The 60,948-nt window shown below is 36.8% G+C and overlaps 1 protein-coding gene across 1 annotated transcript; it reads left to right on the top strand.

Annotated features, from left to right (window-relative positions):
• Positions 1-30,955: 30,955 nt before the first annotated feature.
• Positions 30,956-60,528, top strand: FBXO33 (F-box protein 33). Its single transcript, XM_010967063.3, has 4 exons — positions 30,956-31,739; positions 55,622-55,732; positions 56,214-56,899; positions 58,485-60,528. The coding sequence occupies exons 1-4, from the start codon at positions 31,120-31,122 to the stop codon at positions 58,754-58,756; spliced, it is 1,689 nt and encodes a 562-aa protein (XP_010965365.2). The 5' UTR covers positions 30,956-31,119; the 3' UTR covers positions 58,757-60,528.
• Positions 60,529-60,948: the final 420 nt, after the last annotated feature.

Here is a 60,948-nt window from a genome sequence, read left to right on the forward strand (position 1 = left end):
TCCCCACCCTGGGCTGTCGGTTCATGTTAAGTAGACAAGTACTTAGCACACTCCCTGCCGATAGACGTTTGGAATCCAAAAGCCTCTTTTCATTTTGTACTCTCTGTGCCTTTCAGTCCAAGCTGATATAATCCTTTGTGGATCAAGAGAATAAGAAGATAAACTACAGACTGGGAGAAAATATTAGTAAAAAAAAAAACATATCTGATAAAAGACTGTTACCTAAAATATACAAGGAATTCTTTTTTCTTTTTAAAATTTTATTGGAAAAGCATTCCTTCTGAAAAAGATTTTTTACAAATAGCAGTATTATTTTTCTTCTCAATAGTATTGTAACTAAGTTATTTACTCTCCCTGCTCCTAACCTTTGGAGGCAAACCTTGGAGAAGAGGCTTTGACAGCAGCAGGTGGGCTTCCAATTGTGTTAGGAGGAGTTCAATTAAAATATATCAAAAAATCTGAAAACGCAACAGTAAGAAAATGAACAAGCTAATTTAAAAATAGGCAAAAGAGCTAAACAGATGCCTACCAAAGCAGATACACAGACAGCAAATAAGCATATGAAAAGACGCTCAACATCATACATTATTAGGGAAATTCAAGTTAAAACGATATACACGACATATCTATTAGAACGGCCAAAATCCAGAAAACTGACACCACCAAATGCTGCTGTGGATGTGGAGTAACAGGAACTCTCATTCACGGATGGTGGGAATGCAAAATGGTACAGCCACTTTGGAAGACAACTGACAGCTTCTTACAAAATTATATATACACTTATAATATGATCCAGCCATCATCCTCCCTGGTATTAACCCAAAGGAGTTAAAAACTTATGCTCACACAAAAACTTGCACACAGGTGGTTTCAGTAGCTTTATTCATAATTGCCAAACCTTAGAAACAACGGAGATGTCCTTCAGTAGGTGAATGGATAAATAAACCATCCAGACAATGGACTATTATTCTGCACTGAAAAGATAAGAGCTATCAAGCCATGAAAAGACATGGAGGAAGCTTAAATGCGTATTACTAAGTGAAAGAAGCCAACCTGAAAAGGTTACATACTGTATGACTCCAACTATATGACACTCTGGGAAAGGCAAAATTATGGAGGCAATAAAAAGATTAATGGTTGTCAGACGCTGGGGGAGGCATGGAATAGGCACAGCATAGAGGATTTTAAAGGCCTGTAATAGCAGATATATGTCATTACACATTTGTCCAAACCTACAGGGTTCACATCAAGAGTGAATCCTAGTGTGAACTATAAACCAGGAGATAATGATGTGCCAATGTAGGTTCATCAACTTTCACCAAAGGTACTACTATGGTACATGAGAGGGACAAGGAGGTATGTGGGAACTCTCAGTGCTTTCTGATGAATTTTGTTGTGAACCTCAAACTGCTCTAAAAAATAAAGCCTTTCTCTTAACTGTATAGATTTCTTGTGAATCAACTTAAACTTAAAATCCATTCCATTAGACTAAAATCACACCTATAAATTTCAGTATAAATCCTTGAGCTTCCTCTAAGGGTCCTGGGGGACAAATCTCTTAAAATTCTTAGAGGACCTTTTCGTTTAATAAAGGAGGTCTGTGAGGCATGACGTGTCCTCAAGACCCTTAGAGGGACAGTTTGCCTTTGTGAGGCATGACATTAAGTTTCCTGATCCCTTTATTAAGAGTTTTACAATCACTCCCTTGGTTTCATGGTTAAACCATGTTGTCTCACAATATTCTAGATTTGATCTCTTTCCATAACACTTTTCTTAATTTGAAAATTGTCTGAAACTTGGAAAAACTGAAAAACAATTTTATTTCCAAACTCAGGGAGTTCTGGTTCCTTTATATTAACAATTCTTTTATTAGCTTCTCTCTCTTAGTCTGATCAGACTACTATTAGCAAAATGCCAGACACTTGATGGCTTATAAACCACAAAATTTATTCTTCATAGTCCTGGAGGCTGGAAGTCCAAGATCAGTATGCCAGCTGGTTAGGTTAGGTTCTGGTAACCTCTTCTGGGTTGCAGACTGCCAACTTCTCACTGTGTTCTTTCATGGTAGAAAGGGCTAGGAGCTCTGTTGGGGGTCCCTTTTATAAGAACACTAGTCCCATTCACGAGGGCTCCACCCTTATGACCTAAGCACCTCCCAATGGCTCCATCTCCTAATATCATCACACTGGGCATTAAGATTTAACACATGAATTTTGGAAGACACAAGCCTTGACACTACTGCACTTTCTCCTATCAATTTTACTATAAGTAGTAAGAAATAGCCAGACAACACCTTCATATATCCCTGGAAATATCTTTATCATACAATTCATTATAACTATTTTCTATTTGCCACATCACTGTAAATGACAACGTTGCTAAGCTTTCTGCTATTACATAACAAACATCTTTCCTCCAGTTCCCAATGATATTTTTTTCACTTCCCTTTAAACTTTCCCTGATATCTCCTTGAGGGGCATCAAGCTTCCAAAAACAAATTCTTCAAGGTCATCCCACCTTCTGCTCACTGTCTAGTCCTGTCTAGTTTAGCCTCAGTCACAGCTACATTTTTAGGTTTCTGTTACATGGCACCCCACTTCCATATACCAAGATCTAATTCAGTTTCTATGATTGCATAACAAATTACCCCAAAATTTGGTGGCTTAAAAGAACAGCTATTTATTTTGCTTAAGAACCTATAATTTGTACAGGGCTTTGTGGATATGACTCATTTCTGCTCCACTTAAGGGAGACATAAACAACAGCAAAGAATTACAGATGCTATAATAGAAGTTTAGAGTATAGATGAGGGCACAAAGGAGGCAGTGGTTAATTCCACCTGGTAAATCACAGAAAACCAATCCTGCAGTCAAAGTTGGGGGCTGACATGAAGAGGAGCAGGTATCAAACAGTGAGTTCTATTTGGAAAATCACAAGTACATTGGTATGAATGAGTCCAGAGATGGGAGAGCAGAAAGGAAGTAACTGGTGAGAGATGAGGTTAAAAGCAAGGCCGGGAACAGACAATATTTCTATGGAAGGAAGCAAGAGGCCTGGGGTCATCAGCTGTAACACTACCAGAAGCTAGCCATGGGGAGTAACCGCAACTGGGAATCATAAGGGACTGTGAAGAACTACAACTGTTAAAGGTGCCTATGATGAGAATCTGACATAAGAAGGAATAGCAAGAGGTGCTGACACAGAGGCTGTCAAAAGGTGCCACTTTGGTGGTACCTGACAGAAAAGCTACCAGGAAAAAAAGCAAGAAAAGCTCTCAACTGGAGCAGCCAGGTCGGGCTGGGGTTCCCTGCACATTCTGTATTTCTGAATGGCACATCCCAACTTTTACCTTAGAGAGAGAGAAGGTTTTCCCCAGTATCTACTTAAGAATTTGTCCATTTCTTCTAGGTTGTCCATTTTATTGGTGTATAATTGCTCATGGTAGTCTCTTACGATCCTTTGTATTTCTGTGGTGTCAGTTTAATTTCTCCTTTTTTATTTCTGATTTTATTGATTTGGGGCCTCTTTTTTTCTTGACGAGTCTGGCTAAAGGTTTATCAATTTTGTTTATTTTTTCAAAGAACTATCTTTTAGTTTCACTGATTTTTTCTATTGTTTTTTAGCCTGTATTTCATTTATTTCTGTTCTGATCTTTATGGTTTCTTTCCTTCTATTAACTTTGGGTTTTATTTGCTCTTCTTTATTTAGTCACTTTAGGTGTAAAGCTAGGTTGTTTATTTAAGATTTTTCTTGTTTCCTGAGGGAAGCTTGCATCACTATTAACTTTCCTCTTAGAACTGCTTTTGCTGTGTCCCATAGGTTTTAGATCACCATGTTTTCATTTTTATTTGTCTCTATGTATTTTTGTATTTCCTCTTTGATTTCTTCAGAAATCCTTTGGTTGTTCACTAGTATACTGTTTAGCTTCCACATGTTTGTGTTTTTTACAGTTTTTTCCCTGTAGTTGGTTTCTAGCCTCATAGCATTGTGGGCAGAAAAGATGCTTCACTTGATTTCAATTTTCCTAAATTTACATTGTGGCCAAGCATGTGATCTATTCTGGAGAACGTTCCATGTGCACTTGAAAAGAATGTGTGTTCTGCAGCCATGTCTAGGGGCATGTTTAGAGGTAGCTGTGGGCTCAGAAAGTCTTTAGTCAGCTTGTCTGGTGATGAGTGGAGCTGTGTCCCTGCCTAAAGAGATGTTTGGCCTGAGGCATCCTAACTCCAGTATCTACTTAACAGGTAGAAGTGGTGGTGATCATGAGAACTCAAATAAATTTCTTTCCAGGAAATATACAGAAATTTAGTGAGACCTGCAGTTATTTATATAGGCTAGATTATCCACTCAGATTCATGGTGGAGAAATCATAAACTGGAAAAGAGGGCTGTACTCTCTCATATTCTCAACATCTCTCTCCTCTCTTCCTGTCTCTCATTCTCATTCTCTCTCTACTTCAACCTACTACATTTCTATATAACCACACTTTAATCTCCTATTTCACCCAGGAAGCCAATAACATGAATTCAATATGAAATCCTGACTGTCTATTACATGTTTTCTCCTTAGAAATAAAGATTTTTATTTGGCAATGACAATTTTTGGAAAAGAACTGAGAACAACATTTAGAGAAAAGATTATTACTCTATAAAATAAACATTATCTTACCAAGTCTTTTTTTCCTGACAGATACAAAATCTAACTGTACTCCCTGTGCCTAAGGAGTCATGATGGCAACTGAGATGCTGTCAGTTCTTAAAGCTCAAGTGGACAAGAATTATAGTGGAAATTTCAAATAGAATTACTAGTGCAATAACTGCAGCCACTCAGATAAGAAGATATGTATGAAGAATGGAAGTGGAAAAAATGTCTCTCATAAACTGACAAACCATGAGCACTATTTCCAGTAGGATAAATCTCACTTATACTTGAAAACAAGCTTATATGAAACTTAAATAGAACCTGATCAGATGAAAAACAAATTTAAGATTTGGATTCAGGCAGCTCTAGCAGGTGGATCTCTTATTTTATTGTTTCAACACTGATGTAACTCAGTTATTAACTTATGTTTTTTGATTCTTGCTCCTGGAATCAACTGCCTATATCACTGTAACTTCTGTTTAAAAATAACAATAACAACAACTTAAAGAAAGAAAGAATCTCACTGACCAGCAAATGGCCATTTCCCCTATGTGGGGGGTGCCTTCATGGCAGTATCCTGTATGCCCCTGGCCTGGCTACAGCTGGTGGGATGGAGTACTGAGTTCAGCAATCACCAATCAGCTGTAGATGAGTTGGCAGAGTCATGTGGCAGTGCAAAGAGCCATCATGTGCAAGAAACTGCCTAGAAGCTCTTCCTAGGAAGGGACTGTGGCCATAACAAGTTCTACACAGATTGGGTAGTACCCATGTATTTAGAATCTCCAGGCTTTGTTCTCAACTGTGAGACAGCCCAAAATCAGAAGGGAGAGGAAAAGTCCCATTTATCAACATGGTACATTAATCTACTTTGAAATTTACATTATCTTTTAATTATTTATTTTAGAGGCTCTATTTAACAGCCTTTTTAAAATGGAAATATTTAGGTAAAATCTTATAGGCAGTTAGGTAGCAGAATCCTTATGTGCTTATAACGTATGTACTAGTTTCTTTATCTCAAAATTGCCCACAGAGAAATCCCAATACAACCAAAAAGACTCCACAAAAAATAAATTAAAAGTTCTCCATTCTATCCAAAAGAAAACAAGTCAAGATCATTTTCCTTTGTTCAGAAACGTCTGAAGGTCTTCTATTTACAACATTTACCACTTGGACAGGTAGATTAGTATCTTGTGTAATCTATTCTCAGGAGCAAGTAAATATATTTTGGATACTGACAAAAAGGACAGACATGCAGAAAAAATAAAGGCAATTGTGCTTGGATAGTGATCTGGGTAGGAGGAGGTTGGGGGAAAGGAAGAGAATATTGCAAACTATGACACTGGCCACCTGCTACAAAGCCTATTCTACATCATACAGTTTAAAGATTCTCCAAAACTAATCTATTTTCTACAAAACCTCCCTAAAACACCTCACAGAACTGCAACACTCATTTTGGAGGCAAGTGGTTTAATGACAAAAAAAGAATGTTAAACTAAAACCTGAAACTGTACAATTTTTAGAATAAAACATAGAGGAAAAGCCCCTTGACATTGATCTTGGTAATGATTCTATGGATATGACATCAAAAAGCAACAAAAGCAAAAATAAATAAATGAGATTACATTAATCTTCTGCACTGCAAAAGAAAAATCAACAAAAAGAAAAGGCAATCTACGGAATGTGAGACAATATTTGCAAACCACATATCCCATAAATGGTTAATATCCAAAATATACAAGGACACATACAATTCAACAGCAAAAAACCAAACCATCCAATTTAAAAATGGGTAGGGAAACTGAATAGATATTTTTCAAAAAAAAGATATATAAAAAAATGGCTAACAGGTACATGAAAAGATGCTCAACATCACTAATCATCAGGGAAATGCAAATTACAACAAAAATGAGCTATCACCTCACATCTGAATGGGCTATTATCAAAAAGAAAAGTGTTGGCAGGCATATGGAGAAAAGGGAACCCTTGTGCACTATTGGTGGGAATGTAGACTGGTATAGAGCCACTTTGGAAAACAGTAGGTAAGTTCCTAAAAAAATTAACCATAGAACTATGATACAGGCCAGCAATCACACTCCTGAGTATACATCCAAGAGACATGAAATCAGGAACCCAAAGAGAAATCTGTACCCACCACGTTCATCGCAGCACTATGCACAATAGCCAAGATATGGAAACAACCTAGGCATCTATCAATGGATGAATAAAGAAAATGTTATACACACACACACACGGATACTACTCAGCCATGAGATAGAAGGAAATCCTGCCATTTTCAATAAAATGGACAGTTCTTGATGGCATTATGTTAAGTGACATAAGTCAGAGAAAGACAGATAATGTATGACCTCACTTATATGTGGAATCTTAAAAAAAAAAAAAAAAAGAGCAACAAATAGAAACAGAGTAGAACAGTTGTTGCCAGGAGCTTCGAGGTGGGGGAAATGGGAAGATGTTGATAAAAAAAAAGTACAAACTTACAGTTATAAGACGAATAAGTTCTGGGGATCTAACATATAGCATGATGACTACAGCTAACAATGCTGTATTATATATTTGAACGTTACTAAAAGAGTAGATCTTATTAAGTTCTCACCAAACACAAAAAAATAAAAATCATGTAAGGTGATAAAGGTGTTTAGTAGCCCTACTGTGGTAGTCATTTTGCAATACATATGTGTATCAAACTTCACACTGTATACTTTAAACTTATGCAATGTTATATGTCAAGTATATCTCAATAAAGCTGGGGGATAAAAAGGATGAACATAGGAAAACAGGTATTTGCAATACACAAATAATGAGCAATTTAAAATGTCTACTAATTTTACAAATCTATCAATCTGTGTTAAACCTGTTTGTCTCACTGACTAATCATCAATCCATGAGAACATCATCTCAACTATAGGTCCTTAAGTGTATAAGTTCAAAAATATGCCATATTAGAAACTGCCTGGCTATTCCACACATTTATACATTTCTCAAGTCTCAACATTAACAGCATTTCCTTGTAGGCCATGGTAAGAATTGTGGTCTCCATCTTAAGAGCCAGAAAAAGTTACAGATACTTTTCACATAGAAGAGGATATGACCAGATTTGCATATAAAATGAAGTTGTAGCATGAAGAATGAACTTCTGATGTGTTGGGGATGGGAGGAGTTGAAAGGATGGAGGTATGAAGTTATTGTAAAATACTATTGCAGTGGTACTTATGAATAGAATCTTGGATAGTAATCTATGCCAGATTATGGACTAGCGTGGTAGCAGCAGAAAGAAAAAAGGATGAATTGCAGAGATATTTAGAAAGTAAAACTGACAGAACTTGGCTCTGCCTAGCATATGGGGAGTGAGGGTGAGGGAGCTCTCAAAGACAGGCAGTTGGTTTCTGATTAAAGAAACAGAATGGATGGTGATTCCACTTATTAAGAAAGGGGACACTAGAACAGAACCAGGTTTTAAGAGAACAGCTAAGTCTGATTAGAGGCATACCGAGTTTCAGAGGGAGCTGAAAGAAGTGTTTGGCACATACTAAAGGAGCAGATATTATTGTTATTATGACTATCCTCAACCTCCCTTTGTCACATGTAGGGTCATATCCATGTACTCTTCCACTTGAGATAGATATGGCTGATGGGCATTGTATCCTCATAAATTATGGGTCACATACGAAGATCCCTGAATTTCTTGCCCTGGGGTGAGCTGAAGGAGTATGGGTAGATCTCAGAGCACATCTACACATGTTGGATGTAACAGCATCCAACACCCCTAGATGAGGGCTTGGACATTTTATAACAGTGCTCCCCAAACCCCAGCTCAGACTTCAGAGAAAAGCCTGCTTTTCACCGGACTGTCCTTCCCAAGGTTGTTGCATCAAAAGTAGAGGATTATTTCTTATTTGCCAGCTTCCTCCCAAAATGCAGCCAGATAAGTAGAGTCTACTTACTATTCAAATGTTCTATCTTACTAAGAGAGAATAAATGATGGCCAAAAAAAGAAAAAAAGTTGAGAAATCAAAATGTTCTTCTAAGTAGGCCTCACTGACCATTTTTCATGTATCTGAAATAAAAACACACTGTCTAAATTCTATATATAGAATTTTTTCCAAAGGGAGAAAATCATAATAGTCTGTAGGAAATTTTCCAACATACAAGCTGTATACAATTTTTCATTTCCTCAAGTTAAAATCTTCACAAACAGAATCTTAAGAAATATTTTAAATATTGAGAAATTCACAGAGTTTTTGATATATATATATAGAAAGACACTCTCCTTGACCAAACAGCTTAATCAAGCTCCTCTGAACCCTCTTCTCCACTAAGCTTCAACCTCTGGCCTTCCATGTTCATCTTTGTACCACACAGTTTTAACAAAAATCCTAAGTCAGCTTTGCATCAATCACCTATACTCAGTATCTAATCACCCAGCCTGCTTTCAGCAAGAATTCTGTCAAGTTGGTTTTTCACCAGAATCCCTCCTACCCCTGATGTTTCTTCTTAGTAATTTTCCATCCACTCTCCCCCAGCATGCTCCTTGGCCATAAATCCCCACTTATTCCTGCTTTATTCAGAATTGAGCACATTTCTATACTGAGGTATCTTCTCTGCTACAGAAATGCTCCTGAATAAAATCTGCTTTTACCACGTTAACACATCCAGTTCTGGTTTCTTTGACAATATGAAACTATATACACAGTTTCTACAGATATACACATAGACACACATATAAAGGAGATTATAAAACTTTTTTTCTAAAAGTGAAATAATACTTAAGAGGACAGTGTATCATATCAATTCCCTAGACAGGATAGCGAAACATAATTCCCTACCCCTCTTTGAATTAATATCCTTTGCAATATGACTTTGTAGCTCTTCCCATCAAAAGGTGTAGTCAATTCCCCTATTCTTTGAATCTGGGCTGGCTTTAAGACTTGTTTTGGCCAAAAGCGTCCAACAGAAGTGACACTGTTAAGTTCTAAACCAGTTCTAAGTCTGTACCTCAAAAGTCCTTCCAGTTCTGCTTACCTTGCTTATATCCCCACAACTGTCTTATGAACAAGTCTAGGTTAGCCTGGGGCAGGATAAGAGAGACACAAGGCCCTTTTGCCCCCATTGCCTCAGCCAAGAGCTCATCAACTTCATAAACAAGCTGAAAACATTTCAATAGGAGGACTGGAAAATAAAGACAGGGCATTTCTTAGAATATACAGCCAAAAGAAAAGAAAACATAGGAGAACAAAAGATATAAGAAATGGAAAACAAATCTAAAAGATTCAACATCAAACTAACAGAAGTTCCAGACAGGGAAAATTAAGCAGATATAGGGGAGGAAATAATCAAATAATAGAAGAAAATTTCAGAAAGCTGAAGAAAAATACAAGTCTTTATATTGAAAAGCCCTATATCAGGCACTAATCAGATGAACAAAAATCAGATCCATACCTGGATACATTCTCAAGATTTTTTGAGCATGAAGTTTATGTGAAAAATATTTTAAAAGCTTCCAGGAAGGTAAGAAATAAGCAGGTATCAGGCTTCTCAGCAGAAACACAAAATGCTAGAAGTCAATGTCCCTTGCCTTCAAAGTTCTGAGGGAAAAATGTTTAGAATTTTGAACTTAAAATTCTATATCCATAGGTCCATCAACTGTAAAGGTCAAACAAACATTTTCAGACACATAAGAAACCGAAAATTTGTTACTAAGCAATGTTCTGAAGACATCAAGGATGCTGTTCAGTGAAATGAAGTGAGGGACAAATAAAACATAGGATCTAGGAAATGGAAGATCTAACCCAGTAACACAGGGAAGGAAACATCCAGAATAACAATCACGCAGCAGATCTAGAGAGCAACAAACCCACACTAAAACAAAAGGTTCTAAAAGGACTGTCTCCAAGAAGAGAGTGCATTCTTAAAACTGAGTGCAACAGAGAAACCACATCATTTTGAGAACCCAATGAAGGTATCTTATTGTCAATCAAAAGAAAAAAGAAACAGTACTTCTAAACTCTAGAGGGGAAAAAAAAGCCACATATGAAAGTCAAGATTCAATTATAAAGAAAATTAAAGTATTAGATAATTTTGAGAAATTTATGTAGTAGAAGAAAAATTAAATCTATTTGGCCTTGATCCTAAAAACATTCTCTTTAGGATCATGACTTTGGACACAGAGACAAAGAAATATAATCACAGTATAAACTATTTGGTTCTGTATTACACAATCATAATAAGTTTGATAGTTAAATGTGGTTTACTGGTTTTTTTTTTTTACTTAAACTTTTTTAGAATAGTTTGATTTATAGAAAAATCACCACAGAGAGTTCCTGTGTACCAGTTTTCCCTACTATTAACATCTTACATTATATGGCTCAGTTGTCACAACTAGAGAATGAACACTGGTACTTTAATACTAAATAAACTACACACTTAGCTTGGATTTCACCAGTTTATCCCTAATATCCTTTTTCTGTTGCAGACCCCATTCGGGATACCATACCATACTTAGTGATCATGTTTTCTTATCTTTTTCTGGTGACAGTTTCTCAGACCTTATTTTTGATGACCTTAACAGTTTTGAGGAGTATTGGTCAGTTATTTTGTTCATTCTAGCCTCCTCTCTCCCAACCCCCGCCCCGTGCTTCTGTCCAATCTCCCTTTCCAACAGTGAGAAGCCTGGCTCCTATCAGCCACCATACGTTCAGGTCTTGGTTCATTCCCAGTATACATGTGTAGCAGTTTCAGAATTGTTAACCCATACCCCTACAAGAAACAACTTTACCAACCAGAGTACAGTGTTTATGTGTACTTTTATATTCAGTTTTACCACATCCAGTCAAAGCATTCTTCTCCAAAGTTATTCAAATCAAGCATCTGTTTCCCCATTTCTTCAGTGAGGTTATGTCATACACATTTCTAATACATTTGTTGGATTATTTTATCAATCTGCATTATATTCTGGGATCCCTCAAATTCCTGACTGATGTTTTAAAATTTGCACACATTAACCTTTTTATGCTGTAAAGTTCTATGGATTTAAAAAAATGCATAGCATCATACATTCACTACAACAGTTTAGTTCATCACCCTAACAACTCCCATGTGCTTGCCCAAGTCAAACACTCCCCCTTCCTCAACTCCCTGACAACCACTAATCTGCTTTCCATTCCTATCGTTTCACCCTTTCCAGAAGGCCATATGAATGGAATCATTTAGTATGTAGCCTTTTCAATCTGGCTTCTTTAACTTAGCAAAATCCACTTAAGACACATCCATGTTGCAGCACTAGTTAATAGTTCATTCCTGCTTTCCATTAATTAATACCCAACAGTATGGCTGTATCATCGTTTTTGTTTATCCATTCATCTATAGAAGAACTTGGTTGCTTCCATTTTGTGATGATTATGAATATAGGTAGCAATTGTGGATAAGGCATATCTAGACTTTTATGTGAACACACATTTTCAAATCAATTTGGTAAACAACTAGGAGTGCAATTGCTGGGTCATGTGGTAAGTCTATGTTTATTTAACTTTATAAGAAATTGCTAAACTGTTTCCCAAAGTGGCTACACCATTTTGCATTCCCACCAGCAAGCATGAGATCACCAGCATTTGGTATTACCAGTTTTTTTTTTAATCTTAACCATTCTAACAAATATACAAATATTGTTGAGTATCTTTTGTTATGGTTATTTGCCATCCATGAATCCTGTTCGAAGTGTCTATTCAGATATTTTGTCCTTTTTTTAAATAGTTGGCTGTTTTCTTATTGTTGAAATTTAAAATTTTGTTATACAGTCAGGATATACATTCTTTATAAAATACATGATTTGCAAACATTTTCTCCCAGGTATAACCTGCCTTTTCATTGTCTAAAAGTATCTTCTGTACAGCAAAAATATTTAATTTTGAGACATTCCAATTTATCCTTTTTATCTTTCCATAGATCATGAAAGGACTATGTCCAAGAAAGAAGTGAGTTCTTATAACCAAGCATAACAGAAAAGCCAAATAATTTTGCGAATATCTTTTTTTTCCTCAATAAGAAGGAAAAAAGTAATTACAAACTCTAGTGGGGTGGGGGAGGGCTCTATAAGAAAGTAATTATCCAATTATAAATAAAATTAAAGTATTATATAATGTGTAAAATATACAGAACAAGAGAAAAGATAACCCATTTGACTTTGATCCTAAAAACCTTGTTGCTTGTGACTTTGGACCCTAAGACAAAGAAATGTAATTACAGTATACTACTTGGTTCTGCATTGTAATCGTAATAAGTTAAATAGTTAAATGTTGTTTATTGATTTTAACTTAAAATAAACTGAAAGCATGGAAGAGTTAATTATGATTACAGAATAATTATGATAACACTCATAGCAAATATTCACATAGTATTCAATATGTAGCAGGCCCTGTTTTAAATCCTTTACATATATTAAGTCACTTAATCATCATAATAATCCTGTGAAATAAGTAACATTATTATCCCCATTTTACAGTTGAGGAAAGTGAGGCACAGAGAGACTAAATACCTTGCCAACTTCATACAGTTAGTATGTGGTAGAGCTTGGATTGAAACCCAGGCGGCCTGGCTCCAATGACTACATTCTTAACCACAATGTTATATTACCTTCTTTAAATCAAATACAAATATCATGAACTTTGATAATTTTAAAGCCAATAGATATTTGACAGAAGTTCAAAAGGCAGAAAAAAAAGGTGAAAGAGTTGAAGTAAAGGAAATGAGTGATAATACCCTTATTTTATTAAAAAGGAAACAAGAGGTACTGCTAAAAGTTAATGGAAAATGTAAGAGAGGCTTAGGTATACTGGAGTAGCAGACAGAGGAAATAGCATCAATAACACATTACCATACAAAATTTGAAGGAGAGTAGAGTAGCACAAGAGTAGCATAAATGAACTAAATCCTCAGTTTTCATGGCAGGTCATCAATAGTTATTGCCTTAGTTGATGAATCAAGAAATAGTGCTGTATTATTTTAAATTATAGAGGCACCTATTAGACAAAAAGAAATAGTTAAAATTTGCTTGCAGTATTTCAGATAGGCTAGTATAGTACAGCAGTTAAAAATAAAAGCTCTGGATCAAAACCTCCTGGGATCAAACCCCCATCCTCCACTTAGTATTAATTGTGCTATTAAAGAAACTTACGTGGTCTTCTTTTCCTCAATTTCCTTATCTAAAAATGGCTATATGCTGAAATGGCTAATTCACATGATGTCATGAGGATTAAGAGAGTTAACACATGTAGAGCATTAGAACTGTGACTGGCCCACAGAGGGTAAGCCCTAAATAAACGTTAGCCATCAGCTATGAGTTAGAGGGAAGAAAACATACACACACACAAGTTTACATTTAGTTCCTGACTTACTTGGCCAAGGATCCAAAATCTTATCAGCAGTGAGGCTGCCACCAAGAGCAAGGACAGATGTAGCATATCTCATCATAGCTTCCATTGGCCTCTAGAGTCATGCACTACCAGTGAGAAGACAAGGTGGGGCCCTGTGATATTTGGCAAGCTCAACTGCTATGGTTCCACTTCTCTTTTACGCTTAGGGCTTACATCACCATTTTGGGAAGAACAGGCTCTCACTAGCTATGCCCTTTAATGGGAAGAAATTACAAACAGCTGGGTTCCTGCTGGTTCTTGAGCCAAACCGACTGCCAAAAAGGCCACAACTTTATCTAATGGGAGAAAGGAGAATCAATGCCCAGATGTTCCTGAACAGCCTTGCTTCCTTCAAGTTTCCAGTGTTTGGAAAGACTGTTTTTCCAAAGATATCCCCTGAGGAGCAGAACTGGGGTTCTGATCACTATAGAAAACATTAAAAATCATGGTCCCATAGAAAATAAAATTATGGTTACTACAGGGGAAGAGGGGGTTAAATTGGGAGTTTGGGACTGGCAGATGCAAACTACTATGTACAGAACATACAAACAAGGTCCTGTTGTGTGTAGCACAGGGAACTACATTCAATGATTTGCACTAATTTATAATGAAAAAGAACATGTATATGTATATATGCATGTATAACTGAATCACTATACTGTACACCAGAAACTAATACAACATTGTAAATCAACTACTTCAGCTCTTTAAAATGGGGAGAAAAAATCATGGTCCCTGCCATAAATCTCATTAGCTCATTGGGGAAAAAAAAAGGACACATAAAAATATGATGAACTGCACAATACAGACAAGATAAGGGGGATGGGTAGAATAAAGATGCAGACTTTCACAAAAGGATATAGAATAATCAGTATTTGAAAAAGAAATAGATCATTCTGTGGTAATAAGGTAAAGCTGCTTGGAAAAAGATGGATTTAAGTTGGGGAAAAAGAAGAAAACATTCTAAGGAAAATGATGAGCAAAAATAGGAAGGCAGCAATACAAAAGGAGATCTTATGCAACATATGTACTCCAGTGTGACTGACATGAGATTTTTATGAGACTGTGAAACTTGCAGCCTTTGAGAGTATGTACTAAGCAGAAATGTGGGGCAAAGTATTTTAACAAGTTTTATCTCTTCTTTCTATATTCATTCACCAGATGACTCAGTCTCATAGTTTTAAATATTACCTCAATACTGATGACTCTCGGACCTCCTTCCTGAACTTCAGTCTAATACACCCACGTGAACCTAGACAGTCTTGCTCTGCTTGGATGTCAAGCAAGGAATCACAAATTCAGCACATCCAAAGCTTAACTCCTGAAAACCCACTACCACACCTGCTCCTCTCAGAGGTACCTGTATCTCAGTTAATGGCAACTCTATTCTTTAGCTGCTCAGGCCAAAGACCTTCAAATAATCCCTGGCTTTTCTTTCTCCCTCATGCTGCACATCCAATCCACCAGAAAATTCTGTTGGCTCTACTTCAACTATATCACAAAACTCTCACGACTCCCACTGCTGTCACTGAGGTCTGAGCCACTATTATCTCTGACCAAGATTTGTGTCAAAGCTGCTAATTAATCTCCCCACTTCCTCTCTTGCCTCATTTAGAGTTGCCACAGTGATTCTGTTAGCATGTAAGCCAGATCATGCCACTTGTAAGTTCAAAATCCTCCCAAGGCTAGACATTTCATTCAGAGAAAAAAACCACGCTCCTAATTGTGTCCTACAAGGCCCTGCTCAATCTGTATTTTTCCACTCCATACCTCTCCTACTACCCACCTTCCAGCTCACTCTATTCCTCCCCAATATTCAAACATGCCAGGCACATTTGCACTTGGGGTCCTTTGCATTGGCTGTTCCCTTTTGCTGGACCCTCTTTTCCCAGCTATTCACTGCCTTCTCCACTCACTTCCTTCAAGTCTTTACTCAAATGCCACCTTTACAGGAGGGCCTTCCTGGCCACATTATACAAAATGTCAACCTTTCACCCTCAATACTCCCTATCTCCCCTCTTCATTTATTTTTTTCTCCTTTGCAGTTATCACCATCTAACACATTATGTATTTTGCTACTCTGCCATTGCTCTACCTCACTAGAACAGAAGCTACCAGAAGCATTGTTTTTACATGATTGTTGATTACTAGACCCTTAGCAGCTTAGAGTCCTTATCACATAAAAAAATACTAAATAAGTATTTGTTAAATGAAAGAACTTGATAATACTGTCGAAATACATTAGAAGGAGAAGAAATTATAGTTAGAATACCATATTTTCAAAAGCATTTGTTGAGTACCAACTACGATGCAAGGCTTCTGGGGATACAAAGATGAAAAAGACAAAAGTGAGACATAATTAACTAATCCGAAATAGATATTCACAACTTTCATGTGAGAGTTACAAAAAACAGTGGTATAAGGACTTAAGAGAAAATTCTGTTATTAGGGGACCACTGCAGTAACCTAGGCACCAGCTATCAGGCCCCTGGAGAGGGTGTAATAAAAATGGAAATGATCACATGTGATTATGATCATTATAACAGATAGAAATAGTTGGTAGGAGTTGGTGACTAGTTAAATTGGGACATGAAGAGCAGACTACCGCTAAGTGTCACACTTAGATAGTGACAAGAATAGTAGTGCCACTTTAAACAAAGAGAAAAGAGGACGGGTTTAAAGTGGACGGAAAAATGTAAAGTCCAACATTAGACAGTTTGTGTGAGGTAATACCAGACCATATAAGAGACATTTTCAGAAAAGTCCTAGATTAAGAACTGTGACTGAAGTTAAGAATATAGTTGACCCTTGAACAACACGGGGGTTGGGATGCAAACCCGCCACCTAGTCACAGACTTGTGTATAACTTCATAGTTTGCCCTCCTCTATCTGTGGTTCTGCACCTGCAGATTTAAACAACCACAGATTGTGTAGTACTGTAGTATTTCCTATTGAAAAAAATCCACGTATATGTGGATCCACGCAGTTCAAACATATGTTGTTCAAGGGTAAACTGGATAGACTCAGGGGTTATTTTCTTACAGAGAGATAACTGAACTGAAAAAGGTGAGATTTCTAAGCACAAGTCTAAAAGCAAAAGCTATGAGAATTAGGTAACCTTATAGGGCAGGGGAAAGAAAAGGTGCAAGTGAACATAACAAAGAAAAGGAAAAAGAGAGAAAGAAAGAAAATCAGGACATCTCAAATATAGATATAGATATAGATATTTTATATATATATAAAATTTCTCCCAGCTTTAAAAAAATATCCAAGCTACCATCCACTTTCACGTTTAATAATTTTGCAAATATGTTCATTTAGGTACTAAAAATCTCAGGTGAAATCGAAGCAGTATTTCAGCTCAATCTTAACTTAGAATTATCACACTTGTATAAATATTAGGAATTTTCCTGGAATCTCTGAAACTAAAAAACAGCTTGTGTACTTTTGCACATTTAATGGATTGGAGCGTGGATGTAAAATAAAGAATATGATGCAACAAGGCCCTGTCACCCAGGAAACCACCTAATGGCAAACTGCTCAGTCTTCTTTATACACGTAATTCAACCCTGCTCAGCAAATGGCCCAGTTCCAACTCATTTATAACAACAGCAAACAAGACAAGTAAGCAAACACAACAATAGGTAAATTTAAAATAATTAGTTCAGGGTAGAGAAGGGACAAGAGGAATGACTGTTTAATGGGTATAGAGTTTTAGTTTAGAAAAATGAAGACGTTCTAGAGATGGATGGTGGTAATAGTAGGGGCACAACAATGTGGATGTACTTAATGCCACTGAACTGTATGCTTAAAATGGTAACTTTTATGTTATACATATTTTACCACAATAAAAAAATAACTAGTTCAGCTCATATTTTGTGCTATAAACTAAATGTTAATTCTCCAGGAGCAATGTTTACATCAATATTCTTTTTAATCCTAGGTCTCTGAATTTACATAACTATAATTCAGTAACGAGGAGGCAAAGCTTTGGTCCAAGATGAAACTGACAAAGAAAATAGAGAACAACGTGAAAACAAGTTTGGTTTCTTTTAAGTTTAAAATAATTTTTATCAGATTGGATCTAAATCAAGATGGCTGACAGAGTAGGAAGACCCTGAGCTCACCTCCTCCCATGGACACACCCAAACTACAACCACATGTAGAACAACTGTCTCTGAAAACAACTTGAAGACCAGCAGAACAGATTTTCTACAATTAAGGATACAAAGAAAAGGCCACAACAATATGGGCCGGAGGGGCAGAGAACCCACACCGCAACCCACAACTAGGAGGGATATCACAACCGCAGAGGTCCCCACTGAGTGAGGGATCTGAGCCCCACATCAGGTTCCGCAGCCAGGAGGATCAGCACTGGGAAGACAAGCCCCCATGAAACGGATGGACGTAGAGTATTATGCTAAGTGAAATAAGTCAGAGAAACACAAATACCATATGATTTCACTTATACATATCAGGACATAATGTTCACCACAGGGAATACAGTTGATAATACTGTAATAAATTCATATGGTATATCTAGTTAATAAACTTATAGTGTTGATCAATTCGTAATGTATATAAATGTCAAATCAGTATGTTGTACACCTGAAACAACAATAATATTGTACATCAATTACACTTCAATTTAAAAAATAATAAATAAATAATTTAAAAGAACCAACCCAAATTACAAAAGTAGTAAAATATAAAATGAAAAAAGTCCTTGCTGAAATTAGGGAAGAAATTCAAACACATAACTGCAAACTTGGAGGAAATCCTGAAATTCCTGACAAAGGAACTGTGTGGTAAAGGACAGAAGAATCCCTCCAGATACCACAAGAGCTGAAGGCAAAGTGAAGGCAGAACAGAAAAAAAAAAGATGATTTTAACTAAGACTGTTTTTAACAGTATGGCAAAACAAAGCTACAGACAACTATGTGTGGATGGTATCTGCTAGGCCAGAACACATGGGGAAACAGACACATAGTACGGAGAGTAGAATTTTTTCATTGATATTTTTAATTGACATTTTCATCATTGTGTTTACTGTGTTCATTCAAAATCAGAGCTGGTAAGCAACTTCCATGGCTGGAAGATCACCAACTGAATGGGATATCGCACTCCTCCAGTGGGGTAGAATTTTCAATATATCTTCATGGTAGTCCTGAAATATAATTAGACCAGAGTCAAGTAAGATGCTAAAGCTTCTCTTCAGATGCAGCAATTTCTACCAAGAGAACAAGTACAAATTCCCCTACTGAAGCTGTGAGTTGCAAACCCACCATCTTAGGATTCTGAGTGATTAAAACTATAAAATAAACTAGCCTCAAACACCCCAGGTTCATGTGCGGAATTATTCCCACAAATTTTATATATTGAAATCCTAACTCTCAGTACCTCAGAATGTGACTATATATAGTTAAATATAGGGTACATTAAATACGTGATTATGGTTAAATGAGGTCATTAAGGTGGCCCAAATCCAATATCACTGATGTCCCTATAAGGAGATTAGGACGCAGACACACAGAAGAAAGACCATATGTAAAAAGAAAGAGAAGAAGGACATCAATTCAAGGAGAGGTGCCTCAAAGAAAATCACTTTGAAGATACCTTAATCTCAGACTTCTGGCTTCCAGAACTGTGAGAAAATTAATTTATGTTGTTTAGGCTTAAAAAAATTAAAAAACTAAATAATTTTTATCAATTATCAATTATTATTCTTTGATTCATTATATTTTACTTATTTAGCTTCATATTAAAGCTAGAATAAAGTAAGCAACAACATATCAATAGGTCAACAATCTAACCTTTTAAAGGCTGACTTAAAAAGAAATGTTTCAAACAGGCAAAATTTAAAATCTACTCAGTTATAAAAAAGATGGTAACTCCGAAAGTAGAGAGGCAGTACAAAGGCACAGAGGAGAGAAATGACATGGCATGTTGATGACACAATAAACTGAATAGCTCTCACTTGAGGGGCAAGTACTGATAGGCAGGGAACTGAAAGCCAGGCAGGGTTTACAGAGAGAAAGAGGAGCAAGGAAAAAGCATCAAAAATTTCTAAAGAAATACCATAATAGAATCAGTGTTCTAAAAAGGTAGGCCTGTAATGGAATCAAAGTTGGAACAGAGTGGGTGGGGATTCTACACTTGCAGGGATTACATATTATACCTTTTTGCATGTCCTTCAGAGCCTGGAGAAGTGCTCAGCACATGGTGGACAGTAAATGCATCTTTATTTAATAAGCAGGGATTAAAAAAAATAATTGAAATTCTATTAGAGGTACTAATTGAAGATATTCTATATTTACTACACTTGACTCCTAAAACTTAAAAAAAAAACAATGTACAGATACCTAGGCCTGTATAACAGTGAAAAAAAAATTCAGCCTGGAAAGAGCTGATCACTGGCCAGCAAGAGATTCAACAAATTTCTGAAAGACAAAATGGAACGGAGTATCCTGACAACTTAAACAGAGGAGAACACACTAGGAGGGGGCTGCAATTGAGATGGAAGCTGACCTGCCCACTGGAACCCTAGAGACTTCATGTCTCTGTCCACCAGAATCTTAGAGGGATTCTAGGCTCAGGGATACCTGAGGTACTGTCTCAAAAGGACATTAGGAAAGAGGTGAAAAGAGTGGCTAAGAACAGAGATTAAAGATTTGAATACAGAAAAACCATACCAAATAAATAATCCACCTCGGCCTTCCTCTTCCACCTCTGCCCACAAAGCATACAAGGAGCCTAATATTTACCTCTAGCCAAAAATAAAAAGGATAACTCTGCTTTGTGGCAAAAATGGGCAACTGCTGCCAAATTCGTACACCTCCTTCCATAATATAGAGTTATCCCTAAGTAACTGCTTAGCCAAAAACATCATTTTTCAGAACTTCCTTGTATCTAGGCGTGACCATTTTGACTAGTTTCAGCCAATGGAATGTAAGCAGTAATGTGTCATTTCCCTGACAAGGCAGTTAAGAAGTGCTTTCTCCATTCTCTCTTCCCCTTCTGCTAGGAGAAGACAGAGAATCACAAGGAATTTAAGACAGAAGGAATTCAGGGTACTATATCACATGAAGGAAAGCTTCCTGCTGAGAAGAAAAACCTCACTCGACTACTACAGAAATGAAAAATTTAAATGCTATTTTGTTAAGCCACTGAAACTTTCAGGTTTATTGGTTTTGGCAACTAGCATCCTTATTAATTAGAGCCCTTTTCCTAAAAGGAGAGAAAGGGAGGGAGGGAAAAACATCACCAGAAAAAATGAACTTTAAGCTATGGTTTTAGTGACAGAGCCAGGCCTTCCCCTTTGTGGAATCTGGAAGACCAGCAGCCTGACAGCTTTCTATCCCCCACACTACAGGAAAGCCTGACAGCTGGCGTGTTCCATCACACATATATACTAACATGAAGAACCAGGTAGTTGGAATGGGAGGGACATAAATGAGTGTCACCAAGAGGTCAGATGTGATAGATTGAATTATTTTTGCAGTACCTTATCCTGCACAGCTAGCAGCAATCAGCTCATGCTTTCAACATTCTGCCTTGAAACCTCCCTGCCCACTGAGCAGTATTACTGCAGCTTCAGTAGTTAAACTGTCTTCCCTAACACAACAGACAACAATTTTTTTCAAATATTTTGCTACTTTATAACACAGTTCACCATTTTTCCAGCCCCCAAAATAGTTTTCCTGCTAACTACCACCTAGTCCCAAAGCCAATGACATGTATGTATGTTAAGTTACAGCAGCACCCCACTTTTAGATACTCATTTTTTAATTAATCAACTTTTTCCTGCAAAAGCAAACACAAAATCTCAGTAACATACAAAAAAATAAGCATATACTTCTCACTTAGAAGTAAATTCTTTAGATCAATTGGGGCAGCTCTGCTTCAGGCTGTAGGTCAAGTTGACATCTTCTCCATGGTGGCCAAGAGATGCCTGGGGCTTGTTTTATCATGCAAAGACTAGAAGTTCCCCAAGTGGCAAGTAGAAATATTCAATGCCTCTTATGACATAGGCTCAAAACTGGTACACTGTCACTTTTGCCCAAGTTCTTTTGCCCAAAGTAAGGTGCAAGATCAAGAAGTATCAGTTGAACAGTTACCTAATCTGCCATAATCCACACTCTTGTACACAAAAGATTGTGAGTGCTATGCAACAAAAGCTGATAATATTAAGAACTAAGAAATTTTAAAAGATTAAATTTTGCCACCTCCATAACACAGATGGACCTTGAGAGTATTATGCCAAGTGAATAGGTCAGAGAGAGAAAGATAAACACTGTATGATTTCACTCATACGTGAAATATTTTTAAAAAATAAAGAAACAAAATAAAATAAAAACACACATGTAGATACAGAGAACAGACTGATGACTACCAGAAGGGAAGGGGAATGAGGGCAAGACATAATGGATAAAGAGAGTCAACTGTATGGTGACAGATGGAAACTAGACTTTTGGTGATGAGCATGCTATAGGCATAAAGTCGTCAAATTATGTTGTACACATGACATTTATATAATGTTTTAAATCAGTGTTACCTCAAGTATATATATATATATATTTATATAAATATATAAAGTATATACATATATATATAAAAGAACCAAGAGAAAAACTAAAAAAATATAATTAACTATCAAATATTGGTAGAAAGATGGAGAAGGGAAAGGGGAGTAGCTGAACTAAGTCTTCATCTTTTATAAAAGGGAATAAACAAAGATGTTTAATCAGCCAACGAGATGGGGTAAAAGCATTTAATTAAAAGTTACCTAAAGAGCAAACACCAAAAAAGTTCAAATGTTTGTTTCTAGGGGTAGGCAAGGAATGAAAAATTGTTGCTTTTCATCAGAAGTACTCTTGTACTACATTTTTTGTTACCATGTTCATGTATAACTCTAATTAAGAAAAAAAGTAATGAATTTCTATTAGAAACTTATTGCCTAAAGGCTAGATTTTAGAGTTGAGAGAATCTTCCTGTATATAAACTGAATACCATGGAAGAAACCCTGTATCCTTCAAGTGGATGGAAAATTGGTTATATCTTCCTCATGGTGCAAAAGTATGACTTTCCCATTAATATTCAATTTAAGTGAAGAAGTTCACATTCCTAGAGAATGTAGTTAAGAGGTGATGAATTTTTACATTTAGAAATTTACTTAATATTATTGTGATTTTTAAAAATTCTTAACATGAAAAAACTTACTTATAAAATTTATTACTTAACTGATCTGCTGTTAATCACAACATAAGGAATTACCAAGACTACTACCCACTGAAGAGTGTATAGGTACAAAAAAAGGAAAGTAGAAAATGAACACATATATTATATCATTTAAAAAGTAATTAACCCAAACTACAGAGAGAAAAATCCAGGTCACTCAGGTCAACAATTCATTCCAACCATGGCAGACACCACAAATCAAACATGACACTCTTCCCAGTAGGACAAGAGAACAATCTCAAAATCCAAAATCCGTCTGAACACAATACTCCACCTCCAAAACTGATTAGAGTTGGCATATTAAGTGAAATTTTTTTGCCCTAGAGAAAAGTGTTAGCAGATGAAAGACTCCCCCTTAAAATAGGGATTCCCACAAAAGATGGGTTCTTGCCTTCTGGCTGGAAAGAATTTGCAGCTAAGGCAGAAAGACAGAGTGAAAGGCTGCTTATTGCTCAAGGGAAAGGAAAAAACGGTGCTCGAGCAGGGATGCCCTAAGCCCAGGTGGTTTGACCTACGAACTCCCACCCTTGGGGTCTCAGCTGAGTTCTTTTCTCTGTTCTTTGTGGCTGCTTGTCTTCTTCTCATTGGCTGTCCTTTTTGCACTCATTCCTCTGCTCATACTTCCCGCTGTTCTGCTCCGTGGTGGAGGGAGCACTTTGCAGAAACAAAATTCAGCAGGCAGGACCCTCAAACAATGTGGCCCAACAAGATTAAGCAGGTGAGACCCTCAAGCAATACGGTCAAACAAATTTAGATCAGGTCTGGGACTTCTGTTCCCTTGGGATAACTTCCCATTACTCAAGCAAAAGTATCTCCTCAGGCCTAGGTAAAATTTAAACTTTTAAAGAATTCGCTAGATAGTAAGTCCGAATTTTGGTTCCCTAGTTCCCCACCTCTGTCAAAAGCAACACTCCAATTGATGTTTATTGTGTGAAAATAATCACTTCACTTTACCTTTTCAGCACTTACAGGTATAAGAGATTTTCCTAAAGGATTAAATATTAAATTTGGCAATGAAAATATTGCAGTAATTGAAATTTTAAAATATATCTCTTCATGACAGAGTCTCATGGCTATTCAGCTAGTATGAACTGGAAGTCTGGTGGGTATTCCAAGAGGAAGGGAAGCCAAAGAAACTGAACACTACTCAACAACTATTTAAAAGATCATTTGTCAGCTTAGGCCATTTTTGTTCAACACAGAGTTGTAGGCCTCTCTGGATAAAAAGTCACTGAGCCATGGTATCTACTCTACTACATAGATTTCAGAGTGATTCCTGTTCTAAACAAAGTTCCTTCCTCTCTTCACCCAAATCCCCACATCCATCTGTCCAAAGCATTCAGCACATTACTCCATCCTCCTAAATTTAGCTAATTGGACTAGGGCAGTACACTTTACCTTAAAGCAGCCAATCTAATAGGAATGCCATCAACTTTTTTGTGTCTTATCTTCCAAAAATAACCCAGTCAGATTGTCACAAGAATTTCAACTAGAGACAAAACAAATTTGCAAATGAAAGTGGATGCTTGAATTAGAAGATCATGTAGACTGCTAAGCGCCAGTAGTTGGTCCCTATGCAAAATGAAAACTCAAAGGAAGTCTAGTGAGAAGGAGAGAGATAGATGGAACTCTTAGTTCCTGTTTTGAGTTCCCCATCTAGTACCTGTGAGGTTTAGGTGTGCTCTAATGCATGTCTATGGATGTCCTCCAAACTCCCTAAAGTATCTATTAAAAAAAAATAGAAAGAAAAAAAAAATCCCCTCATTACCTAAGCTAGTTAAGCAACTAAAGAAACCCAATTAAAACGATTGCTTAGAGACAGTGCCCTTGGAGTAACAGTCCTGTGAGCCCCACTGTGGGAGACTGCTTATATGTAATATAAGCGGTACAACTCCAACCAAGATAATAAAAGTCAGCCAGTTACTGATTTTGACTACAAATCAAGGAAACTTATTGGTTGAATCAATGGCATTAAGATAGCAATATTCAGTTTTTAATTTTTACTTTAAGACAGTACCTCTAAAAACATCCATCCTCTTAAATAAAAGGTAAGAAAACAGTAATGCTATAAAACATTTAAGTTAAATCTCTTTTTCTTTTTTTCTTTAAACTCTGAAAGGGAGGAATGAAAAATGTACCTCTCTGAGTGGACTTAAAACACAGGAATTAGCTAGCAGGCTTAGCTCTTGGAACACAAAGTGGCCCCAGACTACATGTATAAGAGCTCCTTGGTTAAGAAGTTGTGACCTGATGACCTGCACACTAAATCTGGTTTTGTTTGGCTCACAGAATATTTTTAATGTGAAAGCTGACAATCAGGACATTTCATGCTTAAAAAAAATTAGTATTTCAGGTTCTCTTGAGAACTTAGGAAATCTGGAAACACAGAGCCCAGTTTCCCATTAGAAGTATCCTCTGGTAAGCCACAGTCCTCCCCACTACCTGCCATATTATCAGGACTCAATTCTTCTCTTGTTGCTCCCTTAGGATATAAGCTATAACATCTTTATTGCTATAGATTTTCCAGTTCACAAACCTGCACAATCAACTTGTGAGTGGCTTGGTTAAGATCATTTCTTACATTAGCAACATGGTGCAACTAGGAAAGAAAAAACAATGACCTGATCCTTTGTCCTATACCCAGCTCACCAGTGCAGACTTTCCCTAAAGACAAGTTCCCTTCATTTCTTTTTCCTGCAACATGACCTCTAGGAACCATTCCAATTCGGCAGACAAGGATGGAGAGAAAGAATCAAGTTCCCAGTTCTATTCTCCCAAAAGGCTCCTGTGCCTCTAAGTAAATTTCTGAATGCAGCTAATAGATAATTGGAAGGAAGTTATGTCATCTCTACCTGCCAACAGTGTCTGAAACTCAGATCCTGCTCAGAAAAAAAAATTCTTTCAAAAAATGTTTGAATATAGGCAATTTGAATGTTTATTGAACTGCATCACAGGTTTATTTCTGTTATAAAATTTCAAGTGATTTAGCATAATAAAAGTTATGTTTTTTATACTGTTTGCCAACTTGCCAAACAATAATGGAGAGAAAGCTACAGTAAAAATGTATTTAATATGCTAATAACCAAACTGGAAAAAGCACTAAGCTTAGCATGTTAGAAAAGGAAGAACATAAGAATACTGAATGTTTCTTTCCAGAAAAATATATTAACAAGAATTAAGATATCTCTATAATCAATCATAATAAACATAACAAGAAAAATGGAACAAATCCTTGACCATCAGCAGGCACACACATCAACCCACCAGGGTACATATTCATCTTGATGTTATACTCTTATCCATCATTCGTTGCCTGGGTTTCAAATCCAAATAAGTATGGGTAGTTGCTATAGTGACAATATGCCACTTTTGGAACCAGGAGCTTAGTACTACTGAGTACTTATGTGCTTCATAGCGTCAGTACTTCCTCCCACACTTTGACTCATAGCTCAGACATTATAATATCACAAAATGTGATTTCATTCTGTCCTCTAAAGAAGGCAGTTTTGTAACCTTATCAAAAATAATTTACCAAAATTTATAGTTTATCTAGTATAATAAATGCCAAGAGAAATAATCTAACTCCTTTAACATGCTTAGAATATATATATTCAATATTTAATGGATTAATATTAACGATGTTGGCTTAATAAAATAAGCAAACTGTCTGCCACCATTGAAATTTAGTTTTTAATTGTAACTGACCAAGACCATATCTTATTAACTCACGTCTTAGCTCATTATCATTAACAATAGTATTTCTACAATCCTTCATTTAATGTGAAAATTAGATGAAATTTTAAAAATCCCAAAACAACATGAAGAAGCTGAATTTTATTTTACAGCTGATTGACATAGAGGTCTTTCTTGACTTATAATAAGGTTACATCCCAATAAATCCTTCATAAGTTGAAAATATCATAAGTCAAAAATGCATTTAATATATCTAACCTACCAAACTTCATCACTTAGCCTAGCCTATCTTAAACATGCTCATGCTAAACTTACATTAGCCTACAGCTGGCTAATCACCTAACACAAAACCTATATTATAATAAAATGTTGAATTATCGCTTGTAACTTATTGCTTACTGCACTGAAAGTGAAAAACAGAATGGATTTAAGTGTATTGGTTGTTTACTCTCAAGATCGTGGGGCCAACTGGGAGCTGTGGCTCACAGCCACTGTCCAGCATCACGAGAGAGTATCAGACTACATATCACTAGCCTGGGAAAAGATCAAATTTCAAAATTCTCAGTATGGTTTCTACTGAATGTATATCACTTTCACACCACTGTAAAGTTGAAAAATCACAAGTGAAACCACTTATGAGTTGGAGACCATTTGTATTTTTATTTCCTTTAGGAACTATTCCTAGTAATTAAAGATTAATTATTAATGATACCCAAGGAGAAGGCAGTTTGTTGCTAGTAAAACACTAAGATAAAGGAAAATATCAATCTAAAATCAATCATAGCATATCTCCAGATCATTAAAGAGAAGACTGGGAACCTTTGTACATTGCTGGTGGGACTGTAAAATGACACAGTCACTTTGGAAAAGTTTGGAAGTCTCTACAAAAGTTATACATAGAACTATCATACAACCCATCAATTTTACTTCTAGGCACTTACCCAAGAGAAGTGAAAATATATGTCCACAAAAGACTTGCACATGAATATCTATAGAAGTGGTATTCATAATAGCCAAAAACTAGAAACCTAAATGTTAATCAACTAGTAAATGGGTAGATCAAAAATAAAGAAATAAAGAAAATGGAATATTATTCAGCAATATAAAGGAATAGATTAATGACATGCTGCATTATGGATGAACCTCAAAAACATTACGCTAAGTGAAAGAAGCCAGACACAAGAGATCACATATTGTATGATTCCATTTATATCAAATATTCAGAAAAGGCAAATTTATAAAGACAGAGAGTGCCTTAGCGGTTGCCTGGAAGTAGGAGTGGGGATTCACTGTAAATGGGCACGTTGAATCTTATTAAAGGGATGAAAATGTTCTAAAACTGATTTACAGTGATGGTTGTACCACTTAATAAAATTATTAGATTGAGGATGTGTATACTTGAAATGAATGAATTATATATGAAAAATATACCTAATAAAATCTTTTTTTTTAAGAGAACACCAGAGCTGCAGAGAACCTTGCCAAAAGTCTCTACTTGTATAGATGAAGAAAGGGAAGCCCCAAAGAGTTAAGCAACTTGTTTAAATGTCATCAGGTAGATCATGACGAAAGCAAAAAAGAATGAAGATCAAAATTCAGCCTCACCTTCCCACCCAGTTCAGCATCACCTCTACTAAAAATGCTCAAGAAATTGTTTTAATTATAATAATAATTACACAGAATGCTTTGAGAGGTGTTTTACAAGTATCAAAATTTGAGAATCAAAAAGACTGATTTACTAAAACATAACAAAAATCCATGAGAACATGATGATCAGAAAAGAGCTAGAAAAACTCATTCACTACTCTTTGAGGCCATATAATTTACTTTCAACATTAGTAATAAAAAGAACTAAGCATTTTTTTCTGCTTTTCAAATAGAAGCTGTATTTCAGGGTAACAGTTTGTGAAAGAAAGCCTCTCTTATCCAGAGAATGCAAATTAATAAATGTAGATGGAATGAAAGACTTAGTAATTATCATTTTGCAACCCATAATAAAATTATAATTCAGGTAAGAATTATCAATTACTGTTAAGGCCATTAAGCGAATGGTTGATGGGGGAGTAGGACATTTGTAGAAAACAACATCTCACAGATTACTTTGTTTTAAAAGAAAAACAAAACACAGAACTTTATACGGAGAGAAATTATGAACCTAATTAAGCCTTTATCATTAATTCCAGGTCTATTAGAAATTCAGGGACTAGAGGAGTAAGCTAAACACCAAGAAAATGTAGTCAAACAATTACAGAAAGGGAGCTATCCTAAGGGACAATAAGCCCCCTCTCTTTAGCTTATCAGAGAGACAAAAAAAAAAAAGTGTGTGTTGGGGTGACTATTCTGGATTAAAAGACTTGAAATACAACAAAAACAAGTGTGGTCCTTAATTGGATCCTGGCTTGGACAAAACGGCTATAAAGAACATTCGGGACATAACTAGATAAATTTGAAGATGGGTGATTGGATAACAATAAGTTATTTATCTTAAGTGTGATAATATTTTTATTTTACAGAGATGCGTACAGAAGTGGGAGATCTAGATGTCCATGGTTCAGTTCAAAATATTTCAATGAGTTTAAAAAATTAAAAACTTAAATCCAAATCTCAACTTCCTAATTCACTGCTGCTTCCAATAGTGCTCATTAACTCATTCATAAGATATAATAATAACTCCATAGAAAAAGCTCTTGCAGACAAGAGGTTCAGAAAAGTGACCTACCAAGAATGAGGTTTTTTTTTTTAACAGGTACTAAAATGAAGATAACTCAGAAGTAACAACACAAATTATTGGCAACGTGGTATGAGCAAGGCACCAAGAGGTATCTAAACATCATGAATGCAGAGTTTTATCTTCAAAGAACTAAAAATATACAGTAGAACAGCTTCTTGGAGTTAACCACAGAAAACAAGGCTGTTCCAAGATCATAGTTCAGGCTTTGAGGCGGCACCCTCACTAAAGCGATCCTCAATTATTACATAAAATCACTTTTTTCCTTTCTGACTTCACTGCCCCTCACAATCAGTTAACTACTTCCCAAGTTGTGACGAAGTTAAGGGACACTGGAAAATCCCTCTCTGAAGTCAGGGGCGCCAAGCTAAAGAAAACCTTTACCATAACCGCCAGCTTCTGTACAACTAGGGCCTTTAATAAATCTTAGAACCGGGAACTGAGAGGCTCCCTCAAACCCTGGAGAAGAGGCTGATAACCAACCAGCAGATCTAACTCATTCGCCTTTTTTTCTTCTCTCGCTCTAAACCCAAAGGGTGGCGCTGTCCTCACTCCTTCCCCACACACCAGGTGTGCGCGGAGGTCGACCTGTGCGGTCCCCCCGAGGGGGAAGGTCCGCTTGCGGCCCCAGTGCGGCCTCTCCGCCGTCCGGCGGCGCGCTCCCGCTCTCCCGACCCAGCACTGCGGCTCCGCCCGCGAGTGCGCCCGCTCCCCTTCCTGGGCGACTCTCTCTCAGCTCTCAACAGTACTCTGGGCAGGTGGGAGGCTCAGAAGACCCAAGCGAGCACTTCGGCTCTGAGTCCTCAGCCCAGCAACAGAGAAACGTAGAATGAGAAGCGTCAAGACCCCTCGCAATGACTCGAGTTCCGCCACTTCTACCGCCTGAGAGCCCGGGTTAACCCACTTACAGACTTGACGGAACTCAGCGGTCTGCGCGAAACGGGAGGGGGCGCCCATTGCGGGAATCACCAGCGCCTCCCGCCCCGCCCCGCCGGCCTGCGTGAGTCAGGGGTCACGTGCCGCGCCTACCTTCCCTACCGGCAACCAGGCGCTTCCTTCTTCCGGAAGTCGCGCCGGGTCGCGCTGGGCTCCTCCCACCACCGGTGACGTCAAACTCAGGTCCTACCACCGCTCTGCCTCCGCCTCCAGGTGCGGGGAGGGCTGCCGTTTCCTTACAATAAGTCCTGCCGCTTCCGGGCCCTGAACCAGTACCAGCAAGGGTTTTGGAGTTATTGAATGTGTAGGCCTCGGACGCCCGTGAGTCGAGTCTGAGAGGCCAGAGACTGACTATCTGGAGGCCACCTTCGCAGAGGCCTTTCCCCCTCTCCTCAACTTGTGCTGCACTTGGTTCCGTCGAGACCCACGACGGTTCCGCCCCCTTCTTCCTTGTCATTGATGTTGTTGTTCTTGTCAGTGCCGCAGCCCCGACCGCCCGGAGCCCGAACCCGAGCCGGGGCCGCCCGGGTGGCGCGGTGGCGGCGGCAGCGGCTGCGGCTGCAGCAGCTGCGACGGCTGCGGGGGCTGCTCCGGGGACTGCGGGGGCGACCGGGGGCCGGCAGCCGTCGGCGGGGCCGGATGGCTCTGTGCGGGCAGGCGGCAGGCGCCGCGTCGCTGCCTAGCGAGCTGATCGTGCACATCTTCTCCTTCCTGTCCGCGCCCGACCGGCTGCGGGCCTCGGCCTCCTGCTCGCACTGGCGCGAGTGCCTCTTCTATCCGGCTCTCTGGCCCCAGCTCCGCATCTGCCTCCGCGTCTCGCCCGCGGAGCAACCACGGCTCGAATTCCTCATGCGCAAGTGCGGCTGGTTCGTGCGAGAGCTGCGCGTTGAGTTCGCCGCCGAGAATTACCTGAGCGGCGGCGGCGGCGGCGGCAGCGGCCCGGGCGATGGAGGCAGCGCGGACAACGGGAGGGGCGGGGAAGAAGTCGATGCCCTGCAGCTCTCTACCCGTTGGCTGGAAGTGCTGCGCACCTACTTAGAGCTGGTGCTCTGCGTGCTGGTCAGCATCAGAAACAACAGGTAGGCTCTTCTTGGACTCTCCATCCAACCTCCTCTTCCCCCTCCTCCTTTCCTGGGGCGCAAGGTCGCCTCCTTCCTCTCACCTCGAAATAGATTCAGTGCGGATACGCCCGGCGTTGCTTTTTTCGGTGAGTGGGGATGTCAGTTCTAAATCTGGAGATTTCCTTGAGGCGGGAGGGCATAACGGAACTCATGACGATACTTTTTAAACAAGGATGGACTTGGTGTTTATCAGATAGCACTCCTGGAGCCTTCCAGGCACTGTCTCATTCTTCCTTTAGGTGGCGGTGGGATGGAGTTGACAGCGCCGTCATTCTTCATTTACAGATGTGGAAAAGCTGAAGCTTGAAGTGTGAGGCCTGTGAATGAGTCTTAGGAGAAACAAAACAACACGTATTTTGTTTTTTGGGTTTTTTTGTTTGTTTGTTTTGACTCTGAATCTGTTCATTCAGAGTAGTTCGTGGTAGGAGAAGGAGTAAGTATGCTACTGGTTTCTCATAGTTACGAGACTCTCCCCCCACCAAAAAAAAAAATCTTTAAACAGCCATTTTCTTACCGCGAATAGTTTTGATTAACTAGGCCAGGCACGAAGAGTAGGAGGAGTGGTTGTTAAAGGGATTGGGGAACAGCTGATCCTCAGGATTGGAAGCCCCTCCCCTTTTGCACCTCAAGACTCAGCTTGTCCCCAGTGATTCACCTAAAAGTATCACAGTACAACATGAGTGTTGGGGGAGCTGGCCAGTGTCTGCAAAGAGTGAGCCCCAACTGTCCTGGTTTTGCATTAGGACTTTACTGTAATTCGGGGACTAACTCGCTCTGTTTTGGGCCATTGTCCTAATCAGTATTTTCCATTACTTGTCTGTTGTCCTCTCCAAAATCCTATTAATTTAGATTTTCTGAATCTGGTTATTCTAACTAACCTTACAGTTAAACTACGAATTAGAAGAAAATTCAAAAGTTCAAAAAAAGGAGCAACTTACATAGGAATAATAGTTTAGCAGTTTAGGAGCACTTTCACGTTCACTATCTTATTTGATCCTTTCAGTGACCCTGTGAATTAGTCAGGACAGCTATTATCATCTCTATTTTATAGAAAAGAAACTGATAACTTAACAGGGTGAAGTGATGTGCACGTCATACAGCATTGTTTTTCTCTAAAAGCAGTGTCCTTCCTTTTGCAATTAATATGGTGTACAGGGAGGAGTGAAGGTCCTGGTTTATTGCTAGGTGAGATATATATTCTTAATTCTGTGTCTGAATCAAAAGGAGCATATAGCTCCAAGTTGTATCTGGAGCATAACTCCATCATTCCAGTGGGCTATATATTTCCCCACCTTTTCACACCAAGCCATTTCATTTCCTTACTTTGATTTTTTTATGTGGAAAGAGAGGCTGTTTGAGGCTTTAAATTGGTCTTGATCAAGTTGGAGACTTTTGTCAGAGGTGAATGTATGGCTAGAGGCCCAACTGACCCAGAAACCCAGAAGTTAAAGAGATTCAGAGTCAGTGAGCACTAACTACGGATGAGACCAAGAGTGGGGCCCAGAAGAGGGGAGGAGGGTGATTTCAGCAAGTATCGGTTATATTTTTCTGAGATCAGATAGCAGTTCTGAGCAGTCATTTAAAAATGCATGCCTTTTGTCCAAATAAGAACACTCCTTGCAAAGTGCCTAGTTCCTTTTAAGTGTTTTAACAACTAGTTGATTGTTTGAATGGATAAGATTATATAGGCAAAATAGTGTGATACCATCTTTGCTTTGTTGTTTGATTCTTCTCTCTCCCTTCTTGACCCCTACCACTTTTTTTTCAGCTGTATTGAGGTATAATTGATATATACAAGTGTACCTACCAATTTTATTAGCATCTCAATCTACTTGTCTGTGAGGCCACCCTATAAATAGTCTTTGTATGTTTGGAAAGAAGTAAATGCTTTCAACCAAGTTGTTTATTTGGTAACTCTGATAGTCTATTCTTATTTCCTTTCATAATTACTGAAACGTCAGACCCAAATTCTATGAAGACTCAACTTCATTTAGTGTTTTTTGGCTTTCTTAAACTATAAAATTTAATAACCAATGAGAAGAATCAACATTTGACGCTGTTCTTTGCATTTCCAAGTTAAATACAGTGGGTTTTTTGCATAATGATTTCTACCATTTTATAAGTAGAAAATGGGGGTTATGAAACCTACGAGATCACAAGCGTTATTCTTCCAGGCTTTGTACTGAATCCTTTGTATAATTCATACAATTCAAACTGTTATTTTGTTGTGTTCCAGTTATTTTCATGTTTCTAAGGAAAAGAACTAAAACCATAACCTTGAATTGTGGGAACTTTTCAGGGGTACTGTTCTGAGAGGATAATTGGCATTTTGTTTTTCTTGATTCCTGGGTTTCATATGCACGAGTACTCTCAGAGTAACTATACCCACTTTACGGATATATTAGGTGTTAAGAACAACTGATGAGGATCAAAGAGGTGCAAAAATGCCTCTCAGAAGGTAGAATACAGTCCTCTAGCTTCAGAGCTCCCTTCTCTACAGGGGACTAGGATACTTACCTTCTTGATCAACAGTAAGAACAGAAATACAGTGAGTACTCATTCAACTGTATTAGAGGTTAAATTGGCTGAATTACTTCTATAATTGTGCTGCAAGAAATTGTACTTAAAAATTTAAAACAACAAATTTAAATATGCATTTTTAGGATTTAACCTGGTTGTCAAGTTGAATACTGCCTATTAAAATGCTGTATTTCAGACTCCTTAGGAAAAATAAGAGTTTGTAGACGATAAGATTTATGATAATGGCCAATAGACTCAGTCATTAAAAATACTTGTTTGTAAACAGTAGGGATAGGTGCATTGTCATCATCTGGCTCATGCTTTTCTGGACCATACAAATATCTTGCATAAGCCTTTTTTGAATGAAATGCTAAATTGGGGGCAGTACTTTTTTAAAAGATGAATACTGTTGCAGGCCAAAGAGATTTTGGATGAGGATGATTTTCTTGTTAAAATTCTGGGTTACAAGTATTAACTATATGTATGTAGATTGACCGATTTCATGCTGTGCCTGCTTATATACCCTCTTCGTAGTAGAAGATCTATTAATAATTCTTAGATTTGCTCTGCTGATTTGGCACATGCAGTGAAAAAAAGTCTTACCTTTGTATTGTTTTCTCAACATCAGTCTACCAAGACCCAACAGCTGATAATGCAGTTTAAAAATATATCTTAAAATAGATTTAAAATTCTTTGGACATTTTATATTACTATCTAAGATGGTAAGAAGTGTCTTGAAAGTATTATGTCCAACAACCTTAACCTTATTTGTCTTGAAACAAGGTAGTACCATTACTGTGTCATACTTTTGTATGACAGGGTAGTAAATACATGTAATAGTAGCATTTCACTTTTGAAAGCTTACTTTTATTATTTGCTTAAAGAAGCCCATTTACAGAATACATGTATTAAAATATATTTGAGACTGACCAGTCCTCACTGCCCAAGAAATAGTTGCCTTTAGAGAAAAGATACCATACCCAACAGACTCCTCTGATAACTGACAAATAAAAGTGGTTCCGTAGAGATAGCTTCAAGGTCATTGAGAAGGGAGGAGACTAACAACTGGAGACTGAGAACTGATAGATAGAGGATAAGAGATAAAACCCAACAAAAGATTGTCAAAGTGAAATATTTCTTCTGTGTTAATTGAAGCTGTTAAGCAGCTTTTGAGTCAAGTAAGTAAATTATTTCCATTTTAACATGTTAGTTTCTGAGGCAGACGTGTAAGACTTCGCCCAATTTGTTCAATATATATGCCACCTAAGAGATAGTTATAAAAAATCTGTTTTTTTCCTCCAAATATTGAGAGCATACTATGTGCCAAGCAGTGAAGACAAGCTCTCCCTTCCCATGGATTCAACATTCTAGACAGGAAAGACAGAAACAAGTAAACAAATAAAAGGAAGATTGTTTCAGTTGTGAAAATAAAAGAAAATCTGAAAATAAAAGAGGGCTATATAATAGTGACTAGGTGGCAACATGAGATAGAGTGATGAGGAAAATCCTCTTCTGAAAAGGACATTTGAGCTGCAGCACGAATGACAAGTCACTCATCTATCTGAGCAAATGGCATTCCAGGAAGAAAAAACACTAAGCACCATGGCCTTAGGCCAGACAAATTGCTGGCCTGTTGCAGCAGTAGGAAAGAAAGTATGGCAGGACCATGCAACTGAGGTTGAGAGCGGTGTCACAATGAGCTCTGAGATATAGAGGAAGGAAGGAAAGGGGTTGGCTATGTGGGCTTGTGGAAAGAAATTTGGACTATACTCTGAGAATGGAAGTCATTGAAAAAATTTTAAGGACAAGAGTAATGTGATCTAAATTTACATTTTAAGACAATCTCATTGGTGCTGTGTGATGAATGAATTTTAAGAGTGAACAGGAGAGGCAGCAGGGAGACTGAAGGGAAGCTGTTGGAATAATCTAGGCTGGTAGCTTGGAGTATGATGGAGAAAAAGATGAAAAAAAGTGGATGGATTTGAAATATATTTTGGAAGTAGAGCCAAGAAGACTTGCTGCTTGGATGTAGAAAGAGAAAAGGAAGAATCAAGTATCTATCATCATTTCTAAGACTCACTCAGTTTTCTTGTCCTTAGTACTGTTAAAATTATCTTTTAATAATATGTTTAATAACAATTTTAAATGTCAGTCATATTTAAATAAACCTTTTTTGTGTAACTTCTGGGATTTGAGGATGATGGTAATTCTTAGATGGTAATTGATTAAGTGAATTTGTAAAGCAAATTCTGGGAAATCACTTTCAGTTAATGGATCCTAATAAAGCTAATAAGGAATACTATTATAGGCCCATGACTTACTTCTAGAATCTCTAAAGCTGTGCCACTAGTCACTAGCCACATACAGCTATTTAAATTTTAATTACTTAAATAAAATTAAAGATTTAGTTATTTGCACTAGCCACATTTCAAATTTATACCATATTGGATAGCATAGAATAGGGCATTTCCATCATGGCAGCAAGTTCTATTGGACAGCATTTTTCTAAAGTTTGTTTTGTTTGTTTGATTTGGCTGTGGTTATTAGCATTTGTGAGGGGAGGAAATGTATTATCAAAAAGAATTATGTGAATGTAAACACATTTGATGTTGAACATGGACTAAGAAGATTAGAATAGACCTGAAAGAATTTCATGCAGTGATGTAGAATGTTCTAGCTTTTATTAGTTTAGAAAAGGAAAAAGTTGCATTTTATGAGCTCCTTTACAGCATTGGGAAAGACTTAACCTTTTCAAGTGCATCTTTTTAAAGTACCAAGTTCTTATGTATTCATTCTCCTTTCCCATATTCAATTAAACTTTGCTGTATTAATTCTACTTAAGGTGGCTGTGTTTTGCATTTTTCCACTGCTGCTACTTATTACTTTAAATAATTTTGGATCCTCTGAAATGAAACATACTACAGTTACGGCCACAGATAAAGTTTGCCAATTCTGAAACACAGAAGAGAGAAAAAGTCATTATGTCCAAGATATCAGAAGCCTTTGGGTCTCAGTTATACTAAAGTTCAACAGAAATTCCCAAGAAAGATGAAGAGTTTTCAGCCCTCTGAAGTTAGACCTTGAGGAATATTTCTTAAGCTTATAAGTAGTTAATACTGTTTTTAAAGAGTTGTTCAAACTAACACACTGAATCTATATGTATAGGTTTTTATAAAAGGCTATAAAAAATTGTGATGGTTGCTTGAGTCATAGGGAAGTTCTTATACTGAAAAAAAATTAGGTGTCTCTTTTCGGTAAAATTTTTATATACATATTTGGTTGTGTGTGTTTTTTTAATTTATTTTTTATTGCAGTATAGTTGATTTACTGTGATATTGTGATAGTTTCAGGTGTACAGCAATGATCCAGTTGTATTTTTTTAGATTATTTTCCATTGTACGTTATTAAAAAATACCGGATATAAGTTCCCTGTACTGTACAATAACTTAATGCTTATCTATTTTATGTATAGTAGTTTGTATCCATTAATCCCATACTTCCAATTTATCCCTACCCCCTTGTCTTTCCCCTTTGGTAACCATAAGTTTGTTTTCTATGTCTGTGAGTCTGTTTCTATTTTGTATATAGATTCATTTGTATTATTTTTTTAGATTCCACATATAAGTGATATCGTATAATATTTGCCTTTCTCTGCCTCATTTCACTTAGTGTATTGTCTAAGTCAGTCCATGTTGCTGCAAGTGGCAATATTTCATTCTGTTTTATGGCTGAGTAATATCCCATTATATGTATATATATGCCACATCTTAAACCAGTTGGCTGTTATTGGCACTTGGGTTGTTTCCATGTCTTGGCTGTTATAAATACCACTGCTAGGAACATTGAAGTGCATGTACCTTTTCGAATTAGAGTTTTCATCTTTTCTGGATACATACCCAAGAGTGAGATTGCTGGATCATATATGGTAGCTCTATTTTTAGTTTTTTAAGGAACCTCCATACTGTTTTCCATAGTGGCTGCACCAATTTACTTTCCTACCAGCAGTGTAGGAGGGTTCCCATTTCTCCACAGCCTTTCCAGCATTTATTATTTGTAGACTGATGATAGCCATTCTGACTAGTGTGAGGTGTGAGCCATTCTGACTAGTGTGAGGTGACAGCACATTGTGGTTTTATTTGTATTTCTTTAATAATTAGCGATGTTGAGCATCTTTTCTTGTACCTGTTGGCTGTCTGTATGTTTTCTTTGGAGAAATATCTATTTCTATCTTCTGCCTGTTTTTTTATTGTGTTTTTTTTTTTGATATTGATTTGTATGAGCTGTTTGTATATTTTGGAAATTAATCCCTTGTCTGTCATATCATTCGCAAATATTTCCTCCCATTCTGTAGGTTATCTGTTTATTTTGTTATTGGTTTTCTTTGCTGTGGAAAAGCTTTCAAGTTTGATTAGGTTCCACTTGTCTATTTTTGCTTTTATTTCTTTTGCCTTGGGAGACTGATCTAAGAAAATATTACTATGATTTATGTCAAAGAATGTTTTGATTGTGTTCTCTTCTAGGAGATTTTTGCTGTCATGTCTTATATTTAGGTCTTTAAACCATTTTATGTTTACTTTTGTATATGGTGTGAGGGAATGTTTTAATTCCATTGATTTATGTGTAGCTGTCCAGCTTTCCCAACACCGCTTATTGAAGAGACTGTCTTTTTTTTTTTTTAATTTGAAATATTGTTGACTTACAGTATTGTGCTAGTTTCAGGTATACAGCAAAGTTGATTCAGTTTTTTATATGTGTGTATATATATATGTATGTGTGTATGTATATATATATATACATATACATACACACATATACATATATATATGTATATACACACATATACATATTTCAGATTTTTTTCCATTATAGGTTATTACAAGATGTTGAACAGAGTTCCCTGCGTTTATCTATTTTTATATTTATAGTGTATCTGTTAATCTCAAACTCATAATTTATCCTTCCCCTCCCCCTTTCCCCTTTAGTAACATAAGTTTGTTTTCTATGTCTGTAAGAAAGAGACTATCTTTTCTTCATTATATATTCTTGCCTCTTTTGTTGTAGATTAATTGACTGTAAGTGCGTGGGTTTATTTCTGGGCTCTCTATTCTGTTCCATTGACTTATATGTCTGTTTTTATGCCATTACTATGCTGTTTTGATTACTGTAACTTTGTAGTATTGTCTGAAGTCTGAAAGGGTTATGCCTCCAGCTTTGCTCTTTTTCCTCAGAGTTGCTTTGGCAGTTCTGGGTCTTTTGTGATTTCATATAAATTTTAGAATTATCTGTTCTAGTTCTGTGAAAAATGTCTTGGGTGTTTTAATAGGAATCACATTAAATCTGTAGATTGTTTTGGGTAGTATGGCCATTTTAACAATATTAATTCTTCCAATCCAAGAGAATGGGATATAGTTCCATTTCTTTGAATCATCTTCAGTTTCCTTTATCGATGTTTTATATATTTCAGGAAATAGGTCTTTCACCTCCTTTGTTAAGTTTATTCCTAGTTTTTTTTTTTGACGAAACTTCTAAATAGGATTTTTTTTTTACTTTCTCTTTCTGATATTTCATCGTTAGCATAAAGAAATGCAACAGATTTCTGTATATTGATCTTGTATCCTAATGCCTTGCTGAATTCATTCATTCTAAAAGTTTTTGTGTAGAGACTTACGGATTCTCTATATAGAGTATCCTGTCCTCTGCAAATAATGACAGTTTTATCTCTTCCCTTCCAATTTGGTTACCTTTTACTTCCTTCTCTTGTTTGATTGCCATGGCTAAGACTTCCAATCCTATGTTGATTACAAATAGTGAGAATAGGCATCTTTGTCTTGTTCCTGAATTTAGCAAGGCTTTCAGCTTTTCACTCTTGAGTACTATGTTGGCTGTGGATTCATCATAAATGGCTTCTATTATGTTGAGATATGTTTGCTCTATACCCACTTCAGTGACAGTTTTTATCATGAATGGATGTTGAATTTTGCCAAATGCTTTTTCTTCATTTACTGAGATGATCGTGTGGTTTTTGTATTCCTTTTGTTAATGTAGTCTATCATTAGGGGGATATAGCAGTAATCAAAAAACCATGCCATCATACAGCTTATTCTAGTGGGAAAAGTAAATAAATAAGTATAATATATGGTATCATAGTTGGTGATACATGCTATAAAGCAAAATGAAGCAGTGAAGGGAGATGGTGGAGGTGGGAAGGAGTGTTGCCGTGTAAAATAGGGTATTTAAGGAAGGTCTTAACTCCTATAAGTAGTATTTGAAGGAAAGTAGGGAGTAAGCCATATGTCTTTCTCTGGAAAGTGATTCCTGGGAGAAGTAGCGGTAAGTCCAGGAGTGGCTCTGCAGTGGGACTGTGGCTGGCATGGCTAAGTAAGACAGCACCTGAAGCAATGAGATGTAGAAGAGGTCAGCCACGTAAGGGGGAAAGTGATACAGAAATCAGTAGGCCTTTATTAGGCTCTTATGAGGACTTTGACTTTAAGTGACTTGAGGAGCCATGAAAGGGTTTTGAGAAAAGGAGTGACATGACCTAATAGTTCAAAAGAAACATTCTAGGGGGAGAGGGGTATAGCTCAGTGGCAGAGTTCATGCCTAGCATGCAGGAGGTCCTGGGTTCAATCCCTAGTACCTCCACTAAAAAAATAAGTAAATAAACCTAATTACCCACCCCCCTCAAAAAAAGAAAATAAAGTTAAAAAAACACTCTATATATTTAAAAATTAATAAATAAACAAAAGGAACATTCTAGGTGCTTTGTCAGGAATAGTTTATAGCAGGACAAGAGTAGAAGTAATGATCTGGGTTACGAGGCAGTTGCAGTAACCCAGGTGAGACATGATGGTTGCATGGACCAGGGTGGGAGCAGTGGAACTAATAAGTGGTCTGATTCTGTACTTATTTTTATCTGGAAACCTTCTAGAAGTAGAATGTGAGTATAAAAAACTGGAAACACTCGTTCAGCTAACATTACAATGCCCTAACTTTAATTGTTCCTCCCTAAATATGTTCAAAAAGATTTTTCCTTTGGCTATTTTTATTCATTTTGTTTTTGCCCTGTGTTAAAAAAAAGAGATATGTAGGGTTTGGACACCGTTTATTTTCTGAAAACATGGCTTATCTTTGATATCTAGCTCCTTTACCACCGAGTACTTTCAAGCAGTGCCCTGTTCATATAGGCTGTACATAAATTTGAGTCAGTTTGTTGAATTGCCCCAGAGACTTCCTGTCATTCCTTACTGCAGTCACTTGGATTTTTTTTTCTCCTCTTCTCCCTCACTTTCCTGCTTCATGTTAAACCCATTATTCTTTGGAATTTGCCTAAGTCTGACCCACAAATGAGCTGTGGGTACAAGATAGTAGGACTAAGTCAAGAAGAAGACCCAGGTAATACTCTGCACAAAGATTCTTCCTTTCCTTTGCCTCAAATCAGTCATCTCATCACTGTTAACACTAGGCCCAGGTAAATCTAATTTTCTATACAGAAACTCATCGTGTGTACTGTTCTTCTGTTACAGCTCTTAAGTGGACAAGGAAAAGGGAGGAAACAGGAGCCAAATTTGAGCTACCTTTTAAGCTGTTTATTATTCAGATGTTGCTGGTTACTTCGAAAAAGAATCTCATTCTTAGAAACCTAAAAAAAAAAAAAAAAAAACAATTTTGGTTTAAGGCAAAGAAGAAGGGCAGTCACCTGAGGCAAGAGAGTTTGATCTTCTGTAGCTTAGAGCCACCTTCTCAAGCCACACACCCTCCTCATACCAAAGTCCTAATAGAGTCACCACCGTGGCCACAGGGCTGGGTCAGGCCTGGTTGTATTGCCAGTACTGCAGAGAGCTGAGTGGATGTGTTCTTGACAGTCCTTAAAATCCTAAACCAGTTTTCCCAGAGAAACAGAGGTATTCAACAACCGTGTGAGGTAGGCAGCACTATTATCCCTATTTCATGGATGGTGAAACTGAGATGCAGAGTAGTTAGGTGAACTTTCCAGTTATACAATTAAAGAAATGACTGCCTTTTTTTCTAATTTTTAAGTGAAATTTTTGAACACATAAAAAACTAGATACAGTGAACCTACTACCCAGATTCAGTAATTTAGATTTTTGCCATATTTGTTTTCTTTTATCTTTACTGAGGTATTTGAAAACAAATCCAAGGCACAGATGTTATTTTACACTACACACTTAAATATAAAACTCTGAAAATTATGTACTCTGTACATAAAAAACTGTAAATTTTTATATATAACCACAGTGGCATTAATACACTTAATAATTCCTTAGTCTCACCTGATTTTTTTTTTAAGTGAGTCTTTTTAAACCCTTTATTTCTACTCCAAGAGTCTAAACTCATGGACACTTGGAACTTAATTACCATAACTTTTCACGTAATTGGCACACAATACGTATTTTAATTTAATGAGCAGAGTATAGGAGAGCCGTCTGTAGGCTAAGTTTCTAAGTTGTAAGTACTTGACAATCTGACTTAGCTCTGGATGTGGAACTGATGACTTTTTAAAGTAGGATTTATGAAGAATGCGATTAGGTTAAAGAAATTCATTCTATTTTGGCAATGGTATTAGGAAGATTGATTATCAAACATTGTTTATAATTTTGTGCTCTTTCACAACACATCTTAGGATTTGCAAAAGGACTATTAAGTAGGTTGTATCCTATTAATATTACCATAGGAACAGTGCAAAGTTAATTTGAAGAATTAAGATGAGAAAATATTTCTAACCAACTGTAATGTTTTCCTGATATGTTTTAGTTACATGCCTTTTGAGCAAGTGCATGTTTTGAACATCGTAGGGGAATGAAACCAGTTTTCTTCTTTAGTTCACGTGCTGATTCAGCAATAAATAAATAAATGAATAAATTAAGTAAATAAAACTCAGGTCACAGATTTCATCTTTAAGTAAAAGAATTACGTGGCACAATTCTTACATTACTGGTATGTTCTCCTGGCTGAAAAGTAAGGCATCTGTTTATTGCCATGGTTCAATAGGTTCTGTTCTGTTGAACCTATTCTAGTGATGTTGCCTGGATGTTCTTTTCAGTCCCTTTTTTACCATCTGAAACAACAGTTAGCCAGCTGGAGGCTATATGCCATTTTTCTTGGCTTCACCTTATTATTCATAATGTAATTTCAACATAATGTATTTGAAAGCTGCCCTTAAGTTACCAGTGGTGTTTTTTTTTCCTCTGTGTTTCTGAGTTTTAAAGTAAATTACTGTTTTCTACCTCACTTAAATAAATTTTAATTTCTAATGGGAAAGTAAGTACCTAAAAACTCTTTCTCCACAAATGTCTGTCATATACTACTCTAAAATATGCCACCTTTAATTTTTCCAGTAATTATCAGTAAGACCATGGTATACAATTGTGGACACAGTTTAATTATAAGAAATAACATGAAGTGGGAGTCAGAACCCAGGTCGTCTATCTAGCTATGCCGTAACTAGTATGGCAGTCTTAGGCAAGTCACTTCAATTTTCTAATAAAGAAATATGATTGAATTGGAAAATCCTACACATCATTGCAGCTTCAAAAGTATGTCAGTGGTTACATCTGTAAGGAAAATTTGGGAATGTGTTATTGGTTCTACTGTAACAAGAAAGATTATTACCATTTCATTGCTGCAAATAGAGAAAATTGTTTACATTGCCCATGAGTAGCTTGTTACTAACGTATCTGGTACACTTAAAAGTATTGAATACCCAGAACTAAAACAAATCTTCCAGGGAGTCTCCTTATATTAACTTGTTAAATTTTGCTAATATGCAGGTTATTAATTTTTTTAATGATTTTGATGTAAGTTAAGTTCTTATAAAGGTGAAGGCTACGTAAAACTAATTTAAGTTTCTCTTCCAAATTCCCAAGTAATATATGTTTACAGAAATAGAATATTTGAAAAATGTAGAAAAAATAAAGTAAAAAATTAAGATAATTGCTAGTAAAATGTGATACATCCTTTTGCAAAATAGGAATAATAATATATATGTGGTTTTGAATAAACTTTTAGCCAGATTCATCAAGACAAATCTCAAACAACCTAACTTTACACCCAACAGAACTAGAAAAAGAAGAGCAAATAAAACCCAAAGTTAGTATAAGGGAAGAAATAATAAAAATCAGAGCAGAAATAAATGAAACAGAGGCCAAAAAAATAGAAAAGATCAATGAAACTAAGCTGGTTCTTTGAAAAGGTAAACAAAATGGATAAACCTTTAGCCAAATTCATCAAGAAAAAAACACAGAGGGCCCAAATCAATAAGAAATGAAAAAGGAGAAGTTACAACCAACACCACAGAAGAATCATAAGAGATTACTATAAACAACTATACAACAATAAAATGGACAACTTAGAAGAAATGGATAAATTCTTAGAAATGTGCAGTCTCTCAAGACTGAATCAGGAAGAAATGGAAAATGTGAACAGACCAATTACCAGTAATGATATTGAATCAATAATGTAAACAAACAAACAAACAAACAAAAGTCCAGGACCAGGTGGCTTCACAGGTGAATTCTACCAAACATTTAGAGAAGAATTTAACACTTACTCTTCTCAAACCATTCCAGAAAATTGCAGAGGAGGGAACACTTCTGAACTCATTCTGTGAGGCCAGCAGCAACCTGATACCAAAATCAGAAAATGACACCACAAAAAAAAAATTAAAAGTCAATATTGTTGATAAACATATATGCAAAAATCCTCAACAAAATATTAGCAAACCAAATTCAACAGTACATTAAAGGATCATATGCCATGATCAAGTGGGATTTATCCCAGGGGTGCAGGGATGGTTCAGTATCCACATGTCAATCAGTGTGATACAGCACATTAACAAACTGAATAAAAATCATGTGACTATCTGAAAAGGTACAGAAAAAGCTTTTTGACAGGATTTAGCATCCAGTTATGATAAAACTCTCCAAAAAATGGGTATAGGGGAACATACCTCAAAATAATAAAGGCCATGTGTGACAAGCCCACAGTTAACATCTTACTCAATAGTGAAAAGCTGAAAGCATTTCCTCTAAGATCAGAAACAAGACAAGGATGCCCACTCTTGCCTCTCTTCTTCAGCATAGAGTTGGAAGTCCTAGCCACAGCAGTCAGAGTGGAAAAAGAAAGAAAAAGAATCCAAATTGGAAATGGAAGAAGTAAAACTGTCTCTGTTTGCAGATGACATGATACTATGTATAGAAAATAGTAAAGACACCACAGAAAAAACTATTAGAACTCATCAATGAATTTGGTTAAGTTGCAGGATACAAAACTAATGTATAGAAATCTGTTTTTTTTAATAAACTGACAATGAACTATCAGAAAGAAATTAAGAGAACAATCCCATTTACAATCACATCAAAAAAAATAAAATACCTAGGAATAAATCTAACTAAGGAGATAAAAGACCAGTACTCCAAAAAAAACTGTAAGACAGTGATGAAAGAAATTGAAAATAACACAAATAAATAAATATATATACCATGCTCATAGATTGGAAGAATCAATATTGTTAAAATGTTCATGCTACCCAAAGCAATCTACAGATGTAATGCAATTCCTGTCAAACTACCGATGTGTCATAGGCTAATGGCTGCGTGTTCTTTCTTAACTTACAGATAGAAGTAGCTCTTAAAGAAGTTGGCAGTTGTGAGAAGGGGTATACATGGTAAATGTGGTTAATACTACATTTTAAATATGGACAGATCATGTATGTAGGTCTAGAGTTTTTGTTGTTTTGTTTTATTGCTGTATTTTGTTTTTTAACATCCCTCCTAGGAATCTAGGCTTAGGTCAATTACTCCTAATATCTTTTGGTTAATCTCTAAAGAGCTGATGAAGGCTAGTGATCCTTCTCCCAGAAAGTGCACATAAACACAGTATTTTGCCTATAGATTCTAGGATGGACCTCAGGTTAAAAGCCCGTAAATCTTTATTTTTGTCATTTGGATGTATTTATTTATGTAATATTGGCTTTAATTTTTTTAACTATAAACTAGTTTTCTTCCTTATATATTACCTTTTTTCATTTTGCCAGTTCGTGATAATATTGTTATATAATATTTTACACATACTGAAATTTTAAAAGTTGGTAAGTAGATAATGTTCATAAGAAACTGTCATGGTATATATTTTACCCTCAATACCTAAGCTACTTTTCATTCATTCCTTTTAAGTCCTAATCCCAACTTTAATGTGAATCAGCCAGTAGATAAAATAATTCAGTTTAAATTTATATAAATGAATAAAGCTCTGAAATCTATAGATGAGGGACTCCTTTTCATCGTTTCAAGAACAATTAATTTGAGTAGTTTTATAATTGAAAATGGTATTCTGATTAGTAGCAGTAATGCTGAAATATCTTAGAAACTCTAAAAATGGGGTGAGCTAATATTGCAGGCAGATGCTGTAGCTATTTCAAGAATAGCCTAAAAGAGGATGATAATTTCAGCCAAAATGACAAAAGGTTTTTTAATTTATGGGAAAGCACATTGAGTACTCAGTTACTTTGTTTTTATTTCTAACTGAACATTTTCACTTAGTGCTTTTAAATGAAAGTTTAATGACCATGAATTTATAGAATCAGAGGATTTTCAAGTTAAAAATAAGTTAGACGAGGTTTTGTGACATGAGAACTTAGAGCAAAATTTTAAGTACGTGACTGAATATTGTCACATTTATAAGAAGAAATTAGATGTTGCTAATAAGATAGTTTTTTGGTCTTTTTAACTAACTTAGAAATTATTTTATTTCACAGATAAGAAGACTGCAATTTAGAGAATTTTTGCATTCAGGACACTCAGTTTTCCATTCAGTGCCTTTTCAACATTACCTGTATTTCTCCTAGGCAACCCTTTAAAAGTGTGGATAACATTATTCTTGCTGATTGTAATGAGGTTTATGTTGATTGTCTCAATGAGTGACACTAAGTACTTTATTCAGACCAGTGTAATCAGTGTATGTAAAACAAAATAGTTACAAATACCTAATTAATTTTTGCCAAGCGAATGTAACATTTGGAATTTTTCATTATCATTACTGATTGTCAAAAGAAGTTAACCTGTATGAGTTTAGCAATCAGTATTATTTGGTAAATGGATTCCAGTTAGTGAAATCCATTGGGTTGGAGAGGGATGAATAAATTTGATATGGGAATTTAAATGAATGAACAAAATCGTTCATATACAATTTTGTAGGGCTAGGAGTTGTGAAGTTCATTTTTAGGTAATACTATCCAGATTATTTGAGTACATACAGCAACACTGTGTCATGATTTGAATAATAAGGAATTTTAGAATGCTGAGAAGCTGAGGAAATTCAGTGCTATTTGTCAGTAAAATCTAAGTGCTTAGGAAAATGACATTGCAAGGAAATTTTAGTTAAAATTGAAAAAGGAAGTCAAAATAGAAAAAACCTTTTATGTTTTAAATTCAGTAAATCCAAATAACAGCTCTGAGAAAAATAAATTGTGGAAACGTAAAACCCTACCTTTAACTGTAAGTACTGGTAACTATAACAAGTAGTCACCATTATGCCAATAATTGCCAAAAAATATTAACACTTTCTTTCAGTAATCTCGGCTGTTAGCCATGTTAGTGAAAGATGATTCTTCTGCTCTTATTTTTTTTATTTATAAATAAGGTCTTTTTCATTTATCACTAGGAGATATTTATCTTGACCATATTTAGTACAGAAAATAGTGTACATTCATATATAAATAAAGTGGAATACATGAAATGAGCTTTTGGTTCCACTTGTGGGATCTTCATAAGGAGGAATCTCTGATTTATAATTAGGGAAATTTTTGGACTTGATGTATTGAAGTAGTAGAGAAGGGGGAGATTAGAGAAGGGCAGAAGAGAGGATAGATGTCTTCCTTAATGTCAGTGATCTCTATCTAGAGTGTAGGGTGAATAGCCCAATGACAGGGGAGTCAAAAAGAAGGAATATTCAGACCTTGATGCCAGTGATGTAGATTAAAATGATTGGGAAAACTGAAAAAGTAAATACCAACATAGTATGTGAAATTCTGTGGACCTAATTATAGAAAGTAAGTGGAGAAAACTTGCTAAATTATTTAGAGGAACTATATAATCCATGGTTGTTTTTATTTCCTTTGCCTGTATATTTTTCCATTCCTGTTTCTCCAAAAGAATGAGAAAATGAGAATTTGGAGAGGACTTCCCTTTTGCATTGCCATAGCCAGCAGGCTGCATTTTTTCAGTCTGAGATTGAGACAACTGTGGAGATTAGATATGAGGTCTTCAAGATAAATGAGTTACAGCCAATGAAAGTAAAAAATGACATCACAGGTGAAGAAATGTGACCCTTTTTCTCCATTCGCACAGGACAGTTGTCCTCTTGAGCTTTTGTACTTTCTTAAAAAAATAATGGATTTGAGTCGTATTTGAGTTAATTGGACAATGGAGGAAAAGACCATGTGTTTTTCTATATGTATTTTCTCATATCTGTAACATCCGTTGGCAGTATAGCCAAGAGGTATTTGGGGTTGTAGGATTTTTTTTTTTTTAACTTTTTGATGATGGACCTAGAAACTGTGCTGTTCCACGAAGGGACAAGACCAGATACATGCCTGCCCAAGGTACAGGGTGCCACAAACCATGGACCCCTGTGCCACCACCCAGCAGCAGCCACTTGTCCTGGCTCTACCCCAGCACAGCCATGGTCCTAGAAGCAATCTAATCAGTCTGGGGACATGGCAGGAGATCTTTACCTGATGAAACCAGTCTGTAAAGCCTAGAAGAGGTGTTTACTTCTTTAAATGCAGTTACTAATGCAGGGTTACAAAGATAAAAAATCAGGCAAACATGGACCTACCAAAGGAAACTAATAAAGCTCCAGTAACCAACCCCAAGGAAATGGAGGTCTATGAATTGCCTGACAAAAAACTCAAAATAATCATCTTAAAGAAGCACAGTTAGATGCAGGAGAACATAGACAGCTAAGTGAAATCAGAGAAACAATGTATGAACAGAATGAGAAGTACAATAATAATATATTATTATTATATATTATTATATGATAATAATTCATGTGGCTGCATGAATTGAGGTGGCCATGCTGCTGCCAGTGATCTGGGCTGCCTGTGTGGCAGTCTTCTCCCAGCATTTGTCTGTCCCAGATCCAGCACCAAGTCTCCTGGTGGCAACACCTGAGCGAGTGGAGACAGTGGCCACCACTGTCCCATTCAGACCATACCCCAGGCCCTCAGGCCGTCTCTGCATCCCCAGATCGAGTCTTCTGCCAGGGCCTATCTGCCCCAGACCCTGCACCCTACTGTGGCACAGAGTTGGCTGGGCCAGAATGCTTTCTCAGCTGGAAGACAGACCATGGCATGCAGGTCACAATATCTTTTGTGGCACTACTCAAGCAAGTGCTTACATTGGTCACTGCTGCCACACCCAGACCACACCCCAGGCTCCCCTAGGTTGTGCCTGTGTACTAGACTGAGTCTTTTTCCCAGGCCTGGCTGGTCCAGATATCAAGCCAAGTTGTGATGTGGAGTGAGCAGGACCAGTGTGTTCACCTCGTTCGGATTGGGGAGAGTGGCAAGGCAGCAGCCACCAGTGCAAAGCTCTCTCCATCCTGAATATTGGTAAGCCAGTACCCTTGCACTCTTCGCTAGTAGCATCTAAGCTTCTCCAGCCCTTCTGTCTGACCCAGCTGTTCTCCCAGAAGCCAAAGGGCTTGTCTCCTTCGTGTAGGACCCCGGGACTGGGAGGCCCAGTCTGTGGCTTGACCCACTTACTCCCCAGGGCAAGGATCCACCCTTGCGGACCTTCTCTTCCTTTCAGATTCCTTCCAGGGTAAGAGGTCCCAACTTTATGACTTTTCGCCATCCTATTCAGTTATTTGAAAATCTTTCTTGCAGCTTTGGTTGTACAGGAGTTTGGCAGTTTCCAGTCAGTTTTCTGTGTGAATTGTTCCACACATAGATGAATTTTTTTATGTGTTTGTGGGAGGGGTGAGCTCCATGTCCTTCTACTCCGCCACCTTGAGCTGACCCCCTTCATTGATGTTTTGCATTTCCCTAATGAATAATCAGGATGAGCATTTTTTCATGTGTAATTTGCCTCTCGTATATCTTCCTTAGTACAGTGTCCGTATCTTTTGCGCACATTTCCACTGGGTTCTCTGTCTTAAGTTGTAAGAGTTTATTATATATTTTGAATACAGGTTTTTTTTTTAATTAAATGTATGTCTTACAAATATTTTCTCTAGTCTTTTGCTTGCATTTCATTTTCTTAGCTATCTTTTGAAAAACAAAAGATTTTAATTTTTATGAAAAAGTTTATCAATTTTTTTCCTTAATGGTGATTCATTTTTCCTTTTCCTCCATGTCAGAGATTGGATGCCAGACATTATTTTTACATTGTTGAGTCCTCTTTTTTTTTAAGAGTATTGAACTTCAATCTTACACGTAGTTAATTTATGTGAAATGAGTTTGATCCTTTTGAACTTTGCCTTTAAGCTTTGTTAGTGTAGATCCGAAACACCTCTTAGCTAGAGCTAATTAATCTCCAGTACTAACAAATGGCTTTTCTGAGATGTCTACCTGTGTTATAACATGTCTTAACTCTGGCTTGTGGGAACTTAAACTCTTCCCACCACCACGTGTGCTGTACTTTTCAGTAGTACTTTCTCCACTCTCGTGCAGTTTTACCCCACGCATGTTCCGATCATTATTACTCAGCCAAAGACCTCGGTATTATCTTTGCAAATCCCTCTGCAAATCATTAGAACTCTTTGTCTCTGGTACTCTGCCCTGCAAAGTCTAGCCACTTTGGGCTCTCTCAAATCTCTGTTTCTTCAACTTAGGGAGACTGCTGGGTTCTTTTTGGGTTCCCTGACCATGTGTTGCAGCTTGGAAACTCTCTCCAGGCCATTATCTGAGGCAGTCATAGTGGTCATCTCATTTTATTTCATCTCTCAGGGATCAGGGTCGTATACTGCTTATCATCCAGTGTGTGAAAATAGTTGCCTCACTTATTTTGTCCAGTTTCCTAGTTGTTTACAGTGAAAAGGTAGTTCTTGTAGCTGTTTAATCCTTAGTGGAAGAAGTAATAGTTTCTCTTTAATATCACAAGGACAATGTTACAGATATACAGTGGTAGTTAAATCAGGTTGGAGGGAGAAAAATTCTAAGAGCTCTGAATATTGTTAGAAATTGAATGTGGTATCTTTTTTGTACTTTATATGAAAACTTGTTCTCCAAAAATAAATATTCTTTTAGAGGTCTTTAAATTTATTTTTCTTTCTAGAAGAGGTAGTGAGAAGCAAATCAACCTCTTTATAATTGATGGATGTGGAAACTTCAGAATAAAGGAAGGGTAAAAGGGAAATGACTTTTACTTTGATTTGACTTTTAGTATGTAATAATATGTCTGCAGATTAGTTTGGTCTGTTGAGTCAGAATTTGCTCCAATTTGATTTTTCTGTGAAACTGCTAATCACATATCAAATATGCCTTTCCCTTCCCTGTTATTTATAATACCTTCTTTATCATTTATTAAACTCTTTCATGTACAAGGGTCTGTTTCTGGGTATTTGTTCTATTCTGCTGACTTGTCTTTTTGTTTTCTACTAATTTTGACACTGTGGTTTCACTATCTGGTATGAAAGTGTTACCCCAAAAGGAAAAGACCCTGGTTCTTGTCATACTCAAAAGATAAGTTCATAGTCAGGAGACAGTGTGTTTTGTAGTGAAAGATTTTTTAAAATCTAGAAAAGGAAATCTACACCTCCAAGAACAGGAGGCAGGCTGATCCAAGAAGGAAAAGTGGCCATTTTGTCTCCCCTTTTTCTTATACGCTCGCTTAGAGGTGGTCTCTTGATTGATTGATAGCCCTTGTCTCTAGAATGCTTAGTCATGATTGGCCCCTTTGCACATGTGCTTACCCATGGTACTTATGGAAAAACCCATGGGTGGAGCCTAAATCCCAATGTTAATCATAATACAATGAACATTGGGTCATGTCCAGTTAAGTCCTTTCTGCTACGAGCAGTCGTGGCTGTCAGGTTCTGACTGGTTTCTTGCTGGCATTCATTTAGAAGAAGTCAAGTCCCTTTATGCTGGAAGTGGGCATGACATCATCTTCAGGACCATCCTCCCTCTCCTCCACCTGTCTGCCCGGTGCCCCCACATATTTAACTGCCTAACAGAAGTTCTTTCATTCATCCCTATTTTCCTAACCAGGAGCCACATCCATTCTCTTATTTCTTTGCATCTTATCTGGAGGCTTTTATGTATTCTCTAGTGCCTTCTGTTGTTCCTTTTCGCAGCATATTCTTAAAAATATTTGTCTGTACCCACTGTCAGCATTTCTTCACATCCAATCTGACCTCTTCTCATCACACCGTACAAAATGACTTCCATTCTGATCACCATGTTGCTAAGCCAAATGGACATGGTTAGTTCTCATCTTATTAAGACCTCATGACTCTGCTGTTGATCACTTTATTCTTTGTAAAACACTTGCCCCTTGGTTTCTATGATTTCCATATTTCTGGCTTTTCTCTAACTTCTGGCCACTCCTTTGCAGCCTCATCCATCTCTAATTTAATTATTGGAGTTCCTCACAACTTAACTTTTTGCCTGCTTTTCTTCTCATTTATGCTCTTATCCTAAGCCCCATTGCTCCCATCCATGACTTCAGTTATTGTCTGGATAACAGCTCAGCTCCAGACCTGGAAAAGCCTACTTGACATCTTGACTATCTTAAAGGCACCTGAGGCTCAACATGTGCAAAATAGAGCTCACAATCTAACTATTCTACCACCTCACCAAACCCCCTGAAACCTCCAAAACCCTAATTTCTGATTCATTTCTGTGAATCCTGTCTCAATGAAAATCTACCATCTATTCAGTTCCACAACCCAGAAAATTTAGGAGTTACTCTTGACTACTCTCTCCCTCACCCCTTTATAGCTAATCCAAGACCCTTTCCTGTCCGTTTTAGCTCCTGAGTACAGCTTTGAGACTGTCCATTTTCTTCATCTCTACCACCAAAAATCTAATTCAAGCTACCATTATCTCTTATCGCTATTACTAAAATACTCTCTTAACCAGTCTCCCCACTTTGCCTCCTTCCAGGCTGTTCCGGTGCTACAGAAATATTTTCCAGATGTTACCGAACCAAACTGGGGTCTGCTTGCCAAGAGCAATATACTGACACCGGGTTGTGGTGAAGGAAAATGCAGCATTTATTGTAGGGCACTATACAAGGAGGCCAGGACAGCTAGTGCTCAAAAAGCCTGAACTCGGGCATTTTTAAAGGTCAGGTGATGGAGGAGAGTCGCAGGATATGTGATCGGCTCCCGCACAATTCTCTGATATTGTTGATGGTGAGGTAACAGGGCCTTGTCACAGGGGTTAACATTATCAGTCCTTAGGCTCCGGTAGGCCCGAGGGCTCTGTGGTCTCAGACATCAAGTAGTTAATCATCAAGTAGTCTTCCACTTGATGGAGGTTTTAGCACCAGTAAAACAGCTCAGGAATGCGCATCAGATACTGTTACCTGGCTACTTCAGAGAGGAGCTACAGCAGATGATAAACGGGAGGGGTCTGTCCCTGGAAGGCCCCATAGGGTCCAACTTCTTTACAGACACAAATTTAATCATGATATTCCCTGATTACAATCATGTGGGGACATCTCATTATTTTTGAAGGCAAAAACCAAACATTTTTATTTAACATAGAACTCTGACTACTTCTACAGCCTCATTTCATTTTGTGTTCACTAGTCTCTATATTCCACATTACTTTCAGTGTCTCAAGGTCACTTTGTTCCTTTCAACTTCAGGGGCTTTGCATAAGCTTTTCCTTATCCCTGTAACACCCTCTCCTCACACTCATTCTCCTGGTCAGGTCCCACATATCCTTAAGGTCCCATTTTAATCACTTCACTTAGGGGAGCCTCCTCTGACGTACAGTGTCACACAAGCTTGTCCTTCACAGCACTTGATGACTGTCCTGTCTCTGATAGGGTACACAGTGCCTGATGCTTAGTAGGCCCTCAGAGTATTAGGTTGAATGAATTAATGATTATTTCAAGTTGTTTTAGAAACATCAGGCTTTTTAGTGAAACTAAGGTTATTAATTTGGGAAAATGTGACATACTTTGAAGCATTTCTTAAATCTTACTTTATCACTCTTGTAGATTATACATTTCTGTATTAAAGTTATCCCTGACTTTTGTGTTACACGTGCAATCTCTATTTGTTATATTTAAAAGGAGACAGTGGACCCCAAATGGAGTCAGTTGTGCTCAACCCCAGGTCACCAAACCAAGACTTAACCTAACTGCAGTTTCAGTCTCCCCCAGGAAAGTAACCTTTAATCAGTCAGCCTGGAATTACCTGGTCAGCAGTAGTGAGGAAATCCACCCATAGGCCCTTCAGTTCCCTTTAGGAGGGTGACTGTTGCTTGAAACAGTGAAGTCTTTGCTAATAACTTCCTTTTTCCCACCTCCTATCTACCGCTAAAAACCCTTTACTTTTCTATAGCTCTGCAGAGCCCGTTTGCTAGATAGGATGCTGCCTGATTAATGGATCATTTACTAAAGCCAAGTTGATCTTTAAATTTACTTAGTTGAATTTTTGTGTTTATTATTGGAATTTAGGAGTTTTTATCTTTATCTTGTTGTTACTTTTCTCTTACTTTATTTAGAATTTTACTATTAGAAAAGTATGTTTTATAGCTAAAGTTTTCCAAAATTGAAAGATTTTTATGTAGTTTTTTTCTTTAACCTCTCTTGATAAGCTATACGTTTGATCAGAAAACTGGGAAAGTTTCTCTGGATTTTAGTCCAAGAATATTTCTTACTAAAAATTATCTTCAGGGCAATGCCCCACCCTTGAGCATTTAACACATTAAGTTAACTGGTTTGGGTAATTTTTATATTATAATTAACATCTATATAAAACTTAGAGCTTTAAGTAGTTTTCATATGTCATTTTGTTACTCATTCATCCCTAAGCACTTTAAAGTAGGTGTTTATTACTGATGAGGAATTGAGTCCCAAGACCTTAAGAAGACTTTTCCATGGTCATTAAAATACTGAGTTCCTGAACTAACCATTATGCACCAGTCCTCATTCTTTAACACTTACGCTGTTTCTCTTGTATCACATTGTATGTAAAAAGCAATCTGAAAGTACTTAATTGACGTCTTAGTGGGTTATAAGGTAAAAGCATTTCTAGAATATTCCTTCTGCATATTTTTATTTTTAAGTGTTCATATTTTATGTTAATTATTTAGACAATCATTTTAAATTACTTTTTAGGAACCTCCAGAAGTTCAGCCTTTTTGGAGACATAAGTGTTCTACAACAGCAAGGAAGTTTGTCAAATACATACCTCAGCAAGGTGGACCCTGATGGCAAAAAAATTAAACAGTAAGTTATATAGATAGTGGAAAGGGACTCATATTAATAATAATTTTAGTTTTTATGAGAAATTGTAAGATACGATCAGAAGAGTAATATTTTTTCTAAAACCGTATATCCTGGAAATGTCTTAATTATGAAATACAGTAATCAGTACATGCCATTCCATGACCATTATTGCTGTTTAAAACATTTCTCTACTTGTCTTTGCTATAACATAAATTATATATCATCAGTCTTTTCTACCATACTGGTGTAAATGCTCCTTTACTTGGATGAAGAACATATGTCTATATGTTTAATATTTCATAGTCCTTGTTTTAAGGTGAATTTTAATGGTATTTATGATATTACTTGTTGGTTGGATAGAAATTAATGAAAGAAAATGAATCTCAACATCATATGCTATTTCATTGCCTGTTTTCAAAAGTCAGTGTTAAAAGATTAGAGGTAAATGTTAATAGGATCATGTGGCATGTTTTCCTTACAGAATTCAGCAGCTGTTTGAAGAAATACTGAGTAATAGTAGGCAATTGAAATGGCTGTCCTGTGGGTTTATGCTGGAGATAGTAACCCCAACATCACTGTCATCTCTCTCAAACTCTGTTACCAACACCATGGAGCACCTGAGTTTACTGGACAACAATATTCCCGGTAACAGCACCCTTATCACTGCAGTCGAACTGGAGCGATTCGTGAATCTGTGCTCACTTGCCCTGGATTTCTGTGACTTCACAGCTGAGATGGCAAGAGTCTTAACCGATAGCAACCATGTGCCTTTGCAGCGACTTTCTCTCCTGGTCCACAATGTTTCCGTGATGCACAAGTCTCTGGACAACATGCCAAATGATGAGCATTGGAAAGCCTTGTCACGAAAGAGCACCAACCTTCGGGTCTATATGATGGCTTTTGATATCAAGAGTGAAGATATGTTAAAGATTCTGAAACCCAGTATACCGCTCGAGAGGATTCACTTTGACAGCTACATCACCTGTGTTTCAGGAGCTATTGTTGATCTTATATCCAGGCAGTATGACAAGTTCCTCACTCACTTTATACTAATGAATGATGTGATTGACACGTCTGGTTTTCCAGATATTAGTGACAACCGAAATGAAGACCCACTGGTTTTATTAGCATGGAGGTGCACAAAGCTCTCTCTTCTGGCAATTCATGGTAGGTGATTTCTGTTCACTATAATTTGATATTGATATTGATATCACGCCTAAAACCTTTTACAACAATAAAAAGACAGCAGTGACATTTATGTAGTGTCAGGAACTCTTATAACAAGTTGATATGCAGGTTTTTATATTTTTTAACATTTATAAGATACAGCACTTAGAAATGGAAAGTCATATTTCTACCCCAAGTGTTCTGTTCCAGCTTGTGTTTTTTTCTTCTACCATGTGATCGATGGTATTTCACAAAAATGACATTTGAATTTAATTTTTTTCTAAGAAAACATATAGTGGGGAGGGTAATAGCTCAGTGGTAGAGCACATGCTTAGTATGTACAAGGTCCTGGGTTCAGTCCCAAGAACCTCCATTTTTAAAAATTTAAAAAAAATTTTTTTTAAACTTAATGTATCTACCTGCAGTAGGTATATTTCTTCCTCTAATCATAAGAGCTCTTAAAAACATAACACAGAAGGAAGAGTAAATATGATTTCTTTCATACTCCCTGCCTTATCTTCTAGAATCTACGTATCAACATTTTAATTTATACAACATTACAGGTTTTTAAATGATGGTTCTGTTGGTTGAGATGTGCTCTTTTCTTATTTGAGTGCTTTTCATCTTAATGTGAACTATTCTCATTTGGAGAGAGTTCCTCTTCTGACAAGTGAGAAAAACATGTTACTTCCTTTTCTGGAACTTAAAGACATTTACAGAATATAAAATAAAAAGTCTGTTTAAACATCTTAAATTAACTTTATTAGCTCTGTTTCATTATTTTTGAAATTTTTTTAGTCTGCATTTTAGTATAGGAATGTGTGTATCTTGATTTTCAAGTTTTGCTTTATAAATTGGACAAGTCATCAGAAGTAATAGCAAAGAACAGATCAATACTGAAGGTATTAATTAAAATGGGGATTTTTGTATAGGATGAAGAAATGTCAGGTTATTTAAAGTTAGTTTAAGCCAGTCTTTTTAAAGTTTTATTAATAAATAAAATGTTAGCTGCAGTTAAAGCCCTTCCATCTATTCACCTTTATTCCTTTCCAGAGGTAACCACTATTCTAAAGTTAGCACATATCATTCCCACAACTGTTTCGTACTTTACATATTTGCTACTGACAGTTAAAAATTTATCTTTATAGTTCAAAGTGTCACTTTATAACTTTGGACTGTGAAGCACCATAGGAGATGATTTTTTACTAATGAGAAATACCAATTTACTATGTATTGTTAATGGCTACATATATATGCATAAAATTTTTGTTCTTTATGATACATCACTATCCAAAGCTATAAAATTATACTTTAAATGTCTTCAGTTTTACTAAATACCATGATATCAGAATACAGTTACCTACCTGTTCACCACCTACAGTGATATTCTGGGAGACAACATCAAACTTCTAGTCGTTTTTTCCTAGGCTAAACAATCATACTACCTTTTTCAATTCAGTCTATTTTTAAAGGAAAAGGACGAAAGTAGTAAGTGAGATACAAAGTTGTGGGAAAGACTAGCCCATCAAATAGACAAAATCAGACACAAGGGAATGACCGTGCTTGTCTTTTGCTTACTCCGAAGGTTACACCGTGTGGGCGCACAACCTCATTGCCATAGCTCGTCTTCGTGGCTCTGATCTAAAAGTACTTGAAGTCACTGAAGAAAGCATTGATTTTGACCAAGGTGAACTGGCTGACCAGGATGTGGATCCAGTACACAACCTTATTGAGCAGGTATCCCTGGGCCTCGGTCAACCTTGGCACGCGGTCATGGACATCGAATCACTCAGTGTCTTCACTGAACCAAATCGTCATTTTTACAGAGAGATGCAAAGCTTCAGCGAAGACATTTAGCTTTTTCTAAAATGTACAATTCCTGTGGTTACATATGCAAGTAGGGTCCTATTATGTTTTTTTCAGTAGTGTGAATTAATCCCTTTGTGCTGTGTTTAATCAGTATTAGCTTTATAGAATTATATATGTATATTCTACTTCTTGATCAAAGAACATAGTCGGGTATTGGTTTAGAAGTTCAAAGTGACAATGTGTAGGGCTTTCACGGTTAATGGACTTGCTACCAAACCTTAAGGATACACAACCGAAGGTTGTCTGAGGTTGCTGGCTAACTTTATTTTTCAGTGAGTTACTCTGCCTTTTGATGTTTTTATTCTTTGTGTGTCAGAGTTCAGAGCTCAGGAGCCAAAATATTTTTATACATATATAGATATATATCTGTAACCTGGTGGATTTGTATGCAATGCACTGCATTCATGCACTCTGATAGCATTTCATTAATTTTTATTTGAAATAGAATAAGGGAGGATAATATGATCCCAAATGAGTTATCTTTAACAGAAAAGCCAAGACTTTAACTTGCATTACATATATGAGTTGGTATCACCAGTTACCATTCTGAATTTTGTATAGTACTAGGTTCGAACACTGCTTAATCTTTTTTTTAATGCATTTACATAAATACTGAAATTGTTTGGATTTTTTTAAACTATTATCTGACATAATTTTATTCATCAATTACATTATACATTCAAGTTAGCTTTTTAGCCCAGATTTCAAGTAGTGGAGGAAGAAAAAAACATTATTCCAGGGTAAAAACCTCCTTAAAAAATATCAAAACACAGAGTTGTAAACACACATGCTTGCAAACAAACATTAGTCGTGAAATCCCTAGCATCAAGTCACTGGATTTTTCTCTGTCAGCGCGCGTGTCAGCTGCCAAAGAATAGACTTAACTGAAGAAGTGCCCACATGCTGGCAGGGGCCGGCCCACTCTGGCCAGCCAGATACTGCTAGATTGTAATATTTAAGGTCGAATTTCGACCTGTGGTACACAGCTGTGCTGTGGCTCAGTCAGCAACCTCAGAACTCTGAAAAAAAAACAAAACAAAACAAAAAAAAAGAAAAAAAAAACCATGCACCTGTTTCACTGTGAATAGTGAATGTAAAGGAAAGGAAAAACTGAAAGCTTGTTCTATCACAGGTATAAGCTGCTATGATACATGAAGAACATTCCATGAAGTATGTTTTAAAACCTTGTTATATCTGAGAGGCTTTAAAAGCCGATTTAACTGTTTCAGGGCAACCGCGGTACAGACGTGGTCTCTGTGAGACTTCCACCTGACCCCAGTTTTAAGTGGTACGAATGTTGTGCATTTAATGTTAAAGGACAGTCTGCAATAATAAAGTAAGTAGCCAACGTGGGTGCCCAGCAGTGCTGAGACCTGGCTGCTCTATTGTAAGCTTTGGAAACACAATTTATGCAACAGATGTCCAGATATGATTCTATTTATGGAAAAAGTTTATATGTATTTTACAAATGGTTTTACCATCTTATATTAAAATGACCTTTTGACAGGTGTGCACTGTTTTGTCTCCAGTGAGCACATACCATGCGGATTTTATATGTACATCAGTAGTGTGAATCCACTGGCACAGTGTGTGTAAATGCCAGATGTGGTGAGATTTTATCTTATAAATGTGATCAGATAAAATAACTCCTGACAGAAACTGTAAGGAAACCAGCTGAATGTTTGACCTGATGACTGATGTTGTATGGTCTATGTTAAATGTGTATTCTTTTAATCAATGAATAAAGCATTTAAAAGTGATCATTGTAGCATATTTTATTATACATGAAGCATGAAAACCTTTTCTGTTAAATAAACTGCAGTAATCCTTACACTGTGCATAACCATGTTAGCACATACTGTAGTCTGGTGCAGCAAAGCTGAAATTTGAGAAAATATCATTAAAAGTCTTAGGCAGAAATAGTTTGGAAGGTTTTAAATTTTTTAACTCCCTATGGCAAATTATAAGCTTAAAAGCGATAAACTGATTAGGACAAAATCCAAGTTACTTTGTATTTAGAGTATACTGTTGATACTATAAAACAATTTGTAGACCATAGGAACATATTTTTTAAAATCCCTATACTGGATGAGAAAATACTTCAACATGCCAGTATTAAATAGTTTATAAACCCCTGTGTTGCTTGGCTTTGCAAACCTCCAGTCTTGGTTGCTGAGACA

The sequence above is a fragment of the Camelus bactrianus genome, chromosome 6, assembly GCF_048773025.1.
Source record: "Camelus bactrianus isolate YW-2024 breed Bactrian camel chromosome 6, ASM4877302v1, whole genome shotgun sequence".
Lineage (NCBI taxonomy): Eukaryota > Metazoa > Chordata > Mammalia > Artiodactyla > Camelidae > Camelus > Camelus bactrianus.

Excerpts from the sequence above, each read along its gene's own strand:
- FBXO33 (XM_010967063.3), top strand. The coding sequence starts at position 31,120 with ATGTTGTTGTTCTTGTCAGTGCCGCAGCCCCGACCGCCCGGAGCCCGA. Across the intron at positions 31,740-55,621 it reads GTCAGCATCAGAAACAACAG|GAACCTCCAGAAGTTCAGCC; the intron begins GTAGGCTCTTCT and ends ATTACTTTTTAG. Across the intron at positions 55,733-56,213 it reads GATGGCAAAAAAATTAAACA|AATTCAGCAGCTGTTTGAAG; the intron begins GTAAGTTATATA and ends TTTTCCTTACAG.